The sequence below is a fragment of the Gadus morhua genome, chromosome 11 (assembly GCF_902167405.1).
Source record: "Gadus morhua chromosome 11, gadMor3.0, whole genome shotgun sequence".
Classification (NCBI taxonomy): domain Eukaryota; kingdom Metazoa; phylum Chordata; class Actinopteri; order Gadiformes; family Gadidae; genus Gadus; species Gadus morhua.
Window position 1 is genome coordinate 3,223,625 of NC_044058.1, and position 72,089 is coordinate 3,295,713.

At 45.9% G+C, this 72,089-nt stretch overlaps 1 protein-coding gene and 1 pseudogene across 1 annotated transcript in view; both read left to right on the plus strand.

Annotated features, from left to right (window-relative positions):
- The first annotated feature begins 12,282 nt into the window (after positions 1-12,282).
- On the plus strand, positions 12,283-49,724 carry LOC115553800 (uncharacterized; annotated as a pseudogene).
- Positions 49,725-59,125: 9,401 nt separating this feature from the next.
- Positions 59,126-72,089, plus strand: part of glipr2l (GLI pathogenesis-related 2, like) — a 13,862-nt gene continuing 898 nt past the window's right edge. The window contains exons 1-4 of the mRNA XM_030370318.1: positions 59,126-59,598; positions 68,460-68,568; positions 69,915-70,018; positions 71,027-71,104. Coding sequence (XP_030226178.1) covers positions 59,586-59,598; positions 68,460-68,568; positions 69,915-70,018; positions 71,027-71,104 — 304 coding nt within the window. The 5' untranslated portion in view covers positions 59,126-59,585. The remainder of the gene's footprint in view (positions 59,599-68,459; positions 68,569-69,914; positions 70,019-71,026; positions 71,105-72,089) is intronic.

The window sequence follows — 72,089 nt, forward strand, 5'->3', positions numbered from 1 at the left end:
GGACTTGGCGGCTTGCAGGGGTGTCTGTCTCTTGTGGCGGTGTGGACCCTGGGTTGGGGGTCCCGATGAGGGTTGTATCGTCGTAGACGGGGACGTGTTGTTGGAGGACTTTGTGATGTTGGAGGACTCCGTGACGTTGGAGGACTTCCCCGGGACGGCCGTATGGAAGTCCATTCCCCACAGGATGAAGAAACCCATCATGGCCCCGGTTATTCCTACCATGCCGATGATGCAACGTCTACTGGTCCGGGCCTCCTGTGGCGTCAGTGGTGGCCTCATGGTGCAGCCGGGTGAGGTCGCGTTGAACGGTCGCCAAGGTGCGGTCATGTGGGTTGTCGGCCTTGCGGGTGGTAGACAGATGGTGCCAGCGGGCACCGCTCTTTCCTGAAAGGGAGACAGAGAAGGGAGTGGCCAGAAGTACCTTATAGGGGCCTTCCCACCGTGGTTGAAGGCACTGTCTCTTGTGGACCCTGACCCAAACCCAATCCCCGGGATTAACGAGGACTGGGTCGGGATCTGCGGGGGTCGGGAGGGAGGTGACCTGTGTGTACAAGGCTCGGGAGGCGAGAGTCAGGGCCTGTACATATTCTAAGAGGGCTTCGTCATAATGGTCTAGTACCGGGCCCCTGGGGGGAGAATGTGGCCCGGGCATGGGTCTACCTGTCACTAACTCGAAGGGGCTAAGCCCGCACCGGGAGCTAGGATGGGAGCGCACGCTGAACAATGCCAATGGGAGAGCCTCTATCCAGCTTCATCTTTTTCTTAGAGGCGTAGCCCGCTAGCTCTTCCTGCAGCAGTTGTTGCTGCTGGGGACCTGTGTCCCCAGGGTGAACTGCCTTCGCGATCACGCTTTTGAGAGTCCGGTTCGCCCTTTCCACCAGTCCCTGGCTCTGGGGATGGTAGATGGAGCCAAACCGGTGTGCTATTCCTAACGTGGCCTCTACCTTCTGCAATTTGACGTTAGAGAAATGGGACCCGTTGTCTGAGCAGAGTAGCTTGGGGTAGCCCCAACGGGGAATGATGTCATTCAGCAAAATTTTGACCACGGACGCGCTGTCTTCACGTTTGGTGGGGAAGGCCTCTACCCATTTGGTAAATCTATCGACGATCACCAGGAGGTAGCGTTTCCCCTGGGCGCGGTTGTCCGACCCCATGTCGGTATAGTCAATGTAGAGTTCTTGGAAGGGTAGTTGGGGAACCGGGAAAATTCCCCGAGGGGGTTTGTGGGCTGGGCGTGGGTTGTGTATTTGGCAGGCGTGACAGTCTTTGATCACTTCCTGGATGCTGGCTTTCATTTCGGGGTGCCACCAGTCTCGCCGGATTGTCTCCATTGTCGCGGTGGTGCCCTGGTGGGTGCGGGAGTGGTGTGACCGAGCCATGAGAGAGAGAGCTCGGGAGCTGAGTGCCGGTTTGCCGTCTGAGTAGCGGTAGATTTCGGATTCGTCCTGAGTGCATCCTCGTGCGATCCAGCAGCTTTTCTCATAAGGACCGGCGTGTTCTTGCATTTCGCCAAGGTATATCAGGAAGTCGCTCATGCTCCTTGGGTATGGCTCCCCGTCCAGGGGGTCCATCAGGGAAAGGACCAGCGGCGGTGCGTAGCCCCCCGCCTTCTTGGCGGCGGCATCGGCGGCGTTGTTACCGCGGGTGATCAGGGAGTCTCCTCTTGTGTGGCCCTGGCACTTGATGATGGCCACAGACTCTGGTAGCTGGATGGCGAGGAGTAGGCGGACAACGAGGTCCCTGTGCTTCAGGGGCGCCCCTGTAGAGGTCAGCATACCCCGCCTTTCTGCTTGGGTAGCGTTCAGGTGGCAGAGCTCGTACACGTAGTTGCTGTCGGTGTAAAGGTCGAGGCGTAGGCCCTTCGCGGCTTCGAGGGCTACGACCATGGCTGTGAGTTCAGCCCTTTGGGCCGAGGGATACTCCGGGAGTATCCCCGAGTGTCTGGTGTGGCAGACCCCTGTTGGCCCCTGTTCCACCACCGCCCAAGAGGCGATGTTGGTCCCCAGGGCATCCTTGTAGCAGCAGCCATCGGTGTACCACACTGTTTTGGGTGTTTCTAGGGGTGTCCATTGGAGGTCTGGTCGTGCTCGGAGTTCCGACAGGATGCGAGGCGCGCAGTTGTGGGGGGTGCCGTCTGTGTCTGCGGGATACTCTCCGGTCATATTCACTCCTTTCGTTGAGTAGCTCACCAAGGGATCTGTCAGGGCCTCGGTCAACCGGATCTGGGTGATGGCGGCCGACAGGGTGAAGAGTGAGCTCTCCACCGCAGCCTTAACTCCGTGGGTGGTGTGCACTACCGTGGGGTTGTTCATGGTGAGGAACTGTGTCTTCCGTAGGGCGATGGCGATGGCCATGAGATGTCTGGCGCAGTGAGGGAGTCCTAGGCCCGGAGTGGGTAGGGCCGAGCTGTGATAGAGGAGAATCCTTCGGGTGCCGGGCTTTGCCTGCCAGAGGGTGGCCGCTACATTTCTGTTCCTCTGTGTGACGTCCAGATGGAAGGGGGCCGTATAGTCGGGGGCTTGGAGGGCGGCGGCTGAGTGGAGGGCCTGCTTCAGCTGATGGAAGGCGGTGTCTTTTCCTGAGTCCCACTCCAGCGGGGCCCGTAGGTTTCGGGCCCCGGCTGTGGTGACCATCTGGCGGAGTTCGGACGTTCGCTCTGTGAATTCCGGGAGGTACTGGCGGCTGTAATTGCACAGGCCCAGGAAGGCCAACATCTGCTGAACCGTGGCGGGTTTTGGGTAATTCAGGATGGTTTCTCGGGTGTCCTGGGTCATGTCTCTGGTATCTCCTCCGATCAACCTCCCCAGGAATTTCACCCTGGGCCGGACAGCCTGTAGTTTGGGTCGCTTGACCTTGTACCCTGCTTTCCCTAGGGTCTCGAGCAGGGTCTTGGTAGCATCCACACAGGTTTGTCTGGTAGGCGCAGCGAGCAGGATGTCGTCTACATATTGAACCATAACCACTCCGTCGGGAAGTACAGTGTCCTTGAGGTCCTTCCGCACACAGTCGTTGAAAATGGTGGGGGTCGATCGGTACCCCTGCGGCATTCGGGTGTAGGTGAGTTTTTCTCCCCTCCAGGTAAAAGAGAAGATGTCTTGTGAGTCTTTGTTCAGGGGGATGCAGAAGAAGGCGTTGGCCAGGTCTATTGCAGAGAACCAGAGGTGGTCGGGGTTAACCACGTGGAGCGCCACCTGCGGGTTTGGCACCCTCTCGGGGGGTCCTTCCGTGGCGTCGTTTATTAGGCGGAGATCATGGGCCATCCTCCACGTGAGTCCGTCCGCCTTCTTCACTGGGAGAATCGGGGTGTTCCAAAGGGACTGAGAGGGTCGGAGCACTCCTGCCTCTTTGAGTCCCTGTACGGTGGCTGTGATCCCTGCTTCTGCCTCGGGTCTGACCTTGTATTGGGGCTGGTGAATCGGGGTTTGATCGGGTTTGAGAGGTATTTGGATGTTGTGCTGGGGGGTAAACCCCATGTCGTAGGCGCCGGTGGCCCAGAGATTCTGAGGGAGGCCGTCTAGCATGATCTTTACGTTGGGGTCTTCGGCTTCCAGGGGGCTGGGGGTGTCGACCTCCTCGGGGGCGAGCGGTCGGTCGCACTCCACTCGTTCTGCCACCCCCCAGGAGGCCATTTGGGGGAAGGAGACTCGGATCAAGCCTTTGTCAGGGGCTAGGTGAATGTGTGGGTTGTCGGTGGGGGCCCACTCTCGTACTTGAGTCGCTCGGCAGACCATGGGCCCCAGCTTCATAGCCGTGTGGTGCTTGGCTACTGCCAGGGTCACGTGTGGTCGGGACTCGGGTTTGAGGCGGTACCAATATTCTTGATCCGGGGTGAGAAGGGTGAGGGCCGCCACCCCCTCAGGTCCGATGAACATTGTTTCGTAGAGGCACTTCTGGCCAGTTCCCTCCATGGTGCGTCTCCATTGTTCGTCGTAGCTTTCGTCTGGGTCTCGAAGGACATTGAGGGTCGTGTGGAGGGGGTCGTGCGGTGGGTAGAAGTCCCCCTGTTGATGGATCCAGGGGGCCCACTCTCGGTATGTTTCTTCTAGGGGCTTGAGTCCGTCCGGGGTAGTCATGTTCCGGATCCAATATACGTCTGACGGGGGGCTTCGGGGCGGGGGTTCATGCACCAGCGTCATCTGGAGGGGTTGGTCGGCTTCTGTCGTCATTGTAGTCCCTTCGGGGGAACAGCTGATGAGGCAGTTGATCTTGCTCAAGATGTCTCTACCCATGAGGTTGGTGGGACACTTGGGGGCATATAGGAGGGAGTGGTAGAAGGTTTGCCCCAGGATGGTGAGCGGCAAGGGGGTGGTGAAGGGGTTGGTCTTTTCTATTCCCGAGAACCCCATGGTAGTCAGGGTTCGAGTGGAGAGGGGCGGGATTTCATGGTTCAGGTCCCCGATGGTGGATACTGTGGCTCCGGTGTCGACCATGAAACGAATCGGTGTCTGGTTTACGAGTCCGTCCACCATTGGGGCTCCCGTTCCCAGGTTCACCACCTGGGTCCCTCTCGAGGCTCTCGGGTCCCGTCAATATTGGCCGTCGTATCCCGGGTCCTCCCAGAGAGGGTACATCGGGGTCCCGGGGTTTGAGGCATGTGTCGGTCCATTTCCAGGGTTACCGTGGGTCGGGCCGGGTTGCTGTTGACGATCCTGTTGGTCGTGTTGCATCCCTGGCTGTCCCGTCTGGGGGCACTCCTTCGCCCAGTGTCCCATGAGCCCACAAATGAAGCAGGGGTAGGACCGGGGGTTTGTGTTTGGGGTCCGGCCCCTTCCTCTCCATTTGAATCCGCCTCTTTGTTTGGACTGTTGGTTCTGGTACATCCCGGGTCCCGTCTGTGTTGCTGGGTTCGAGGGTGGGTGTGTGGGATATGGGTACGATGGGTATGGGTACGGGTACGGGTACGGCGGGGGTTGGGGCCCCCACGCTTGAGTGGGAGGGGCTTGCACCTGGGTCGGAGGGGGTCCGCTGGGCTGTACCAAGGGGTTGGGGGTAGGCGGCGGGGCCGGAGGCGTGGCCACTTCGAGGGGCATGATCTCGGAGGCGTGGTCTTTGTTGGACTCCTTCTTGTCCCGGTTGTGTTCCTGGGTTGCTTTCTTCACGTCCATGCGCAAGAGTCGTTTCTTCAGGTCGCGGTCTTCTTTGACGTCCTCGTCCTCCCGGTCTTGCTCCAGGTTCACGTGGTGTGTAATGACCTCCTCCCAGTCCATGGCGTTCATTCTTCCGAGTCCAATCACTGTTTTGAGGCCTTCGCGGGTCTTGGTGCAGAGACCCGTCTCAACCGCGATCCGGAACATGGCCTCGGTGGCGGCGGAGGCTCCTGGTCGGGTTCCGAATCCGTCTTTCCATCGTTCAGTGGCTCTTGTAAGGTATTCGCCCGCTGATTCACTGGGTTTTCTTTTCAGGCCGGTCATGCATGCTGCTGAGTTCTGAGGGGGGTAGAGGCCCCTCAGGGCCTCCCACCATATGGGGCGGAAGGGGTCGAAAGGGGAGTCGTCCGGCTCTCTGGTGGTTCTGGCTGCGGTTTCCACGTCGTTGACTGCTCGGGGTCCTTCTCCTCTCATGAGGACCGCTCGGATGTCCCCCATGGTGAGCCGGTCAGCTGTAGTCAGTCGCTCGAGGTTTCTGATCCACTTGCCCGCCCCCTGTTTGATTGGGGGAAGGTCTTCCACTACTCCCTTGAGGTCGCGGTGGGTCCAGGGAACGTACATTGCTCGTCCTGCAGGGGTGTCCATTAGCGGGTACATCAATTCTGGGCCCTCATCCAGGTAGCGGTTCGTCCGGCGGCTGAGGGCTTGGTTCCGTTGTGTCGGGGGGCCAGCTTGCGGAGTGCTGGTGATGGCCAGGGTCATGATCGGGGTTGCGGTACTTCGGGCTTGTGATCTGCCCGGGCCAATTGTCCTGTGGATTGCGCCTCTTCCCCACCTCTGGTCTCTGCCTTCGCTCCTTTCCCGCAGCTGTCGAGACAGGAGATGGACTTCTGTCTCGATGCCGTGGGTCATTCTTTCCAGCGCTTCTTCTTTCCATTTTGTTCCCAGTGGGTCCCACTCCACGGTGTCTGCGTCTTCTTCCTCTCTTTCGTCTCTTTCCTCGTGTCTTCCGTGTCTCCCCTGGGGAATCCCGGAGTGTCTTCTCATTTCTTTTGTTGCTACTGTCACTTCCGTTTCTTCCTCTTTAGACGATAGGTTGATCAGGAAGGAGGCCAAGTCCAATGCGTTGGCGCCAGGGACGCCGATCCGCGTACGCATCCTTTCTGCTTCCGGCTGGGCTTGCTCTGGTGGTGGTGGCCTGGTTTCGGGGGCCTGGGCTTGGCTGTAGCTGGAGGAGGGGGGTGTCCAGTTCTCGGTGCTGGGTGGTTCTTGCCCCAATGGCCCGGCTCTTCCTGGTATCATCGGGCATGGGGAGGAAGCTGTTGTAAGCTTCGAGCTTTCCTTGCTTTGTGGGTGGTTTGTCCCTGTGAAGTGGATCCCTTCTTTGGCTCGTTCCGGTTCCGGGGGGGCGGGGTTTTGCCAGGTCACCGTGACCGGGGACTGAGGTGTGGCGTGGGTTATTTCGATAACTGGGCACATGAGATGGGGGAACCCAGGGACCTGGAAGTCGGTCGGGGCATAGGGGAGGGAGTGGTTGTACGGAGGTGGGCGGGCCTGCACATCGGCCTTCGGTAGGGAGGGATAAGGCGGAGCTGTCAGGCTCGGTTGGGTAGGGGTTGGATAGACTGGGGCTATCAGGTTCGGTCGGGCAGGGGTTACTTGGTCCGCTAGGAAGGGATTCCTGGAGGAGGGGGCTGGTTTTAGGGTGTGGGGTGGGAGGCAAGAGGCCAATGCATTTAATACTAGGATTCTCTTTTGTTTTATCCGGTCTTGGGCTCCGAGTGCATCCGTTCGTCCCGCCTTGGTTCCAGCGTTGTCGCGGCGGACCTTTGCTTGCTCATACTGGCTGCCAATGTGCGCGTATATGGCGGCCCAGCCGGTCTGGTCGAGGGGTCCCATTCGGATCACGCCCTCTTTCTGCCAGGTTTTAATGTAGACATCACATCGGTCCTCCCATTTCTTCCGGTCTTGGCCTTTCAATATTTTCCCCGGTTCAGCATTGAGGCACAACCAGCCCAGCGCTCTGGTCCGTTGCTCGTCCGACATGGTGGGTGTGTTCGCCGTTCCTTAGCAGCCTGGTGTGGGGGTGGTCAGGGTCGTGGACGCCTTTGCACTGAAGGCCGGGTGCGAGGAGGTTTGTCTTTTTATCTTTATTAGTAACCGGGATAATTCTTCTAGCAGGGGGTGATCGAGAGTCGGGGTTGGATTGGTATTGATGCTGTCCAGTAGGGGGCGGTGTGGTTGGGGAAGGGTAAGGTTGGAGTTGTCCAGCAGGGGGTGGTGTAGTTGGGGAAGGGTAAGGTTGGAATTGTCCAGCAGGGGGCGCTGTAGTTGGGGAAGGGTAAGGTTGGAGTGGTCCAGTAGGGTGCGCTGTAGTTGGGGAAGGGTAAGGTTGGAGTGGTCCAGCAGGGGGCAGTCTAGTTGGGGAAGGGTAAGGTTGGAGTTGTCCAGCAGGGGGCAGTCTAGTTGGGGTAGGGTAAGGTTGGAGTTGTCCAGCAGGGGGCGCTGTGGTTGGGGAAGGGTAAGGTCGGAGTGGTCCAACAGGGGGCGCTGTGGTTGGGGAAGGGTAAGGCTGGAGTGGTCCAGCAGGGGGCAGTCTCGTTGGGGAAGGGTAAGGTTGGAGTTGTCCAGCAGGGGGCAGTCTAGTTGGGGAAGGGTAAGGTTGGAGTTGTCCAGCAGGGGGCGCTGTGGTTGGGGAAGGGTAAGGTTGGAGTGGTCCAGCAGGGGGCGCTGTGGTTGGGGAAGGGTAAGGTTGGAGTGGTCCAGCAGGGGGCGCTGTGGTTGGGGAAGGGTAAGGTTGGAGTGGTCCAGCAGGGGGCGCTGTGGTTGGGGAAGGGTAAGGTTGGAGTGGTCCAGCAGGGGGCGCTGTGGTTGGGGAAGGGTAAGGTTGGAGTGGTCCAGCAGGGGGCAGTCTAGTTGGGGAAGGGTAAGGTTGGAGTGGTCCAGCAGGGGGCAGTCTAATTGGGGAAGGGTAAGGTTGGAGTGGTCCAGCAGGGGGCAGTCTAGTTGGGGAAGGGTAAGGTTGGAGTGGTCCAGTAGGGGGCAGTCTAGTTGGGGAAGGGTAAGGTTGGAGTGGTCCAGTAGGGGGCAGTCTAGTTGGGGAAGGGTAAGGTTGGAGTGGTCCAGCAGGGGGCAGTCTAGTTGGGGAAGGGTAAGGTTGGAGTGGTCCAGTAGGGGGCAGTCTAGTTGGGGAAGGGTAAGGTTGGAGTGGTCCAGTAGGGGGCAGTCTAGTTGGGGAAGGGTAAGGTTGGAGTGGTCCAGCAGGGGGCAGTCTAGTTGGGGAAGGGTAAGGTTGGAGTGGTCCAGTAGGGGGCAGTCTAGTTGGGGAAGGGTAAGGTTGGAGTGGTCCAGTAGGGGGCAGTCTTGTTGGGGAAGGGTAAGGTTGGAGTGGTCCAGTGGGGGGCGCTGTAGTTGGGGAAGGGTAGAGTTGGAGTGGCTCAACTTTTGGCGAAGGGGGAGGTGTGGCTTGGGACTGAGTGAGAGAACTCAAAAAATGGCGGCCGTGATGCTATAACTCTGTGTGGCCTGTCTAACACACGAGAGCGGATGAGAGACTAGGGGGTAACTTTTGTCACTCTTGGAGGAGGAGAACGAGAAAAAAGGAGGAAAAAACAGGGGGGAGGGAAGCAAAAAACAACAACAGGGCCTAAAGACGTTATTCAATACATCCAGATATTCCTCATAGCCAATAATCATTATCTATCTTTATTGATTAATCTGCTTCAACAGACTAAACCGTCAACCAACGCGGCAAAGAGATGTTGTTTAGTATCGTAGTTTATCAATGCGACAGGTCCGGCAGTAATCCAAAGAAACACAGAGAAAAAAGAGATATCATTTATCCTTGTCAACTTGTCTAGGTCTAGTTTTAACGGTTCAAACAGTAAATTGAAGCGACACAGTAAAAAAGGTTATTTATCATTGTCAATTTATCTATTTCCGCAGGTTACGCCATAGAGCAACGTAATACGTCAGAGAGACATTATTCATTATTATCAATCTATCTATTCTTACTTTTACCCGTTTTAACGGGCAAAGATAGAGCGGACCACGCATACACACTCACTGATTCACTCACAGATTCCCTCTTTCTCGCAGACGCACAAAGAAACATATCGACAGACTTCTCATTCTGTGTCCCGCACCCACAATCATCAGACACGGCAAAATTGCGTTGAGCATAGCAAAGCAAGCAAGCGTTGCACACATAGCCGGGTTATCACTGATTGATTTATTTCCATATTTTAGCCGGCCCAAAAATATGCTCGCTCTCTTTCTTTCTCTCATACACACACTGTCTCTCGTTCACTCGCGCATACACACACTGTCTCTCTTTCACTCGCGCATACACACGCTGTCTCTCTTTCACTCGCGCATACACACGCTGTCTCTCTTTCACTCGCGCATACACATACTGTTTCTCTTTCACTCGCGCATACACACGCTGTCTCTCTTTCACTCGCGCATACACACACTGTTTCCTCTGCAAAGGGACTTTAACCCTGATAAAGGACTCTAACCTTCTTAACACATAGAATTATTTAATATCCAATACTCGGCCATCGGTAGTCTTGTATCACTATGACCGATTCTTATAGGCCCTAGGGTCTCGAGGGTATTTTTCCACCATGCAACGAGCCTAGTTTTTTTTTTTTTTTTTTTTTCTCTCTTTCCCTCTGGGTTCCGTTCACGGCCCAGGCATCCCTCTGGGTCCACTCTATGGTCCAGGCATTTATTATTCCCTCTGGGTCCACCCTCGGTCCAGGCATCCCTCTGGGTCCACTCTATGGCCCAGGTATTTATTATTCCCTCTGGGTCCACCCTCGGTCCAGGCATCCCTCTGGGTCCACTCTATGGCCCAGGTATTTATTATTATTTCCTCTGGGTCCACCCTCGGTCCAGGCATCCCTCTGGGTCCACTCTATGGCCCAGGCATTTATTATTCCCTCTGGGTCCACCCTCGGTCCAGGCATCCCTCTGGGTCCATTCTATGGCCCAGGCATTTATTATTCCCTCTGGGTCCACCCTCGGTCCAGGCATCCCTCTGAGTCCACTCTATGGCCCAGGCATTTATTACTTCGGCCATCGGTAGTCTTGTATCACTATGACCGATTCTTATAGGCCCTATGGTCTCGAGGGTATTCTTTCACCATGCAACGAGCCGATATTCGATGTGTCACGCGTTCAGGGTCAATCGGGTTTTATGGGGAAATGCTGGGGTGCAGTCCTATTCGTCCCCACGAGATATCCCGTAGCGAACCGTTCTCACAGTCTCATCTCCTAATGTGGTTCCTATATAACTATGCAGAGTTTGGATTTTATCAACAGGTTCTGCCTACCTTTTGTTGGGCCCGAGGTGAGACTGCAGGAATCGGTCCGGTGCTCCGGGGTCCCGAGGCCGTGCCGCTCTCCGTCTCTCGTTTCCCAGTTGCGGTCCAATTCAGAAAAAATCACGTCGTGGGTCACCAAATTGAAGGGAAAAACGGTCTGTCTAGTTACTGGACCAGATGAAATGAGACGGAGAGGTAATAAAGTCTGTCGGCACGAGGACCTTGGATTTATTAAGTAAAGTGGCAACGGTTATACAGAGTCATAAAGCGTGAGAAATCGAATATGTCTAAGTCCCTAATCAGCGCTGATGGTTCGTCCGGAGCTTCGCCTCCGTGGAAGGTCTGCTTCAGAAGAAGGGGCAGAGTCTCTGTGTGATACAGTCTTATGCTGTATCTTCCTTGTGATGAGGTGTGTGCGTTTGAGATGTGTATGGTTCTGTGTGTTTTTGCTTGGCCTTGGCTCCCAGGCCCTGCTGTGTATGCCTCCTAACGGGGGAGAGCTCCTCGTGTCTCCTGTGTGGTAAATTAAACCGGGGAGTGCCCCCCGAACTGTCTTGTGTGTGATAATTTAATGTGGCTCTCAGGCTCTTGGTATGGGCAGGTAACGGGGGAGAGCTTCAAAGTGTCTCCTGTTGTGATAAATTAATGTGGCTCTCCCGTTCTTGAGGATGACTGGTGCATTGTCTGAGTGTCCACCATCTGCCAGCCTGGGAAATGGGGCCTTCGGCTCCGGCCTTGACCTGACTATATTCTCATGTATGTGTTATGTGTTAAAAGTTGACTATATTGTAAGGTGACTGCCATGTGATGTGCTCATTAAGCTAGGGTAGGAGTTAGCTATATTTATAATGTACATGTGATGTACTCAGCAGGTTATTTTGCCCAACACAGGTTTATTGGATTCCACAATCGGACAGGCAGGCACAGCTCCACCGGAAAACTACAACAACCAAAACTCCCGCCCGGAAGGAAACCCCCGGAACCCCCTCTCAGAAGGCCCGCCCCTTCCTCCCAAACCCTGTGACGTGAAACACGTTTATCTGAGAGCCAACCCAGTTGCCAAAAGCATACGTTGACAGTGTACGTTTTCGTGAACACTGGATTACGTTGCAGTTCAACATAAAATAGCGTGTTAGCACACACACACACACACACACAATGCATTTCGCTGCTAAAACAACAACTTGGGCTGCTTCTAGGACATTTTGGGTGGATTTTGAACGGTATGTGGGCAGGACTTTTTTTGCAGGAAGGACCTGGCAACCCTGCGCTGTTGCCCGAGGTGCAGAAATGCTCCGGAACAGATCTGGATCCATCATGGCCAAAATAATTGTCATGAATAGCATGAATAGATTCATGCATTATCATTCAACTTGAACATGTGTTTTTACAGTATAGAGTGGTGGAGGGATGACGTATGTTGGCCAACCCGGAAGTGAGCGTCGACCTGGGTTTCCCTTGACAAAAAGCCAACGGGTTTTTCCATTGGATTTTGGATTATTGCAGAAAAATTAGCATCTTTGAAACACCTCCGCAGAAACTGAAAATAAATAAATAAATAAAAATAACTGTGCTCCAAAGAACGAAATGTAAACCAATGCATTCTGAATGGGAGTGTTTCTCAGATTTTTAAATAATAATAATAATAATTCATTTTATTTCAGGGCGCCTTTCAAAGCACCCAAGGTCACCTTACAGGGCAGTTTAAAAACAGAAAACATAATCAACAATCATAAAAAACACAAGAACAAAATACATTGAACAATTTACATAAGTGGGGTGAGATGGGTTAGATGGAATATGTCAGTTTAAAAAGATGTGTTTTGAGACGAGACTTAAAAGTGGAAAGAGTGTCGGAATTACGGATGTCAGGTGGGAGGGTGTTCCAGAGGTGGGGGGCAGATCTGCTGAAGGCTCTGGACCCCATGGTAACCAGGCGTGCGGGAGGCACAGTGAATTGAATGGAAGAGGAGGACCGGAGAGTGCGGGTGGGTGTGTTGGTGTGTAGGAGTTCACAGATGTATGGAGGGGCGAGGTTGTGGAGGGCTTTGAAGGTGAGGAGCAGAATCTTGAAGTGGATGCGGGTTTTGACCGGGAGCCAGTGAAGCTGCTGAAGGACAGGGGTGATGTGATTAATGGAGGGGGTTCTGGTGATGATGCGGGCGGCAGAGTTCTGGACCAGTTGGAGTTTGCGGATGGACTTGAGGGGGAGACCGAAAAGGAGGGAGTTACAATAATCGATGCGGGAAGTGACGAGGGTGTGAACAAGGATGGCTTTGCTATGGGGTGTGAGGGATGGGCGGAGGCGGTTGATATTGCGTAGATGGTAGTAGGCAGACCTGGTGATGTTATTGATGTTTGCTTGAAATGATAGTGTGCTGTCGAGGATGACACCCAGACTCTTAACCTGAGGGGAGGGGGAGACTGAGGTGTTGTCGATAGTGATGGAAAAGCTGCCAGGTTTTGTGAGGGTTGATTTGGTGCCGATGAGGAGGACTTCTGTTTTATTGCTGTTGAGTTTGAGAAAGTTGCAGGTGAACCAGGATTTTATTTCTTGTAGGCAATCGGAGAGGGAGGTGGGAGGAAGGGTGGAAGTGGGCTTGGTGGATATGTAGAGCTGGGTGTCATCCGCATAGCAGTGAAAATGAATGTTACATTTACGGAAAATATGGCTAAGTGGAAGTAGATAAATGATGAACAGGAGGGGGCCTACAACAGAACCCTGGGGAACACCGGTAGTGACTGGAAGTGACTGGGATTTGAAAGTTTTGAGTTGGATGAACTGAGTACGGCCGGAAAGATATGATTTAAACCAGTGCAGGGGTGTGTCAGTGATACCAATGGAGGCCAGTCTGTCAAGGAGGATGTTGTGTGAAATGGTGTCAAAGGCCGCACTCAGATCAAGGAGGATGAGAATAGTGAGGTGTCCGGAGTCTGCTGCCATGAGAAGTTCATTGGTGATTTTAACCAGGGCTGTCTCTGTGCTGTGGAGGGGGTGGAAACCAGATTGAAATCGTTCGTAAAGATTATTGAAGGATAAGTGAGCTTGAACCTGAGATGCTATTGTTTTTTCCAGAATTTTTGATATGAAAGGGAGATTTGGGGATGATGGGACGAGGCCGGAGCTGAGGGAGGAGTGTATGATGGACGTTATTAGGGGGGAAAGAGATGGTAGGCAGCCTTTAACTAAAACAGTAGGGATAGGGTCCAGCTGGCAGGTGGATGGTTTGGATTTCCGGATGAGGACAGAGATTTCCTCAGCAGAGGGTTAGTGTGAAGCTTGAGAGTAGACGGGAGACAGGGGCGGAGAAAGTGGAAAAAGACGGAATGTGGGTGATGTTAGGGGTCAGTTGCTGGTGAATCTTTTCTATTTTGGTGGTGAAGAATGACATTAAGGAGTTGCAATAATCAGTTGAGTATAGATGGGGAGCAATGGAGTCCGGTGGTCGTAAAAGTTTGTTGACAGTGGAGAACAGGGCCCGTGTATTTCCGTCACCTGAACTGATCAAATTGGTGTAGTGGGTAGATTTGGCTGTAGAAAGAGTGTCCTTGTAGTGAAGAATGTGGTTGTGATATATTTCTTTTTATACAACGGGGGACCTAAATCCAGCGATCTGATTGGTTCCCAACTGTTGTATAATGAGCGTATACATAACTGCTATGACGCCCGATCATTTTGTGAAAGTTTGCATATCACTCCGCGCCTGGAAGTAGAAACAGTTACAAAGTAAAACATATGTTGGATGATGGAGAGCGTGTAAATGTTGTTACTCCGGGAGTGAGCAAGGCGATGGAGAGACTAACGAAAGCTTAGGCACACGGCGAGTGAACTGCTCCATAGGATAAATTGCCGGCGAACCGCTCTATCGACGCTATCGACGCATTCTGAACCATTAGGTTCAGAATGTGACACTTCTGAGGGGCTTTGTCCAAATGACAGTCCATTTGGGAAAACTTTTTTTCTCTAAGGGCTAGAACTCCAAATCTCGGATATGTCGTTTTCGGGGCCACGGGAAATGTGTGTAAACATTATAGCCTCCCTAGCTATCTCGAAAAGGCCGGAAAAGGGGCGTGACCTCCAACAGTACAGTAAATGTACATAAGACAGAGGTTAGTTTCTAGTCCCCATTTTTTGTGGGATGGAGGTGTACATTTGTGGCTTAAGGCGAGACACGGCAGGCAAAAACATCGTTTTTTTCAGCAGTGGTCAATTTTGAGATTTTGAGATAGTTCACTCCCTGAACATGTAATCTTTCATACTAGCATAAAGAAAATATCCTAATTATACATTAATGTGTATATTTATTCACATTTTGTCTGTTCGCGACGTTAGAATTCTCCGAGGTTTCCCGGAAAGTTAGCATTCTAACGTAACGTGCAGTATATCGGCTGTTTTCTGATGCTTGTCATGTTTGGTATTGCTAAAAAGCTCTGTATCTTCCACACAACACAGTTTCATCCAAATGAGGACATTTCCTTTCCATCAGTAACAAATTATGTTAGTAAGAATGGGGCTTTAAACCTGAGGACGCAATTTCATTGGTTTGCGATGGTTTCTGATAACGTGATTCGTTCAGACGCATCACGTGGTATGGTTTGACACTTCCTTGATTAGCTTTCCGCGGGATATTTTTTGAATGAATGAAAAGCAACGCAAGCAACAATGTCATCGAGTAAAAGACGTCAACAGTTGTCGATCGCTAGAGAAAGTAAAATAGGTGATATAAGTAATGAATTGCCCTGTGCCGTGTCTGCGTCTGAACGGAAGCTTTCAATGGGAAACCTGGGGGGTGATATTCAGAAAGATGAAGCGCAAACCGGTGCCACACAGTAGTGGCTGCTTGTGCATGTCGGCTGCTTAAATTACCTAATACAAGATTTGCTCTGTCCAAATTGTGCTGGGTCAGGGCTTGAAATCCACATAGATCCCCAGAATTATGGATTCTGTAGTAATCTATCGCTAGAGTGCTGTCTTTGTAAAGGGGATCCGTACCGTACGAGCGTGTACACGTCGACGCGACTTCAGGAGGAGACCAGAAGTGATGTCGCGTTTGACGTGAATGTGCGAATGGTCCTGTTGGCACATGAGCTAGGGATGGGCTATGCAGCGCTGAAAAAGATCAGCAAGGTGTTGGGGATCCCTGCCCTTCATCTTAGAACTTATCAGAGGCATGATAAAAGAGTGACAGTGTGGTAGAAATTAACCTTACATTCTATGTTAAACTATGATTATTATTAGGCCTACATATCATATATACTTTAATGGTGGAGAAGAGCTGATCACCTCTAACCTAGATGTTGTGTGCTGTGTGACACCAGTGAGTGGGTCCAGGATATTCTCACCTGATGGGCCATGTGATACATCAGTCAGAGAGTCCAGTCTACTCCCATATTGATGTACTCTCTGAAGACAATGCTTACATTCACACATGTGCATCATCTCTGTTTGTATAAGGATAATATATGTTCTAAGGTCACATTGGGATTCAGAAGACATAGGAGTATGCTGACATCCACACAGTATGACCCTGATGGGAAATTCTATATTTGATGAAAGTCCAACTTTGTATTGTGTAAGAATTGGGGATATAAGGAGCTGTCCGGGATTCATTCGGTAGTGTGTATTCGCGAATACCATTCAGCTTTGTTGTCTCTCATTTGCGGGTGGCAATAAACTCTCCATCTATACTTGACCTGGACTCCCCGATTCCTCTTGCTTTTTAGCTAGTTGAAGTGAATTAGATAAGTTATTATTAATTCTACAACAATTGGCGTCACGACCAGGACTGAGGAACAGAGACAGCCCGGCTGCTGGACTGACGGACGGGGCACGAGCGGATCACACAACCCTAGAGCTCGTCAAATTATTGGTAAGTTGTCTTACCACAAATTAATGCGGTTGTTTGATCTGTTCCTGTCCCGTCTGGAAGCTCTGCTGCAGGTAAAGCGTCTCTTCAGTCCAACGAATCAAATTAATCATTGAAGAGAGATTGGGGAGCTCCAGCGAGAGATAGAGTGTGCGCGCGCACAGCCATAGACGCTCTGTTGTTATGGTTAACTAACAAGCGGTTTATGGTTCTAAATTGATGCAAAATTGTTATTTTTGTTTTTTGATAAGGCCTACTATAAAGTCCTGTGGCTGTGTTCTACGGGAACGAATTAGTGTCAAAGTTCCAATAGAACAAGCGCAGGTCCGCAGGTCGAATGACCTTGTTGGATTTCTGAGGCCCCAGCTGAAATTGGTTTGGGTCTTCTATAAAGTCCTGCGACTGTTATCTAGGGGAACGAATTAGTGTCAAAGTTCCAGTATAGGTATGGCAGTGCAGGTCCACGGGTCGAATGAGGACTTGTTGGACTTTTGAAATCCCATCTGGAGTTGGGTGCTGAGTTAGAATTCATTATCATTACTGTGTTGGATTAACTCGGTTTTATTTAGAGAAGAGCTTCCTTGGAGTGCCGACCAGTGAATTTTCAATTCAAGTCTTGGAGCAGTAGAGCTGCAGATCCTGCGCCGGTTGATAGTGAATTTCTAATTATGATCTTGGCATTTTGAGGGAACAGGCTTCTCGCACTTTTGAATAGATAAGTCTTTTGGTTGGGGTACCGTTTGAGTTGGTATTCTGAGAAATTTCTTGTTTGTTCGTGATCTGGTCGGATATTTGTGTGTTCAACCATTATTTTGAAAGAATAGGCTTGTTGTTTGGGGTACCGTTTGAGTGAATTCAATGCACTAATCTTGAGCCAATAGAGCTGTAGAACTTGGACCTTAGGGGGTGCCAATCTTTTATTCTGATCTTGGTGTTTTTAGACGATAGGTTCTTGTTCAGAATTCTGGTTGAATGATTATATATCCGACGGTTCATGTTTTAAAAGGCCAGCTTCAGCGTTTGGCCAATCTTTTATTTTGCATTTATTGACGAGTTTAGTGAGTTCCAGTCAATATCTTCCCATCTGGAGTTATTATTTTATTTTGCATTTAAAGACGAATGAGTGACTGGTTCCAGTCTATATCTTGTGCAAACAAATTCGGCCGTTTTTTCGATACACTATTAAACGTTGTTTCCTTCTGTATTTAAATTGTGTAGGATTAAGTTGCCTCGGAGGCTTTTACAATCCGTTTTGTTTTTAGTTTATCCTGTCATTAAGACAGTCAGAGAAATAAATAACTTGTCTGGAACAAGTGGGCGAAACTTTATCTAGGGGTGTGTTCTCTTAGCCTGTGGCCAGAAAGGGTGGGGGCCTAGGAGCAGAGTACATCTAAGAACAGCTGGGACGCACATCCCAATCGATAGAGAGAGAGAGAGAGAGAGAGAGAGAGAGAGAGAGAGAGAGAGAGAGAGAGAGAGAGAGAGAGAGATAGCAATGCACGGGGGAAGTGCACATTTGTAGCTTTAAAAATAATAAAACAATTAGACTAACTAGTAGAATAAACTCGGGTAAATTGTATTGATAAATAGTGTATTTAAAATAAATAAATAATAAATTAAAAATGGCACCAACAGCGGTAGAGATTTTGAGCGAAAGTAATCCATTGCTCAGAAAAGAGATAACAAGCACCTCTGAGAAATGGGAGAAAAGAACAGCTAAATTAGGCACAATATGGCCCATGGGAGGGACCTTCGATCCAATAGTGTGTAGAGACATGGAGGTAGTGATAAGGAATCTCAAAGCTAACAGGAGTGGAAAAAACGCCTTAGAGAAGAAGGCCAGGGAAGAGTTAATACTAGCTCTGTTCGAAGAAGAAGGAGATAGGTGGCGTTCATTACATCGAGTAGCCAGGCAGATAATAACCAGTGACGAGAAGGCTCAACCATTGCCTCTGAAGGCTGAGCCACCACCGTACAAGCCTTCAAAAATGTATCCATTGTTAAAAGGCATGGTAGCGATTAAAGGGGAGGTTACACTAGATGAGGAGGATAAGCAATGTAACACACAGGGAAGGAAGGGCGCACCCATACACATGGACTGTTATGAGGGGATTAGAAAGGCAAGAGGAGAGTGTGAAAATGCTGAAACTAGATCTAGTGAAAGTGAGGACGAAGATGAGGAAAGTGATGATGGGCATGTGGAAGAAGAGGTTTTTGGTGAAGCCCATGAGTAAGAAAGCTAGGAGGAAATTAAATAGTCGGAACAGGAAACAGGAAGAGAGTTCCCGTGTGGATCAAGGGCTAGAGGAGCCTAGCTGTAGTACAGAATTGCAAAGCCCCCTGGCACTCGAAACACAGGGGAAACCAAGGAGATCACATAGAGAGAGAAAGGCACCCGACACTCTCCCAGGAAATTTTCCCATTCTAATCAAAGGACAACAGGCCTGCTATCAACCATGGGGGTCACAGGACTTGGAGGGGGTCTTATCTAGACTCCCTAACATATATAACGGGGGATCACAATGGATTAGAACATTTGAGGAACTTACAGTGGGAAGACTAATGGCAGTGGGGGACCTGAAAGCTCTGTTGGCAAGAGTATTGGGGTTAGCCAAGATGGAGTCTGTACTGAAAAATGGCGGGTTGGATATAATGGACGGAATGTATGATGGGACTACACTTGATCGCTACAGAGTGGCGATGTGGACCGCACTCAGAAGGGAGTTCCCGACCCACATTGATCATAAAAAAATGAGAGGCCTCCCTATCAACGACACGGAGAATCCTGCAGCATATCTGCAGGCCCAAGTGGACAGATGGCGCTTGGAAACGGATGTGGATCCTGAAACCCATCCTGTGTTTTCGGTCTTGTTCAGAAACTCTGTGATGGAGACACTACCCAGCTCAATCAGGGCTAAGCTGGATGATGTGGTGGGACTGATCACAGATAAATCTCATAGAGATTTCAGTAGTCATCTGGTTCATACAGTGGACAAATATCGTCAAAATGAACAAAGAATCCAGGAACAAAGCAAAGAGGTGCTGAGGAAGCTATCTCAGATTCAGTTGGAAGAACTCACAAAGAAGAAAAAACAGGCGGTTGTTTCAGAACCGGTTGAAACAATATTGCAAGCGGTCCAGCAAGGGTCACCACTAACCCAACCTCCTCAACAGGCATTCTCTCCCCCAGTACAACAGCCTCAGAGCCAATGGTCACCCACTCCACCCGTCATTCAGATACACACACATAATACTGGCAACCCAACGAATGGGAACAGGCAGAATCAGAGTAAAGGGTCCCAAGGTCAATTTAAAAATAATCAGCAACAAGGATTCAAAGGACAACGCAGAGGTCCTTTAATATGTTGGGTGTAACCAGGAAGGACATACTAAGAGAAATTGTTTAATTAACCCTTTCCCACCCCAGCAAGGACAGGGTAACAACTGTCAGGGAAGGCAAGAACAAGGGGGTAGCTCCCAGCCAGGTCCTTTTATGGGACAGGGATACTAGGGGTGCCCAGAGAATCCACAAGGGGAGGGTCAGCTTGCAGCAATCACAAAACAAGCCGATGAGGAATCAATACTACAGGTTCTTGTTAATGATAGAGGCGAGCCAATGGGGGCCGACACTGGAGCCACTTACACTTGTGTAGGTTCAAAATATGCCTCTCACCTCCTTATGGTAGGAAAATTCACCAAAACTGTAGGATTCTCGGGACACACATAGTCAATATCTATTTCAACTCCAAGGGTGACAATCTGAGAAATTCTTATTTTCAGAGTGAGTGAGTGAGTGAGTGAGAGAATGGATTTGCATTGTGCTGAATAGATTACATTTGTGATTGGATGTACACTGTACTACTTGGTCCTTCGATATAACCTGTGGCCCCTTAATGGCTCCTGTTTTAGGAAAATCATAGAACCACCACTGGGATCGGTGACTCTGTGGTTCTGTGTGTCGCGACAACCTTTGAGACTCTCCATAGCGTTGTGGTACCATGTGATTTGAATCAATAGATCTTGGTACACAGAGCAATTGGTGAAACACTGTGTTGGTTCCAACCTGGTCTCACAGGAATCCGTGTAATGACTACGGACGCTTAACTCGAAATCCGTAGCCACATCACGGAAACACGCCGATTTCCGTGATGTGGCCACGGAATTCGCTCCAATGCAAGTTAATGACACTGATGTTCCGTGGCTCACACACGGATCCCCGTTTCAACGAGCGAGTCGACCACCGGGATTAATTCAAAACCCGTGGTGGTCTCACTGAAACACTTACATTGTCCTTGATGTGTCCACGGAAGTTGCTCCAATGCAAGTAAATGACACTGATATTCCGTGGCACACACACACAGATTCCCGTTTCAATCTGTGTGTGTGCCAAAGTTGACCACGGCGGGGGCTTGACTCAAAATCCGTGCTGGTCTGACGGAATCACTTAAATTGTTTGTGATGTGGCTACGGAATTGGCTCCAATGCAAGTAAATGTCACTGTTATTCCGTGGCTCACACACGGATCCCCGTTTCAACGAGCGAGTCGACCACGGGCGCTTAACTCACAGTCCGTGGTGTTCTCACGGAATCACTTAAATTGTCTGTGATGTGGCTACGGAATTGGCTCCAATGTAAGTAAATGACACTGTTATTCCGTGGCTCACACACGGATCCCCGTTTCAACGAGAGAGTCGACCACGGCTGCTTAACTCACAGTCCGTGTTGGTCTCACGGAATCTCTTAAATCGTCCGTGATGTGGCCACGGAATTTGCTCCAATGCAAGTAAATGACACTGTTATTCCGTGGCTCACACACGGATCCCCGTTTCAACGAGCGAGTCGACCACGGCAGCTTAACTCACAGTCCGTGTTGGTCTCACGGAATCACTTAAATCGTCCGTGATGTGGCCACGGAATTTGCCCCAATGCAAGTAAATGACCAACCCGGTATCACGCAATTGCGTGCTCCTGCGCACAACGTTAATCTATTGAAGCGTGTTCCCGAGCACGATAGTCCGACTTTTTGCGTGTTACACAAAACGAAATGTAAACCAATGCATTCTGAATGGGAGTGTTCTAAGACAATTAACGTGCTCCACAAAACGGTACGAGAGAGAGAGAAAGAGAGAGCGGGAGGGACAGAGAGAGAGAGAGAGAGAGAGAGAGAGAGAGAGAGATAGAGAGAGAGGCTTCAGAAAGGGTGTGCGCAGATAGTACAGTGCACCCTAGTTATGTTTATGCCAAAACCTATATATATAATTAGGCTGTGGAAATTGCAATAAGTTAAGAACACAACTTCGCACGTTGAGCACACAGCCGGGTGACTCGTTTATTTTGTAAAAAAGAAAACCGGAAAACAAAGCGTGCTGAAGGTAAACAAATCCAGCATGGTCTGTGACGTCATGAGACGCACGTACTCCTTAGGGACCGCGATCCCTGAACCACCAAGAACGTAAATGACATGCAGTAAACAACAACACAATTGAAAGAACAACGCATAACGAAATACTGTAGGTGAATTATGTTACGGTCACTACAAGGCTATAATTATATTATTTAGCGTGTAATGAGACAATCTATAGCCAAATTGTCGAAGATGCCCGAGAATCTTTTGCCCCACGGAATTTGCCCCAATGCAAGTAAATGACCAACCCGGTATCACGCAATTGCGTGCTCCTGCGCACAACGTTAATCTATTGAAGCGTGTTCCCGAGCACGATAGTCCGACTTTTTGCGTGTTACACAAAACGAAATGTAAACCAATGCATTCTGAATGGGAGTGTTCTAAGACAATTAACGTGCTCCACAAAACGGTACGAGAGAGAGAGAAAGAGAGAGCGGGAGGGACAGAGAGAGAGAGAGAGAGATAGAGAGAGAGGCTTCAGAAAGGGTGTGCGCAGATAGTACAGTGCACCCTAGTTATGTTTATGCCAAAACCTATATATATAATTAGGCTGTGGAAATTGCAATAAGTTAAGAACACAACTTCGCACGGTGAGCACACAGCCGTGTGACTCGTTTATTTTGTAAAAAAGAAAACCGGAAAACAAAGCGTGCTGAAGGTAAACAAATCCAGCATGGTCTGTGACGTCATGAGACGCACGTACTCCTTAGGGCCCGCGATCCCTAGACCACCAAGAACGTAAATGACATGCAGTAAACAACAACACAATTGAAAGAACAACGCATAACGAAATACTGTAGGTGAATTATGTTACGGTCACTACAAAGCTATAATTATATTATTTAGCGTGTAATGAGACAATCTATAGCCAAATTGTCGAAGATGCCCGAGAATCTTCGGGGATATCAGCATGGGAAATCGGCGAATCAGACCCATGAAGGGGGGGGGGGGGGGGGGGGGGGGACACGTTAGTTGAGGGGGGGGGACACGTTTGTTGAGGGGGGGGGAGACACGTTTGTAGGGGGGTCAACTGAGAACCCCAATTCCCAGAATCCCCCGCGGCTCCGGAACACGGCGTAGCTTATATTAATCTTTATTATCTGAATGGGAAATGCAGTTTTTAGGACAGATACACCATTAAACGCGTTTCTAATGACATTTCTAGCGAGAAATGTACATTTTCCTTACATAATCTTCAGTCAGTGAATGTGTATGATCTTTATTAATCTTTATTATCTGAATGGGAAATGCAATATTTTAGGACAGCTACACCATTAAACGCGTTTCTAATGACTTTTCTAGCGAGAAATGTACATTTTCCTTACATAATCTTCAGTCAGTGAATGTGTATGATCTTTATTAATCTTTATTATCTGAATGGGAAATGCAATATTTTAGGACCGATTCACCGTTAAACGTGTTTCTAATAACATTTCTAGCGAGAAATATACTTTTTACTTGCATAATCTTCAGTCAGTGATTGTGTCTGATCTTTAGTTTTATAGTTATTAGGATTTGATCGGCTCGCTCGCATGTTTCAACGACGTCAGGTTGCTTTCGCTAAACTAGCAGCTCACGTGCTTCCTGCGTTTGTGTTATTAAACTGTTACTTTATGTAACTTTTAATGATATCATCTTGTTAGAAACACGTATATCTGAGAGCCAACCCAGTCGCCAAAAGCATACGTTGACAGTGTAGCCTACTTTTCGTGAACACTGGATTACGTCGCATTTCAACATAAAATAGCGTGTTATACAGACACACGCACGCACACGCACAGACACACACACACACACACAAGCACACACAAGCACACACACGCACGCACAGACACACAGACACAGACACACACACACACACACACACACACGCACACGGTGCATTTCGCTGCTAAAACAACAACAAAAAAATATTCCCTCAAATATTATTACTTTCAAAACGTTGGCCAAAATGGCCAATAATATCATTTTTTATTTGGGATGCTTCTAGGACATTTTGGGTGGATTTTGAACGGTATGTGGGGGGTACGTTTTTTGCAGGAACTGGCAACCCTGCGCTGTTGCCCGAGATCTGGATCCACCCCGGCGTGGTGCCGTCTCCTTTTGACCTTCTGACCCCGGACTTCTGGGGGAATAGCTGAATCAATTCATTAGTCAATCAGAAGCATGTAAATATCTTCCCGGTGGCGTAAGAGGACGAACAAGGTGTCCTTCAACATCTACGCTTCCAGGAGATTGCAACGGTGCCACACATGAGCATTTTCGAACATGTTTAATGGTAGTAATTAGCTGTCGAAATTGGAGGCCTTAATCAATACTGAGCAGCTATTGATTTGCTTCCCGATAAAGATTTGTCACAAATGACATGTTATTTAGCATCTACACGTTGAGCTGAGTCCAATGACACCAAGAACGACACTCTAGCTAATGGTAACATGTGATTTACATGGTACACCTAGGTCTAGGACATGATCTCGGTGTAGCAAGAGGCCGAGCTTGATCTCATTGGACTCAGCTTAACGTGTAGATGCTAATTAACATGTAATTTGTCAAAAATCTCCATCGGGAAGCAAATCTATAGCTGGTCATTATTGATAAAGGCCTCCAAAATCGACAGCTAATTACTACCCCGAAACATATTCAAATATGATCATGTGTGATACTGTTGCAATCGTCTCGAAACGTAGATGTCAAAGGACACCTTGTTTGCTCTGTTGCACCACCGGGAAGATATTTTCATACTTCTAATGGATTGATTCATATTTTAAGGTTCTCGGAGTGAGACTTTAAGTGGCTGCAGCAGAAGTGTTGAGACGAAAGATGATATCAAGAGATTTATAGAATATTCCCATTCACATTATGATTCTTCGTCGTAACATCCGATCAAACATCCTTTACATTCACAGAGCGAAGATTATGAAAGTCCAGGCTCAGCAAGTGCTCCATCTCGTTGCACCTGCACCCAGCGGCTCGCTTGCAAGATTTTGGCCTGAAGTTCTTCCCAGACCAACACCCTAGCCATCCAACATGCATATCTGAGAATCAGGCCTCTCTTTAATAATGACAAAAAGTTATGAGAGAAACACACATTAACTTTTTGTTATCTCATAAGCGGCGTGGTGCCGGCTCCTTTTGACCTTTTGACCCCCGACTTCAAAAACGTGGCCACAGGCCAGCTGTGTCTACACACCTTTAGCCACAAATGTACACCTCCATCCCACAAAAAATGGGGACTAGAAACTAACCTCTGTCTTATGTACATTTACTGTACTGTTGGAGGTCACGCCCCTTTGCCGACCTTTTCGAGATAGCTAGGGATGCTTAAATGTTTACACACATTTCCCGGGGCCCCGTGTACGACATATCCGAGATTTGGAGTTCTAGCCCTTAGAGAAAAAAAGTTTTCTCAAATGGAGTGTCATTTGGACAAAGCCCCTCATTCTAGGGCCTAACTGGGACCTCCGCACCGAAACTTGGCCCGGTCGGACCCCGAGGGCAGGAAGGGGGGGCCCTTCCTGCCCGAGACTTGGCCCGGTCAGACCCCGAGGGCAGGCCCCCCCTTCCTGCCCTCGGGGTCCGACCGGGCCAAGTTTCGGTGTGGAGGTCCCAGTTAGGCCCTAGAATAAGGTATTACAATTTCAGGGCGGTAGGACCTTCCTATCTCAAAAACTGTTTTTCCACCACATTCTGAACCATTAGGTCTTGCAGGCTACACTTCTGAGGGGCTTTGTCCAAATGACACTCCATTTGAGAAAACTTTTTTTCTCTAAGGACTAGAACTCCAAATCTCGGATATGTCGTACACGGGGCCCCGGGAAATGTGTGTAAACATTTTAGCATCCCTAGCTATCTCGAAAAGGTCGGCAAAGGGGCGTGACCTCCAACAGTACAGTAAATGTACATAAGACAGAGGTTAGTTTCTAGTCCCCATTTTTTGTGGGATGGAGTTGTACATTTGTGGCTAAAGGTGTGTAGACACAGCTGGCCTGTGGCCACGTTTTTGAAGTCGGGGGTCAAAAGGTCAAAAGGAGCCGGCACCACGCCGCTTATGAGATAACAAAAAGTTAATGTGTGTTTCTCTCATAACTTTTTGTCATTATTAAAGAGAGGCCTGATTCTCAGATATGCATGTTGGATGGCTAGGGTGTTGGTCTGGGAAGAACTTCAGGCCAAAATCTTGCAAGCGAGCCGCTGGGTGCAGGTGCAACGAGATGGAGCACTTGCTGAGCCTGGACTTTCATAATCTTCGCTCTGTGAATGTAAAGGATGTTTGGTCGGATGTTACGACGAAGAATCATAATGTGAATGGGAATATTCTATAAATCTCTTGATATCATCTTTCGTCTCAACACTTCTGCTGCAGCCACTTAAAGTCTCACTCCGAGAACCTTAAAATATGAATCAATCCATTAGAAGTATGAAAATATCTTCCCGGTGGTGCAACAGAGCAAACAAGGTGTCCTTTGACATCTACGTTTCGAGACGATTGCAAGAGTGCCACACATGATCATATTTGAATATGTTTCGGGGTAGTAATTAGCTGTCGATTTTGGAGGCCTTTATCAATAATGACCAGCTATAGATTTGCTTCCCGATGGAGATTTTTGACAAATTACATGTTAATTAGCATCTACACGTTAAGTTGAGTCCAATGAGATCAAGCTCGGCCTCTTGCTACACCGAGATCATGTCCTAGACCTAGGTGTACCATGTAAATCTCATGTTACCATTAGCTAGAGTGTCGTTCTTGGTGTCATTGGACTCAGCTCAACGTGTAGATGCTAAATAACATGTCATTTGTGACAAATCTTTATCGGGAGGCAAATCAATAGCTGCTCAGTATTGATTAAGGCCTCCAATTTCGACAGCTAATTACTACCATTAAACATTTCCCCAGAAATAATTCCCCCAGAAGTCTGGGGTCAAAAGGTCAAAAGGAGACGGTACCACGCCGGGGTGGATCCAGATCTCGGGCAACAGCGCAGGGTTGCCAGGTCCTGCAAAAAACGTGCCCCCCACATACCGTTCAAAATCCACCCAAAATGTCCTAGAAGCATCCCAAATAAAAAATGATATTATTGGCCATTTTGGCCAACGTTTTGAAAGTAATAATATTTGAGGGAATATTTTTTTGTTGTTGTTTTAGCAGCGAAATGCGCCGTGTGCGTGTGTGTGTGTGTGTGTGTGTGTGTGTGTGTGTCTGTGTCTGTGTCTGTGTGTCTGTGCGTGCGTGTGTGTGCTTGTGTGTGCTTGTGTGTGTGTGTGTGTCTGTGCGTGTGCGTGCGTGTGTGTGTCTGTATAACACGCTATTTTATGTTGAAATGCGACGTAATCCAGTGTTCACGAAAAGTAGGCTACACTGTCAACGTATGCTTTTGGCGACTGGGTTGGCTCTCAGATATACGTGTTTCTAACAAGATGATATCATTAAAAGTTACATAAAGTAACAGTTTAATAACACAAACGCAGGAAGCACGTGAGCTGCTAGTTTAGCGAAAGCAACCTGACGTCGTTGAAACATGCATGCATAAAATATTGCATTTCCCATTCAGATAATAAAGATTAATAAAGATCATACACATTCACTGACTGAAGATTATGTAAGAAAAATGTACATTTCTCGCTAGAAAAGTCATTAGAAACGCGTTTAATGGTGTATCTGTCCTAAAATATTGCATTTCCCATTCAGATAATAAAGATTAATAAAGATCATACACATTCACTGACTGAAGATTATGTAAGGAAAATGTACATTTCTCGCTAGAAATGTCATTAGAAACGCGTTTAATGGTGTATCTGTCCTAAAATATTGCATTTCCCATTCAGATAATAAAGATTAATATAAGCTACGCCGTGTTCCGGAGCCGCGGGGGATTCTGGGAATTGGGGTTCTCAGTTGACCCCCCTACAAACGTGTCCCCCCCCCCCCCTCAACAAACGTGTCCCCCCCCCCCCCTCAACTAACGTGTCCCCCCCCTTCATGGGTCTGATTCGCCGATTTCCCATGCTGATATCCCCGAAGATTCTCGGGCATCTTCGACAATTTGGCTATAGATTGTCTCATTACACGCTCAATAATATAATTATAGCCTTGTAGTGACCGTAACATAATTCACCTACAGTATTTCGTTATGTGTTGTTCTTTCAATTGTGTTGTTGTTTACTGCATGTCATTTACGTTCTTGGTGGTTCAGGGATCGCGGTCCCTAAGGAGTACGTGCGTATCATGACGTCACAGACCATGCTGGATTTGTTTACCTTCAGCACGCTTTGTTTTCCGGTTTTCTTTTTTACAAAATAAACGAGTCACACGGCTGTGTGCTCAACGTGCGAAGTTGTGTTCTTAACTTATTGCAATTTCCACAGCCTAATTATATATATAGGTTTTGGCATAAACATAACTAGGGTGCACTGTACTATCTGCGCACACCCTTTCTGAAGCCTCTCTCTCTCTCTCTCTCTCTCTCTCTCTCTGTCCCTCCCGCTCTCTCTTTCTCTCTCTCTCGTACCGTTTTGTGGAGCACGTTAATTGTCTTAGAACACTCCCATTCAGAATGCATTGGTTTACATTTCGTTTTGTGTAACACGCAAAAAGTCGGACTATCGTGCTCGGGAACACGCTTCAATAGATTTACGTTCGTGCGCAGGAACACGCAATTGCGTGATACCGGGTTGGTCATTTACTTGCATTGGGGCAAATTCCGTGGCCACATCACGGACGATTTAAGTGATTCCGTGAGACCAACACGGACTGTGAGTTAAGCGCCCGTGGTCGACTCGCTCGTTGAAACGGGGATCCGTGTGTGAGCCACGGAATAACATTATCATTTACTTGCATTGGAGTCAATTCCGTAGCCACATCACGGACCATTTAAGTGATTCCGTGAGACCACCACGGACTGTGAGTTAAGCGCCCGTGGTCGACTCGCTCGTTGAAACGGGGATCCGTGTGTGAGCCACGGAATAACAGTGTCATTTACATGCATTGGAGCAAATTCCGTGGCCACATCACGGACGATTTAAGTGATTCCGTGAGACCAACACGGACTGTGAGTTAAGCACCCGTGGTCGACTCGCTCGTTGAAACGGGGATCCGTGTGTGAGCCACGGAATAACAGTGACAATTACTTGCATTGGAGCCAATTCCGTAGCCACATCACGGACAATTTAAGTGATTCCGTCAGACCAGCGCGGATTTTGAGTCATGCCCCCGCCGTGGTCAACTTTGGCACACACACAGATTGAAACGGGAATCTGTGTGTGTGTGCAACGGAATATCAGTGTCATTTACTTGCATTGGAGCAACTTCCGTGGACACATCAAGGACAATTTAAGTGTTTCAGTGAGACCACCACGGGTTTTGAATTAATCCCCGTGGACGACTCGCTCGTTGAAACGGGGATCCGTGTGTGAGCCACGGAACATCAGTGTCATTAACTTGCATTGGAGCGAATTCCGTGGCCACATCACGGAAATCGGCGTGTTTCCGTGATGTGGCTACGGATTTCGAGTTAAGCGTCCGTAGACATTACACGGATTCCTGTGAGACCAGGTTGGTTGGTTCAGAGGGTTACAGCATGTTGGGTAAGGGAGAGGATTGAGAGGATTCTGGATGTGATAAGTTTAATGTAAAGGACACAGAGGTGATAAATCAATGGAGAGCCCAGTATCAAAGTATTAGAACTACATGGTAATCACAGGTTTTAAGGGTAATTATCTAGACTCCATAAAATGAACAATTAGCTTTTAATGTTGTCAATAACATGCACACCGCTCGTCCACAGAAGTCCAGGGGGCTACCAGCGCTGGGGATTCTTATTAGAAGAATTCAGGGTAAACACAGTTGCACTCCTCAAAAGAGGAGCTCAGCTTACCCAAACCTTGGACTCCGCAGTGGATAGGTGGATGTTGTTTTGGTGTTTGGACCTGACGAGGTCTAGGTGCCAAGATAACAACACAAATAAAATATTTCCTAAGGAATTACGATAATAACGGACATTTATTAAAAGTGGTCGTACAATCTAGAAATAATAACCAAATACTTAAAAATTAGACTAAATGAGTACGTTAAAATATTATACAAGTTTATGAATTCATGTTATCCACAATGACAAATGTCATTTAAAATTAAATAAGTAAAATATAATAAAAAAAGGGTGTGTGTTTGAGCCTGCTCTCGTTTGTGTGTTAGGGCCACAGAGGCAGGGGAGAATGCTCTCCTACTTAGTGTGATGGAATACACGAAGGGCTACCAAAAGCTTACTTCAGACAAAACATGCAAACAATAGGTATAATATAATAAGATTAGATCGCCCAATTTAAATAGTGAGTATAGGACAATCGGGTGGAATAATAAAGGGAATTATGATTATGAGTAACGGTTAACACAGAAGTGAATCGCCTAATATTGAAAATGCAAGTTTTAATATTGTGATTTTTTGTTTTATTTTCACATCTCCTTAGTTAAGGACCATAGGTGGATTAACGCTACATCTGCTGGGAAGGGATCCTACATGCTAGGTCTCAATTTACATTCAGAAGTGGTGGGTTTACCTTTCAAATGCCATGACTGCTGCTGCAACACTTTTGTAGAATATTAACATTTGATAATATGATACTTTTAGCTCTGATGAATTACCTTTAGATTCACCCCATCATATATCCCCCGCACACACAGGGTCAAATTTTAGTTGTTGTTGTAGCTGCTCTGGTGTGTCCATTACAGCCTTGGCTGCATGGGCAATTGTGATTGAAGACTCTGTCTCCATCCCTCCACTTTGTGGTCAAAACCACCTTATGGGTGGGGATTGATTGTATCCCAGGCACGGCATCCTGCACTAAGCCAGTATGGAAGGCTGGTTAGCCAACGACGGGTAAGATCCCACCTTGAAGACCGGGACAACCTAAAACAGGCACAGTCACGATTACTTGGCAGTCACTGTGAGCACTGGCTCACTTGATGATGAAGTGACAAACTGCAACCATCATAGGAAGAGCCGTAGGGTGAAAGGTGGAGGGGGAACAGGAGTCAGATATGGCAGCCCCAGCAGCAGAGGTGGTGGTATTGGGACAGGGCATGTTGCGTTTTATTTGACAGTTGAGGCATGAAGGCCTGCTGACCCATGAAATCTTTTCGGTTTAGTGCATGACTTGGTAACGGCGTGGTTTCAGGGCGGCTGATGGTAAAACCCACCAATATCAACCTTTGGTTTTGGATATACTGGCTTCGATTTCCCTTCCCAATAGATTGGTGTTAGTTTACGGATGGTTAAGGTTAGGAGTTCCAACGTTGGTTCCACCAACGGCATTGTTAGGTTGGCTTATCATTTAAGTGCGCATGGTTTTGACCATTGCGCAAGGGGGGAGGTGTTGAGGAGTGTTGAGGAGAATTAGAAAACAAGGTTTTTTCTTCACCATAATTACAAACAATAATTGATAAACCAACTAAATGAGTATAAATTATGTGCAAAAAACAATGTAAGAAAAATAATCACTGCTACATTGGGACACATTCCCACACCTGAAGGACCATTTTGACATTTGGGCATGAACTATGTTGACATGTTGTGCATGTTAGTTATCCTTGACAGGTTCAGCAGATGGGTAGAAGCAGTCCCATCAAAAGACCAAAGTACAGCTACAGTATTCAAGTTTCTGACTAGAGAAGTCATGCCAAGGTTTGAAATTCAATCAGAGATAAGTTCAGACAATGGGCCAGCGTATATTCAGCAAACACTTATTCAAGCACTAAATAGAATTGGTTAGATGCAATTATTACACACACACACACACACACACACACACACACACACACACACACACACACACACACACACACACACACACACACACACACACACACACACACACACACACACCCATCTATACACACATAAAACATTTAAGAAGGAATGCAACTGAGGCATTATCAATTATAATACAAACATATTTAAAACACATACAAATTTCGGGTCCAATGTTTCCAGAAGCAAGGTGAGTACCTTGTATCTCTCTGAGAGATATCAATTAGACATCAATCAATATCTATAGCAATACTGAGTTATCACATACAAGCTAATAGAATGACACAGCTAACTTTGCACATAATGCTTACGGTTAGATTCATGCTTTCACTTACATTTCAAGGGCCCCATAAGGGACTTCCATCAGAACAATTAAAAATAGAATCAAAGGAAATATGTTTTTGAACAACTAACTGCTGTACATGAGTTTGTATTTCTACATTAGAAACGCAAAGTTCCAGAGCCATATGCAGACACACCCGGAGCCTACAAACTACCTCCGCCAAGCAAGGAGTAACAGCCACATGATGCAATTAAATAGTGGCAGGGGTTTGAATGAATTCTGTTTTTGTGTTCAACCATTCACAAAAAATATTGATTGTATAATCTATATAAAATCAGCAACGTTTTGTCAAATTTGCCATGGTTACAGCAGAAGGACTATCAGAACAATTAGATGCCATCTCCTGAATGATCTATCAAATTAAGCTAGTCTTGGTTATGCATTGGCAGAGCCTAGGGGGGTGTGTGGGATGATAGGGGCGACATGTTGTGCGTTTATCCCCAACAACACAGCTCTGGATGGGTCGGTGGCCAGGGCGCTGGAAGGATTATAGTGCCTCAGATTAGAGTTGGCAGAGAACTCCGGAATCAATAACCCCTTCTCAGGACGGATGGAGAGCCTGTGAGCAGTGAGTGCTAAAGGAGCACCAGGTGTCATCCAAGAGTACATGGAGATCCAGTTGAACCTGGAGGCACAAAAGAGGATCCAAAGGAGGCCCGACCCGGTCCTACTGGACGGTTGGGAAAATATGCCCTTGCCAAGGAGGGACGAACATTGGACTGTGATATATCAAACACCAGGTGGAGGCTCACGTGATGTGCTAGTAACCTCTCAATGTGAGCCGGCCTCGTGATCTACAAGGCTTGATTTCAGCCGACAGGAGCAACATCTATGACTCTGTCCAAAACCCCCCACGTGTATCCTGCGCAACGACATCATCACCTGAGCCGTTCAGTGCAAACCTACAGACAATCTCAAAATTTCAAATGCTGAAATGTCCATGTTTGGGTACATTATCACGATGCATATTTTTAAAATTATTAATCTTTAGTTTACTATTATGTCACATATTTTGGAGAATGATGATTTTCAATGCATGCTGAAAACATATTGTTATGATTTTTATGATTTTTATGAGGGTATTTTAGGTACACATTTGATTTGGTTGTATTCTAAGTGTGGAAACATTGTGGTGTTATGTTTAGATAGGTTTTTTGATCTTTTTATGAATACTTTGCGGGACTCAAGAATATTGGACATAATACACCACATTTGGCAATCTTTTTCATCGCCAGGTTGCGATCCCTGGATGCAGGTTGAAATTCCTGCTTTAGATTAGCGATGTTTTTTCTAGGTAGCCAGATGTGGTGCTATTCTGATCCACTTGCCAGCACATGATCTCATAGACTAATTAATAGATAAAGGGGACATGGGGAAATTTAAGTAATAGAGATGTTATTATTGTTTTCTTTTATTGAGGCTTTGGCAAGCCTCAAAGGGGGGATATGTGGTAGAAATTAACCTTACATTCTATGTTAAACTATGATTATTATTAGGCCTACATATCATACATACTTTAATGGTGGAGAAGAGCTGATCACCTCTAACCTAGATGTTGTGTGCTGTGTGACACCAGTGAGTGGGTCCAGGATATTCTCACCTGATGGGCCATGTGATACATCAGTCAGAGAGTCCAGTCTACTCCCATATTGATGTACTCTCTGAAGACAATGCTTACATTCACACCTGTGCATCATCTCTGTTTGTATAAGGATAATATATGTTCTAAGGTCACATTGGGATTCAGAAGACATAGGAGTATGCTGACATCCACACAGTATGACCCTGATGGGAAATTCTATATTTGATGAAAGTCCAACTTTGTATTGTGTAAGAATTGGGGATATAAGGAGCTGTCCGGGATTCATTCGGTAGTGTGTATTCGCGAATACCATTCAGCTTTGTTGTCTCTCGTTTGCGGGTGGCAATAAACTCTCCATCTATACTTGACCTGGACTCCCCGATTCCTCTTGCTTTTTAGCTAGTTGAAGTGAATTAGATAAGTTATTATTAATTCTACAACAACAGGTATGGATACAGGATTGTGTCAGAAAAGTTTAAGCAGTTTGTAGAATTTCTAATGACAGAGATAGCCTAATGAGTGTAGTGGTTAGCACCTTGTGACATAATTTTATGACATTTCTGTAACAGTATTTGTTTTCTATGGTTGGAATAAGGATGGATTTATAAGAATAGAACAAACAGTCATCTCATTCATTATGTTGTGTTGGTCAGTTTTACTTTTACAGTTAAGATTTCGATTCAGTGGCAAAAACAAAGAATATAAACCTTCTAATCAAATTAGTACATGGCAGGACATTGAAGTGAATTATTTTCCATCTGATAGCTTTACCTTATGACAACATTAGTTCACTGGCCAAACCTAGGCCCATAGTTGCACACAGGGAGGGAGTTAGGGGGGAGAAGGGCGCTCTCACGCACGTGCGCACATACACACACAGGCACACAGTAATGGGTCTGTCTGCTTGGATAAAAGTAGGCTATTTGCTAAGCAATCACACAATTTTGCATAGTGTAAAATTAGGGACAGCTGACGTTTATTCCTTTTATTCAATGTATCACTTTCAGCTTATCTAACAAACTGCCCCAGTGACTGTTCTTGACCTAATCCCTGGTCCTATCCAAAAAAACAAAAAAAAGGTTTTTGCCACAAGTGAAAGAAATGTGACCTGTATCAATAAAACCAAACCAAATGAACAGTTCTTGATACAAATTACATTTCATTATAGCAGCGGAAATTGAGAGAGGTCTGGAGTCCTTGCACAGGACCAGGGAGCAAGTCAGGCAGGTCTACGCTGATTTAAATCCAGATGTGGCAGAGTTGCTGAGGGAGGATGAAGATGCAATAATCAACATCAGTGTATCTTTTGATGGCACCAGGCAGAAAAGGGGCTTCACCTCACACTATGGCATAGGGGTGTGCATCGACATTTTCACTGGTCTAGTGATAGACTTTGAGGTCCTATCCTCATATTGCCACGGATGTGCCCTCAAAGAAACTGCCAGGCATGAGGGAAAGATTACAGAGGAGGAGATTGAGAGCTGGAGGGAAAAGCACGACTGTGCAAAGAACTTTCAGGGCTCTAGCAAGGCTATGGAGCAGGAGGCAGCGAAGAGGATGTGGGCCAGGTCCATAATTCGTCACCAGTTGAGGTACACCCAGATGCTGTCAGATGGGGATAGCGCAGCATTCAGGGGGGTGGTGTCCCTCAACCCATACCCAGAGCATGAGGTTGACAAGTTGGAATGCATAAACCACGCTCATAAGCGCATGGGCACAGCCCTTAGAAAATTAAGTGGTGAACGCAAATTGGGGGGGAAGGGTCTGGGAAAATTAACGGCCAAAAAATGTAAAACTCTACAGAATTATTACAGGGGGGGCAATTTTAAACAACCAGGGATCCATTGACAGCACAGTGTTTCCCGCAGGATTCTTTTTCAGCAGCGGTGGTGTGGTCCCCGAACCCTCTAGGGGGGTCCGGGGGCATGCTCCCCCGGCCTAAAATTTTTTGTACCCTTTACATTGGAATGCATGAATCTGGTGCACTTTGAGAGGAGAATATGCACTTAAATCCTATTCAAACAGTCCTGTGTATTACTGTAGATGGGATTATTGGTGTTGTAACTTTGCCTTTTGTGTCTTCATTTACAGATTTTTATATTTTTGTATAGTAATATTTAAACAAAAAATGCCACAAAGCAAATATAATCAGGTCCAAGAACTGGCTAAACAGCTGCCCTTCCTTATCAGTGTATCTGATAAAGACAGATGACAAAATCAATTCAAACGTGTCACCTTTTACATATATTTAATTAAATAATTTGTACTTTTATCGAACAAACTTGCCTAACATGCAGATCAAGTTGACAATTTATGGCAACAGAAGAAGACAACAAAAGAAGACAACAGACGGAGAACTGTGTAGTTTTTGCTCATCCACAAAGGCTACATCCAGCCTGGGAGCATTTAATTCTCCTGGGCTTTTTAAAGAAGAGCTCCAGTGCTCTTCTGTAGGGGAATTTGGTGGTGGGGGGGCCATTGATGCTGACTCTCAAACAAGTCGCCAGATGCTCTCCCTGTAGCCTGTTTCTCAGGTCAGTCTTCACCTACAATACAACAAATAGTAAACCATTGGTGGGTGGAAGTTAGGCAATAACTAAATCATTGTTAATAATAATAATAATCTGGTGTATTACCCTGTTCAGTGTTGAAAAGTCACGCTCACAGTTGACACTTGAGATTGGAATTGTGAGACCAATGGCAGCCAGTTTATTGAGTCCAGGATAAAGCTGACCCCACTCGTCAATCTGTGACGCCAGTCGCGTCATTATCTGCTGCTGGTCCATGCCCTGAAACAAAATGAGCATTAATTAAGCTACAAAACCTGTCAAACCTATTGACAATTTTTTATGTTCATACCTGAAATGCTCCTATCAGGATATGTTGCCTGAAAGAGGTCCACTCTTGGATCACCTGGTCTCCTGTCAGAAATTTATTTGACAGGAGTTTTAGATTCCTCACACAGACAGCCTCGTCCTCCTTGGCAGCCTGAGGCCCAAGAACATGGAATGCTCCTAGCAGGTCTAGACTCCCAAAACGCCTCTCCAAACTCTCAACAAGCGCATCGAGATAAGGTTCCATCACCTAAACATAATAATAAAATAAAAACATATTGGTTTGTTTTTCTTAATATAGAGCTTTTAATAGCAATTGCAAGACTTGTTGTACCTGATTTTTAAATCTGACCCAGAGTTGCTCTCAGCTGTGCTCCTCTAAGGAGCCTCTGTGTCTCCGGTTCCTCTCCTCCTGATGGACTACACCAAAACTTGATAACCCTGTAGGGTTATCAAGGTCTTGGTGTAGCCGTGAGAGAAATGATCCAGGAGGCTGATGGTCTCCCGCATCCCTTATAGTTCTCAAAATGGCAATCGTCACAGGAACCTAATTGAACAGGGATTATACATTTATTGTAAAAGCAGCCGAAAGTAAGAGCCTCTAGCATTTCAAATAAAATCTCACCTGGTGTTTCAAAGCCAGAAAATTTACATTTTCCTTCTGGAACAATTTGGAAAGGCAGGCCAGGTGAGGGAGTACATCTGCCTGCAGGTAGACTGCAGCCACAAATCTATATGTTGCCAGGAAGGAGTATAGCCCCTTGGCTAGTGGGCAACGGTTGACTGCTGACTCTTCCGCTAAGGCAGACAGAACTTCACCAAGGTTGCGTTGCAGGCTCATTATGGCAGAGTGCTGTGACAGCCAACGTGTGTCCTTCACCTCCTGAAAAATATTATTTTTTCATGAGATGAAAGCATAAAACCCATTTTTTGTTTTTTTGCTTTTCTTTCTGCATAACTTGCCTTCACTTTTAGGTCTGCCAGGCCCAGGGTCTTTGCTGCTGCTTTCAGAACAGATGTTCTGTTCGCACTGTTGCGAAAATAGAGGTGGAGCTGCTGCAGGTGGTCCCTGAAGGTTCCCATGTAAGGCACATTTGAGGAGGCATCCTTACAGGACAGGGCAAGCCGATGTGCCGCACAGGCAACAGACACCAGCCAGGGGAAGCTGTCCTGAAGCTGCTTGGCCACTCCATTTTGTCTCCCTGCATCAAGTCGAAACCATTAACTTTGTAAAATGTAATTTTTTGGGATAATTGTATACTAATGAATCAGCTCAATATGCATAAAAGTCATGACAGCAGCTCCATCTGTACCTAACCCATACAATTTTGATGTAGGAATGTCCTTTTTTCTCAGAACATCCCTGATGGCTGCAACAACTGTGTTAGCTTTGCCATCAGGGATACTGATCAGGTCCAAGAACTGGCTAAACAGCTGCCCTTCCTTATCAGTGTATCTGATAAAGACAGATGACAAAATCAATTCAAACGTGTCACCTTTTACATATATTTAATTAAATAATTTGTACTTTTATCAAACAAACTTGCCTAACATGCAGATCAAGTTGACGATTTATGGCGACATCTGTGGTTTCATCCACCTCCAATCCGATGGCCACAGATGCTCGGATCTCCTCCAGAATAGGCTCTTCCACCACAGTGTTGATTATTTCTAGCATCTCATCAATGATTCGATGGCTTGTATAATTTGCATATTTCCCAATCTGAAGAAGATAAAAATGAAACAGATATGGTTAATGTTGAATGAAAGAAAAAATATATACTAAAAGTATGGCATTTACCTTTAGCTTTTTGAAGTAATCACACCCCAGTAGCTCTGCGAGTTCAAGGAGAGCAGGGTAATTTGTGTGGTGTGCCTGCTCCCTCTTTGTGAGGTGATAGAGGCACTTAAAACCTCCAATCACAGCCTCATGCTCCATCACCATCATCGGTTCGAGGGCAACCAAAACTGAGCTTGATCCTATGGAAACAAAACATAAAAATAAAAAAAATAGATAAAAATACAGCTTATATGCAAGTATGCTGGTTACCTGTTTTGGTCTATTTACAGACCATATATGCAAAATGTTACCTTGCATCAATGCAGAGTGAGATTTCTCACTGTCCTGGTGATGTTGGGTTGAACGGTGTTTGTCCAGGTAGTCAACACGATAAAGTTCACACCCATTTTCAATAAATGGTCTCTTGGCCACACCTCTTTTGGGTGCTTTCTTGTGTTGACGACACAAGCGACAAAACATTCCTGCAAGTAACAAGACTTTAAATATTTCATTTTTTTCCAAAATGAATATGGTTGCTCACTAAGGTAATTTATAATGTTAAATACTCACCATGACCATGGATGTAGTACAACCAAGGCTTGAACCTGGGGATATCAACCTAGTTAGGGTCCCACCCAGACAGCCTGTGGCGGGTTTTAGATTGTGCTGCGGATGCCCCTTGCTCCTCTCGTTCTTCTCCTTGCTCCTCTCCCTGCTCCTCTCCTTGCTTCTCTCCTTGTTCTTCTCCTTGCTCCTCTCCCTGCTCCTCTCCTTGTCCCTCTCCTTGTTCAGGATCTACCACTGCACCCTCTCTCTCTTGTTCTCCTTGCTTCTCTCTCACTTCTCTTTCCTCCCTTACTTGGTCTACCTGTATTTTATAAACTTGAGCACTTAAACAACAAGTATATGCTAGAACATCTTATTTGATTCCTTCAAATTACCCTATATACTGTACATGTATTTGTAATGTTCAAATAATATCACCTTGCATTCAAATCCAAAATACAATTCTCATTAGCTTGAAAGTTTGCTTCCCTGATTTGCTTTACTAACCTCAGCTCCTCCATTGTCCCCGTCTGCCTTTCTTTTTCTAATCACCCAGCTTTTAAGACTCATCTGCAAATGTAATATATATTATTTAACTATGTTACATATATACATTGTGCACAGTGCATCCCTTAAGAGCTTGTACCAGCCTTTTAACCTCTGAGCCCTAAGCCATTTTTGAGATGTTTTGGTTCGCCTGGATTTATTCTCTTATTAAGATTTCATTCATCACCCTTATAATGCATAGCTGTCAAGCTATCACTTATTTGGGTCACAACCTGGACTATCAGAATATGTGTGCTGCAGTGATGTCGTTTGAATGTAGGCAATTATAAATTAGACAGTAAAAAAAGAAAAGCAAATAATATCTCACAATTATTTATTGATATGACACAAAAAAGGCAAATTGATTAAGCTTGTTATTGCTTAAAACACTTCTTCTTAGTCTTGGGAGTCAAAAAGTGATGAGAAAATTATAAAATAAATATAAGTTATACATAATAGAAACTATTCATGATCTTTTAAGAAGTCCTTAGGTTTTTTCCCTGCATTTATGCTAATGACCACATGCTTACAGGCGATTAGCATAAATCCCTAACTAAAATACGCGATGAAAACAGATTTTATATGGCAATAAAGAACAACATCGGATCTAACAGTATGGATTCATTTTTCAAAGTTCCCGAAAATACCTAGGCTATAAATTCCTGACTGGATATAAGCTCCTGTAAAGGCTATGAGTGATCCCAAAAAGAGCGACAACACCCACACACACACATAGGCCTACACGCACACACACAATACTATAGAGGAAAAACGGCACGGAGGTTGCGGTTTATAGATACAATAAAATGATTGGGCTCAGAGGGTTTTTAACACTGGTGGTCATGTAGCGACACATTTTAGCAACTTACTTTCTCTCTCTCTCTCTCTGTCTGTCTGTCTGTTTGTCTGTCTGTCTGTCTGTCTGTCTCTCTCTCTCTGTCTGTCTCTCTCTTTCCTTCTTTTTTCGATCTTCCGCTTCACTCGCTACTGCTGGAATCAATGTAACTTTGCAACCGTGTAGGGTAGCCTTTTCTTTGATGTTGGTTACGTGACGATGTGCCGCGTGCTGCGCAATTGACGTTACGCGCTGTATATTTTCTAAAAGGAGCTACGTAAAAAAAAAAAAAAAAATTAGGAGAAGGATTTTTATTGCAGCGGCGGAGAAAATCCAGCAGCGGCGGCGTGCCGCTGCTGTGTGAACGTTGGGGAAACACTGCAGCATGAAAAACGAAATATGGGCTGGTCTCCTCCACGTCATGTCCACTGATGAGGTCCCATTGCACAATAGGTGCAACCCATCCTGGTGTTGGCACAGGAGAGCTGAGGAAAATGGGGAAACACCTGAGAGCCACAGTACCCATGCAGGGAACTTTTTGTCCAAGGATGTGGGCCAGAAGCTTCTCCCCGTGTACCACCGCATGTCGAGCGACAGCCTGCTGCAGCGCATGCAGCATGGTGGCACTCAAAATGCAAATGAGTGCCTCACCTCCGTCATATGGGCTCGCTGTCCCAAAACAGTGTTTGTTGGGAGGAGTAGAGTGGAGGCAGCAGCAAGCATGGCCATCTCAACTTTTAATGAGGGGGCCTCTGCCATGCTTGCTGTGATGGAAAAGCTATGGCTTGAAAGCACTGTTGTCACCATCACCACAATTAAGGAAACCGACATGTTGAGAATTGCTAAAGCTGACACCATACAATCAGAGAGTGTTAAACGTCGTAGAAAGACTCTTAGCACAGCTAAAAAGGTAGTTAGGCACCAACAAGAGAGGGGTGAGGGGCCAACATACGGTGCAGGCATGGACAGCTAGGCTGTTAACACTAGGGTGGCTGTTTTTTGTACATTTTGTGTAAAGTGTTGTTGCATTTCTGGTTGCAGAGTTGCCGTTCTGGTGGAAAATCTGTGTGTGTGTGTGGTTGTCTACAGTTGGTAGACCTGTTTTGTTAATAAATTATCAATTTTCATGTACTTGGGATGTTGCATATTGTTATTACTATGGGCCTGACTAGTTGTTTTGCTTGCAAGGAATGCTTTTCTAATAGAAATGTGTGGAATTTTACAATGTAAATCTTTAAATGCGATTTTCTCAAAATTAGTTTTTTCTCATACTCCAAGGAAAAAATCTCCACTTCAGTTCAACCTATATACACCAAACTTTCCAGTCTTGTACCCAACTATATTATGAAGACATTTACAGAGGGATTTGTAAATATGTTATTCCTAGCCTGAATTTTATAACATTATGTCCTCAAAAACATGGCGAAAATCGATTTTTTTAAGGCTATTGACAGTATTTTCTGATTTAAAGGAAAACAAAAGTAGATATCCATAAATCCCTCTGTAATTTTTTCCCATCTAATATTGTCAACAGAAGGGAAAAGGAATTTTTAACCTGGCTTAATCCCATGATCAATTTTCTTTCAAACATTATGCAAATGAGCGCATATTTAATGAGATAATACCTAATTTGCATATTCAAACATCAAAATACAAAAAAAAATGTATACATTTTTTTCTCATCTAAACATGAGTAATCAACTGAGAAAGTTTCATGGTGATACCTATTATTTAAGATTTTTACCCTATTCACCTGTGTCTCGCCTTAAGGTGTGTAGACACAGCTGGCCTGTGGCCACGTTTTTGAAGTCTGGGGTCAAAAGGTCAAAAGGAGCCGGCACCACGCCGCTTATGAGACAAAAGTTAATGTGTATTTCTCTCATAACTTTTTGTCATTATTAAAGAGAGGCCTGATTCTCAGATATGCAGGTTGGATGGCTACGGTGTAGGTCTGGGAAGAACTTCAGGTCAAAATCTTGCAAGCGAGCCGCTGGGTGCAGGTGCAACGAGATGGAGCACTTGCTGAATCATTTCCTGTAGGGCTGGAGCCACAGGTTGAAGCGTATGCGTCCTTTGAGACCCCCTTTGATATATAAGAGACCTCAAAGTACAGCTTACTTAAATGTTGTCGACCTGCAGTCACCTATTGCATCACTTCCTTTAGGGCTTCGGCCTCCTAATTGATCATTGTAGTATAATTGAATGCCCTCTTTCATATATATGATACCTCCACCACTGGGACGTGGCAACAATTCTCCAAATCCATATGGGGAGGAGGGGGATGCTTGTGGACAGTAGGGGTTTACCCTAGACATAAATAGGAAGTAAAATCAGGAGAAGGAATGACCTCTCACAAATATTTATTGAATTAATAAATTGTTTAAAATAACCCTCCCTCGTTAAATCATTGAGCTTGGTGTTTTGCTTTCAAAAATTAGTTACAGAAGAAGTCTAAACTGCAGAAAATAAACACATCCTAGCTGCCTCTTAAGGATACCTTGGAATATCTTTCTATTTTTCAACCATCGGACCCTAGTTTACGACAAAAACAACCCAATTGACGGCAGCTCCTTTGCCGCGTGGTTTTTAGAGCCACGAGTATTAGAGGGGGCGGTCGATAGCAACCACCATAGCAACCATGACGGTCAAGTGACTGGATTCAGCCCCGTTGAAAAAAATAGAATACCTCCCTACACACTCAGTAGTAGATTAATGATATTTAAATTATTATGACCATGAAGTCTTTATTTGCATGGGTTTACATTTCGTTGTGTAGCATGGAAAAATCGGAGAAACACTCCCATTCAGAATGCATTGGTTTACACTTCGTTCTTTGGAGCACGGTTATTTTTATTTATTTATTTATTTTCCGTTTTTGAGGAGTAGAGGATTTTTCTGCAATAATCCAAAATCCAATGGAAAACCTGTTGGCTTTTTGTCAAGGGAACCGAGGGCGACGCTCACTTCCGGGTTTGCCAACATACGTCATCCCTCTCCACCACTCTATACTTTAAAAACACATGTTCAAGTTGAATGATAATGCATGAATTTATTCTTTATTCTGCAATAGTAACACGGTAAATAAATGGCAAAAATAGGCTGAGAACGAATTCGTATTTACGATATTGTAGCGACCCTGGGACAGTTAAATAGTTTGTGTGTTATGTGTTGCATTGTATTTCGTTGTCCGTTATGCCAGTTGTTCTGTGTGCATATATTGCAATGTTCTTCTTGTCAATCAGTGTGGGGGGGAATCATTAGGTCAGCTGGGGGAGGGCCTTGGAAGAACACGAGGGTGGGGGCCTGCACGTGAGTGAGACCGTGTTGGGGGTTGCCGGAGAAGCCCCTGACTGCAGCCCGCAGACGGAGCCCACATGGAGGGGGCGGGCACTCAGTCCACATGGAGGGGGCCGGCCCTCCGCCCACATGGAGGGGGCCGGCCCTCTGCCCACATGGAGGGGGCCGGCCCTCCGCCCACATGGAGGGGGCCGGCCCTCCGCCCACATGGAGGGGGCGGGCACTCAGTCCACATGGAGGGGGCGGGCACTCAGTTCACATTGAGGAGGACTGGTCAGCATCAACAGCATTTCTGATCCCGTTAGCTGAAATTTACCAGAAATTACTAGAAATTAGAGTGTGCCCGCCCGAGCGAGTGATGGCTAAAACATGCAAGTAAGTGAGACTGTCAAAATGCTTAATATATTTAGTAATATTCATGCAATTGTGTATTATGTCTTGTTAACTACTTAATCGTCAATTCCCGCCGGCGGGAAAGTTTTAGTTACACCTAGCATGTTCCCCCCAACATGCTAGGTCAATTTTCAGCATCATAAGGTTGAGTGATATAGTCATGTCATACACCGTTGGAAAGCTTAGTGTCAACCAATGTCAACCATTCGGTGGAATAAATATGTTTAGTGAATATAGATCAAATATATCCTAGTGTCTTAGGTCAAAATAGCCCCCCTCACCCTCCCCCACCCTTGGTGCATACTTACTTTATCGTCGTTGTGGATATCCTTAGCAATGAGTTGATACTTCATGTTGGGTCTTGAAATGTTCATAAGAGTCCACAGAAATCGAATATCAATATTATTTTAGTCTAATTACATCGTGTATATGCACACGCCATCTCATACAAAGCAGCCGAAAAATAGAAAACCGAAACGCTGCAATGTTTTTTTGTAGAAAACTGCTTTTATGTTTATACTGATTTTCTCTTACTTTTAGAGACACGTCAGTGTAATTGCGGATGGCGAGAGCCCTGAAATACATCTGGACAGCTGCAGCGGTCTTCATCACTGCCCCTTCTGCCAATACAAAGCATCAAAATGTGTTATCGACTATCACATCACATGCCATGCCTCGGTTAAATACAGAGGTATATTTTCTTAATTTCTTCTTCTTCTTCTTCTTCTTCTTATTATTATATATTTGATACCATTTTAAATACACTATTTAAAATATGTCCATTATGAAAGCAGTTATTATTAATTGTTTATCTTGTATATTTCTTCTTTCAGAGTTCACAATCATAAAGTGCGGTTTAGATTGCAGGAAGAAGACGCACTTTCATTGTTGTAATTGTGCAATAACAATTATGGACCGAAAACAGATTTTAAAGCACCTGGAATCGCACAACACCCCAGAGGCCCCTCCAGAGAGACATGTGGCCCCTCCAGTCACCCCAGTGGCCCCCCCAGTGGCCCCTCCAGTGGCCCCTCCAGTGGCCCCCCCAGTGGCATCTCCATTCACACCAGTGGCCCCCCCAGTGGCCCCTCCAGTGGCCCCTCCAGTGGCCCCCCCAGTGGCCCCTTCAGTGGCCCCTCCAGTGGCCCCTCTAGTGGCCCCCCCAGTGGCCCCTCCAGTGCCCCCCCCAGTGGCCCCCCCAGTGGCCCCTCCAGTGGCCCCCCCAGTGGCCCCCCCAGTGGCCCCTCCAGTGGCCCCCCCAGTGGCCCCTCCAGTGGCCCCTCCAGTGGCCCCCCCAGTGGCCCCTCCATTCACACCAGTGGCGGCCCCTCCAGTGGCCCCTCCAGTGGCCCCCCCAGTGGCCCCCCCAGTGGCCCCTCCAGTGGCCCCCCCAGTGGCCCCCCCAGTGGCCCCTCCAGTGGCCCCCCCAGTGGCCCCTCCATTCACACCAGTGGCCCCTCCAGTGGCCCCTCGAGTGGCCCCCCCAGTGGCCCCCCCAGTGGCCCCTCCATTCACACCAGTGGCCCCTCCAGTGGCCCCTCCAGTGGCCCCCCCAGTGGCCCCTCCATTCACACCAGTGGCCCCTCCAGTGGCCCCTCCAGTGGCCCCCCCAGTGGCCCCTCCAGTGGCCCCTCCATTCACACCAGTGGCGGCCCCTCCAGTGGCCCCCCCAGTGGCCCCTCCATTCACACCAGTGGCCCCTCCAGTGGCCCCTCCAGTGGCCCCCCCAGTGGCCCCTCCATTCACACCAGTGGCCCCTCCAGTGGCCCCTCCAGTGGCCCCCCCAGTGGCCCCTCCATTCACACCAGTGGCCCCCCCAGTGGCCCCTCCATTCACACCAGTGGCCCCTCCAGTGGCCCCTCCATCCGCACCAGTGGCCCCCCCAGTGGCCCCTCCAGTGGCCCCTCCAGTGGCCCCCCCAGTGGCCCCCCCAGTGGCCCCTCCATTCACACCAGTGGCCCCTCCAGTGGCCCCTCCATCCACACCAGTGGCCCCCCCAGTGGCCCCTCCAGTGGCCCCCCCAGTGGCCCCTCCATTCACACCAGTGGCCCCTCCAGTGGCCCCTCCATCCACACCAGTGGCCCCTCCATTCACACCAGTGGCCCCTCTAGTCACCCCAGCGACCCCTCCAGTTACCCCAGTGGCCCCTGCTGTGGGACAAGTCCCTCCTGTGAGACAAATAGCAAAGGTTACTTGTTCACACTGCAACCTCCAATTAAACCGTAAGAATTACAAGACACACATACGCCGGAAGCACGTCGATTCTTTTGAGGTTGTCTCGAAAGAAAGACATTTGGCATGTCAGTGCATCGATCCAAAAAATGGTGTGTTTGCGGTTGAAAATTCGTTTCATGGTCCAGCAACACCCATACACGTGATAAAAAAAACATGGGGACCGACACAGAAAATTGTATGTGAGTTGAACCAATGCCAACTGAATGCAGAATTTGCCGTACGATCCAGGATATTACCCTTTGAATGTCATCATCTAAGGTCACTGTCATACTGCCCACGGTCAGAGAGCAAAGTTCCTGTTTTATCTGAGGAATCCTTGGTTTTGATGGTTCAAAACAAATGGTTTGGAGAGGAGCGGAAAGCAAGCCTCATACAGCGGCAAAAGGAGGCAGATGCTGAAGGTGTGCCCCTGTCTTTGGAACTCACAATCGGTGGACCACCAGCCAAGTACCACATTTCTGTGTACGAGCCCAAGGTGTCCTATTATAGCAGGCTTCAAAGGACCATTGTAGCTTATGACAGCAAAAAAAATAGTTGGCATTGTCCTTGCGCCAAACCAAAACAGGCATGCAAACATAAAGCCATAGGTAAATGGCACCTTTTTCAAACAAAAAGGCACTTGTTTAGGAGACTGAAGTCCACCGATTCAGAGGGAACCCTACCACCACAACTGACTTCAGAGCAGGACGGCAGTCAGCGGGAAGAGGGAAACTATCCACCAAGGGACAAAGGGGTAGAAAGAATGCTGAAGTACATCGCGGCGAATAAAAAGCTCCCTGCTGAAATACCACAGGCTCTCATACAACAGAGCAGAGATGCCCATGTGTTGAATGGCTATCCAAGGCATTTGATTCCAAAAGAAACCACATGTACGGAATGTGATTGCATGCTCAGTGACCCTGTACTGATAACCTCTAAAGGGAGGATTCTGTAAGCCAATAGTTTCATTGAAGGTAATTCTTTCATTACTTCATGCTTCTCATACCTCAAATCAAATCATGATGCCACATTCAATTCATAGCAAAATAATATTCTCTACTGGTCTGAGAAGGCAAGCATAAGATATTCAACAATTGTGGTATTACATTTTCTAAGGAATATCAACCTACAGGAGAGTATGCCTGGACTGCAACATGGTGTACAGGTACCAGGAGTGGGAGGATGGTGTCCACAATTTTGACGACCATCTGATCCTGTCCCTGCACTTGTGCCTGTCGTTAAGGAATGGAATACAGGTGAAACCACATTACTCTGTATATTTTGTGTTAACTTAAATACATAAACTATGATACAGTAGAAAAGTAGAGCATTCTGTTTATATTGTCCTCATTATGACCTTATACTATCTTGCCATAGTCACCTCACATAGTTCATTATATTTTATAATGAATATTATAAAATATAATATTCATTATATTATATCCCATTATAGACACAGCCTATTTTATCAGCAACAAAAGGACAAGATTCACGCAATCTATTAAAACTGTAAATGAGTATTGTTTATTGTCCAAGCTGTAGTGTTTTAGCCTGGTCCTACCAGACCATCGTACTTCATTTCATTTGTACACAAGGTCTGGAATCGCTCAATTGACAAACGTTAACTCACTTGAAGGCGGGTGTCTGTTGAAGTTTCAAACTATTGGATCTGGCCAGTACCACTTTGGATCTGCTAACCAAAACGCATAACGTTTGGTCGTGACATATTTCATGCGCCGGCTTCTGAGCCACTCCCTCTGTTCGCTGATTGGACCGGCAAAAATCTGTCTGGAGAAAACCTACGAATATACCACAGGCCCAGACTGATACTGAAAATTGAGCGGAAGTACGTAGGCGGGCGGTGCCAGGCTAGTAGTGTTTCAGGGCTGACCTAAAATGGGACTCAATAACAAAAGTATCTTAAAATAAAGATGTTTGAATTGTTAAATGATTAATTGCATTTCTCTCCATTTTTCCAGACACACACTGCTGTCAGTAGACTTCTTGACACTTTTGAAGCTACAGAAAAAATGTCCTTCCCAGGGGGAAGGACAGGGTTCTGCAGGCCTATTTACACTTCGAGGCTTTAACTGACCATGAATACATGTATGCATGTATATCCTGTGGATACAATCCATCAGTTATAGTAATGGATCTTCACAAAAAAGGGGTATTTAATATGCCAGGTGAGCTTGATAAAATGTTGTTTCACAAAATGTATTCACTCAACGCTTTCACAATAGCGGCTTTCTCCAAATTACTGTCATCTCAACAATATTGTAACTATAATGCAGTTACAATATTGGATTTTTTTTGTAGCAGCATGCTCCCATGATTTATTTTTTTCATGTTGACACCAACATCATATCTATCTTTTTTTACCAGTCAGTGACATTGAAAGCCCACCAGACAACTATGATGGTCATGTGGACATCGAACAGTTCTGGGACGCTGTGACCAGAGAAATGCTCAGCAGAGGTTTAATTCCATGTAAGTCATGAACAAAGTCAAACCAGCTTTTAAGAATAACAATGTTTTGTCTCTGTTTGAGATTATGTGAAATCATTTTCTAAACAAATTGCTTTACGCAACTATTTCAATAGTAGGTGAGAAGAACCCCTTTGTTGTTGCCCCGAGCTACCACCACTGGGCACCATGGATCGGTCCCCAAACCAGATGCTCAGCACATGTCCTGAACACTGAGTTTGAGAAGTTACATACACCCAAACTGGAAAGCACTGAGGCTGATGACCAGCTAATAACTGAAGAGCGCCTGGTTGACGAAGTATTAAACCTGAAGGTAAGTTTGATGTGAAACAACTTAACTAAATATGTGTCTTTTATGTGACACAAAACATAATTTCTCAATAATAAATAATAAAAAACATGCATTTTCCCAACAGGTAGAGGCAGTAAGGGCTCTTTGCAAAGCCTGTGGGTTGGATAACAAGGGCTCAAAGACAGACCTTGTGGTCCGATTACAGCAAAAAATGTCCAATAGGGTTACTTACAACAAAGTCTTTCAGAAGGTGTGGGGGGCTTCTGGTGAGTGAAATATGTGAATCCAATAGTTGTTTAATTTAATCTGACAATAATTTTGTTTGTGTAAATGAGCAACAGCTTTATCATCGAGTTACGTATATTAGGCATTTTTTCAGAGCGCAAAGATGAATATTGTGAGATTACTAACAAAACACTTCTGTTGTCTTGTAGGTGGCTTGGCTGTCATCACTTGCCCGTGTGGCGTTGTGTACTCTGTAAAATTCAATCTCAGAGCAGAGAGCCCACGTGACTATGTTGATATGCTGCTGTCATGGAAACACTTCCCAAACATTTCAGTCTATGACTACGCGAGGGGATTAGCAGTGCATGCCAACAGAAGACAGCCGGACACGTTTGAACCATTTCAGGGGAGGTTATTGGAGCCAACTGTGGAGAACATTAAGCAGGCATCAGAGGGCAAGCTTAAAGTTCATATGCCTTGGTTGAAGAACCCCAAGGTGCCAGAAGACAAAAATGGCCACCCACTAACTGGCTCATCGGAGCATTATGCTCTTAGTGATGTCTTCCACCAGAGCAACAGTCAAGATCCAAGTGATGTCCTTAGAAAGATCGGACACGTGCCTGAGCTTGTTGGTCAAATAAACAGCCAGTGTGTAGAACAATTGTTTTCAGGAATGAGGAAAAATAATTATTTCCTCAACATGACCACACCCTCCAACCATATATTTCTACAAAGAAATATTTTACACCATCACAATGTGGCGAGGAACCAGAAAACAAAGGACGAATCCTGCAATATTGTTCCTGCAAATACTGAAATGCAATTGGATAGCCATGGAAAAATGATGGGTAATCTATAAAATACATATAATATAACAATGTTTGGAATTTCAATGTTTAAGTTTCTTTAAAAAAAACATTTAACATTTAATTCAACAGTCCTTCCCCCACAACCTGTACTGTGCACCATGTCATCAAGCCGCAGTAATAACAGTGAGGAGCTACAAACGTGTAAGTCAGATGCTCCTTCAAATTATATTTGGTCCAATGTGGACTTTGTCATAATTATGAAAATCTTTTTGGGCGGTCTTTCCTCTAGCTACTGATGACAGTGAGCTGGATGACTTCACTAGTCTTCAGAAAATAACGGCGAGCAGAGCATGCTGGGGACAGGAGCTTCTGAACATACAGACACAGCAGGTGAAGTGAACTACAAAGACATTGTACCTATCTGTAAAGTGTACTTAATAATAACATATATTGTCTTTCCTTCCCTAGTTAGAGGACATCACCGATAAAAACAGAAGTCCAACTGAGCACATTGCATATGTGAACAACTTAGTCCTCAGTCGATCCGATTTTTGGAGCATAGGTTTGGGATCAGAAGTGAATGGGATGGTAACAATACAGAACAAAATGTTTTGAAACTTTTAAAGGTTATCTATTTCATCCATGTTTGTTAATTTATTTACAGTGTCTTAATTCATTTGTGTATGCTTTTTTTTGCCAGATCCTGAGCAGTTGTCTGAAAGTTATTGAGAAGGTTGTAAAACTCTTCTTATATATGTAAACCAAATAGAATAAATAATCACAATGGATTGTTACTATAACAGATTGTTGAACTTTGTCTGTTACAGAAAGTAGCAAGCATGTTTGCTGCAAGCAGTCATGTTGTCGCTACTTGGAGTCCCCCATCATCGTTGAACCCCATGCTTCATTTGCCGGTATTTTTTATATTATTCATCCTTTTGTTATTGCATGTTTTGTATCAGACATGCACTCATATTATACACGGGTCTATCGTTTCCCTTTGCTAGGCAAATGCAACTAGTCTGCAGTGGATAGTTCTTCCGGTCTGGTTACCTGGACACTGGAACCTTTGTGTAAGAACATTCAGTTTTGCCATCACTTTTGTTTTGTGCCCATAAGACTAGGTTTAATTTAAGTTAATTTATGATCATGTCCTTCACAAGAAGTGAAATGTATCATAGCTTTGTTTTATTAATCACTGAATCACTTGAAAATCCAACAACTTTGATGACATAGCTTTGAAGGTTGTACGTTTATGTGTCTGTTTATATCTGTACACATAACATTGACAGATCCTCAAGCCCCAAGCTAGGGAGATTTTCTTCCTAGATCCCCTCTGTGGCACTGGGTGGAGAGATCAAAGTCGCACCATACCATTCAGGTTTTTTAGATCGCCAATTTTACAATTCTGGATAGTGGTAGTTCAGTTCAGACCACTTATCGATTTTTTATTTTTAGATTGTGGCTCTGTTTTACATAAACTAAAATTTTAGATACTGTACATAATTTCCAATTGGATGCGTGAAACAGAGGCATAGTTGCAACTTATCAGTGGGGCTGTTCTGACCCCATTAGGCCATTTTTTTTATTTTTTTTTATTACAGCCTGTTGGCTTATCCTGTTACAACTGTGTTCTAAGCTTTTATGCATGTTTAGGAGGGTTAAGAATAGCAGAAGTATTGTACTGTTAAATTGACTTTCCTATATACTGTGTTCACAGAAACTTAGCTCAGGTTCATCTTAGCCCCTGGGCCTTGGAAGACTCTTACTGTGGATGATCTTCAGGTTTTTTATTTTTTATTATTATTATTTCAGAAATAAACCATCTGATTCTACCTTCTACTAAAACATGTGTACTCTCCACACTACAGGGTGCACCCAGGCAAGGTTCTTCCAACAACTGTGGGGTGTTTGTGTTGATGGTAAGGAAATGGCTATTCAGTATATTATGAATATGTCATATTGGGGCAACTGGGGTGGTATTTCTTCTCTTTTCAAAAATAAATAAAGGAGTTGTTTTTATTTCTATAATCATAAATATAAACCACTTCTCTTAATTTACAGTACGCAATGTACATTGTCATGGATGGAAGGTGGGACTTTGCTGAGGTATGTTTACATAAGTGTATCATCACTAGTGGAGGCAAGGTTTTTTTGTCACTCTTGATTTGTATTTGTTAACCCATTTGACTATTGTTTCTTTTGTCAGTCAAACATGAAGCAAATACGGCGATGGTGGTGCCTTGTTCTTTTGAAGAACTTCCCCCTGCCGTAAGTGTCTTAGATTGGGTTTAACGTTTCCTTTACAGTTCTGAAATAATTTGCTTCACTGTAACAAACTTGCCAAAATTGTTTGAAAATATGTAATGTATGCCATTTACTCACCAAGGTCTGCAGAGGAGCTTTCAGGAAGCAGGAAGAGAAGACGGGAGGGGAAAAAGCTACAGGTACGTGTCATATACTGTAATGTGTGATGTTGTCTTAGAGCAATTGTGAAAGACTATAGTCTTACCACCCTCCCACCACTAATACATTTCAGGATAAAGATCTCTGCACAAAAAGGGCTAGAGTTGCTCCAACAGCATCCAGCTCTGAAGGATCAGGTAATGTATAGACTGTTAATCCAGGTGAATCCATGTAGGCCTACACATATTCAGAGTATTTGTGAGATATGATTGATTCTATTAGGCTTCTACTTCCAAATTAAGTTGTACACATATCTCCATCAATATACAAGTTATAGCCTACTCCATGGCTGATCTATTGCACTACTAGGGCCTACTTTTATTATTCCATTGTATTAGCCTACTCAACATTACAGACAATGTGGGAGAAATTAACCATTACTTTTGTATTAACTATGAGTATTATCAGGCCTATATACATCAGGCATAAACATTAATGGTGGAAAAGTAGAGAAACCACCTCTGGACCCAGAGCAATGGCCTAATAAGGCGCCAAAGACTTTGGGGCCCAGGCTAATGACATCCTCCCATTATTTACATTAACTACAGGAGATGAGCACATACGTAAGGGAATATAAGGCTAACTTTCCATACCATGTAAGGCCATTTTGAACATATACCAGGGCGGTCATATAACATGCATGACAGCTCAGTTGGTGTGGATAAGAGGGACTGGGATCGGAGCCCCAGTCAGTGTGTCTTTTGCAAACCTCATGCTCGGCTCTGTTGTACCTATTTTGTGGGTAACAATAAAGTCTCTGTCATTACTTTTTCCGGACTCCCCGATTTCTATTGCGTATAGCTAGTTGAAGTGAATTAGATAAGTCGTTAACAAAAATTGCAACTACAACAACAATCTGTTTTATTTCCAGACAAAACTGAAGACCAGGAACTGGAACCTGGGAACCTGGTATGTAATATGTGCGTAATGCTGGAGGTTGTATGTATAGCCAGATGAAATAGTTCTGATGACTAGTTGAATAGTGTTTTTTATCACTGAAAACTCATCAGTAGTAGTAGCCTTTGTTTGCATACCAATTTGTGGTTTTGGGAGAGTAGGGTGTCAAGTACAGACACAAATAATTGTTCTTTCTTCTTCAAGGAAGATGATGTTGTCCTGAAGGACACAATTCAGGCAGCAGCATGGTGCCAGTTGCAGTCCTTCAAGGACAGCGTTTCTCTCCCAGAGGTCATTGGGATGGAAGGATGGGAGCAGATGGCAGCATCAACGCAGCGCAAATCCTATGACGGCGGGGATGAGGAAGAAACGCGGAAACCATTCCAATTTTCATTCAGATTCCAAACTGACTATGAACTGTTCTGTGTGGAGATGATGGACAGGAGAAACCTGAAGGTGTTTGCCTCTTTTGAGTCAAACACCTCTCCCCCTCCCCGTCCCCCCTCCCCGTGATGCCTGCGCCACACGACTCCAGTAGTCTGATGATGCCGCATAATGGCGGCGCTTGGTAGCTATGGAGGCGGTGGCGGCGATGTCGGGCGACGGGGCGTGGAGCGAGAGTGGCGTCCACCTCACTGAGGAAGGCGTCAGTGTGTTCCCCCCCCCCCCCCCCGTTGAGACTTTGTTCTACTCTTTATTGATTTATCTTTTATGTTATGTTTTGTAGTTGTTATTTTTTTGTTTTTGTTTTGTTGAATAAAAAGACTGTTGTTAGTGCTCCTGTGATTGGTGTAACTTAATGTGCTTCACACATGTAGCTTTTCATTATGTCTATTGAGGTACATTTTTTGCCCTTAGATGTGGTCACTTCGTTATTCCTCACATTACATCTGTTAAGGTCATACCTTTGGGTCCCAGTCTTCATAGTTCCCCAAATCTTATTTTGGCTCTTACTGGGCCTGTAACTCTCACAGACAGACGGGTACAGGAGTTCGCACACGTTGCATTGTTTACAGGCAAGGGTGGATTAACGCACGGGCACACCGGGCACATGCCCAGGGGCCCAAGGGCGGTGGGGGGCCCTAAGCCGGAGCTTCTGTGTGAAGTCGCTGTTAGTAACTTTTAATGTTGCATTATCGAAGCAATCAGTAGAGAAATACAAAAATTCAAGCGAAAACAGCAATAGTAGGCCTATTAATACTGAGTAAAAAAAAAAAAGATCACTAGGGGGCACTATTTCAGTTAGTGAACAGGTTCACGAACAATGCACTGTGATTTAAACATGGAGCAACGGCGAACGGTTGTAACGTGAACTCTTAAGTGGAACCTTAACCTTCATAGGGTGTTTGTTTTTTTGTCACACAAGAGGTGCTGCTGGGTCTGGTGGACCCATTGCCTTTTAATTCAACATAATCAAGCTTTTTTTTTTAAATACTCACCAGATGGTTACTTCATCCCAATTGCAAGTAATATAAACAACACATATGTTAAATTTGTTCACTTTACCTTTGTTAAATCACATTTATGAATAGAGGTGCCACTCGTTTTTGTTTCTTTTTGTATTAAAAAGCAACAAAATAAGGAAATGCCTCATAAAACAGGCATAACTTGGAAATAATCAACATCATTAGAAATTGAAACATACTCAATAACATCTGTCTGAACAACACATTAAAGCCTTTGAACTCGGCCATTATACGTATATCAGACTATACCACACATGAGGGGCAGAGTCTCACTGTGTGTGTATTGCATATGTATTTTTTGCACTGGTTCCATGTATATTGTGTTTTTCTGTCCATCATGGGTCCACACACTTCACAGCGTTTCTTTTTGGCTGACGGGCTGGTCCTACATCTGGCTGCTTGCGGGTTGTTCCTGGGGCTGGCTGCTTGCGGGTTGTTCCTGGGGCTGGCTGCTTGCGGGTTGTTCCTGGGGCTGGCTGCTTGCGGGTTGGTCCTGGGGCTGGCTGCTTGCGGGTTGGTCCTGACTGCTCACGGGATGGTCCTGGGGCTGGCTGCTTGCGGGTTGGTCCTGGGGCTGGCTGCTCGCGGGCTGGTCCTGGGGTTGGCTGCTCGCGGGCTGGTCCTGGGGCTGGCTGCTTGCGGGCTGGTCCTGGCTGCTCGCGGGATGGTCCTGGGGCTGGCTGCTTGCGGGCTGGTCCTGCCTGCTGAAGGGCTAGTCCTGAGGCTCTTTTACGTTTCGGAGCTGGCTGATGCTCATCCTCCTCTTCAAACTCGGTGTCAGACTCTGAAATGTTATCCTCACTTTCCGAAACTATTTCCTCTGCATCACCATCAAAACCCTCTGTCTCTTCAAATATCAACTGTAGGGCAGTCTGAACAGAGAATCGCTTTGCCATCTTGATCAGTTGTGGTATGGAACCACGCTGACAGAGCTTTTTTATAGTGTCAGGTCCCCAAGCTTGGTTCCCGCAAGACAGAGGGTGAAATGTGTGGGAATATGGGTGTAGATAGTGTTGGGTGCTTCAATTTTGCAACCTTGTGCGGGAACAGTGGGTGCACACTGTGGGTGCTCACACCAAGGGCCCATTCACCTGCTTCACCTGCTTCACCTCTCTCTCTCACACACACACACACACACACACACACACACACACACACACACACACACACACACACACACACACACACACACACACACACACACACACACACACACACAGGATTCGATATAGCTGCGACAACATACAGAAATACATACCTGGAAAGAATTTTACAACTGACATTTTGAAGAATTTTATTTTTTTTATATTATATATTGGTTATATATTTGCAAATAAATTATTATTGTGCTGTCAAAATACATGTCTCAATGTTGTTTTTGCTGTTTTATGGTGGGAAACCACTTTTCAGGTGTCGAAGGGGTCACTAAAGCAAAAAAAGTTTATTTTCACAAAAAGGTTGTTTTCTCCATTTTTGGTCAAAAACAGGTGTTTTTGGTGAAAACAACGTATGTTCTACTGCCGATTACTAAAGAACGGAAAAAGGTAGAAACAAACGGTTTGTTCCTGATGAAAGAAGAGAGTCTACTCTGTCTTTTGGTGGTTTCAGTGGGTCTTTGGAAATCAGTCAAAATGCTATAAAACGCTTGGCAGTATGGGGCTCTCTGCACTGAAAATGGCTGGCAGCCAATGAGTTAATGAGGATGGAGGTGAAGAGAAGGAGTTATTAAAATGTCCTCACTTCTTCTCCTGGGAACACTAAAGAGGAATTATATGCAACAAAGTGCACTTACATTCTCGACTGGAGTTATTTCACATTTCACTTGCCATAAATCTCAGGGGCAGCAGTGAGAATGTGGGGAGCCGTGGGAATCAGTTTTTCTCTGGGAACAATCACGCTGAGGAGGAATATCTTTATATTTATATTCTGTACATGTAACATGTGTAGATTGGGTGGGGTGGAGTAATGTGTCACAGGAGATGGAAGCAGTGGCGAGTGTAGGGGCGTGAAGGGGGGTGTTGGTTGGGGTTTGGGTGGGGCAGGGTGGGGCAGGAGGAGGACGGCGGTCCTCCTCCTGGACCGCCGTCATCCTGCCTTATTGCATGTTAATAAGGCAGGATGTTACAGCGTTCATTTAGTTGGATTTATAACCGCTTCCCCCATTGAACATGATCTTATTAGGCTGCACTGCCACCTGATGGTACATGGCAGTATGGATCCAAATGTATCAGAACTCATCCGCAAAGCCAAAACCACCACCTGTCAGCTCGATCCTCTTCCCACCTCCCTTGTCAAAGCATGTCTTCCGTCCATCTCCCCCATGATCACCAACATAATTAACTCCTCCCTCATTACTGGTACTGTACCCCCCACTCTCAAGCTGGCTGCCATCACTCCCATCCTAAAAAAACCTGGTGCTGACCCAACTGACCTTAACCATTACCGGCCCATCTCCAATCTCCCTTTCATCTCCAAAACACTTGAAAGGGTTGTTGCCGCACAACTACAGTCCCACCTCGACACTAACAATCTCCACGAACCGTTCCAATCTGGCTTCCGTCCAAAACACAGCACTGAAACAGCCCTAGTCAAAATCACCAACGACCTCCTCCTTGCAGCCGACTCTGGATTACTCACCATTCTCATCCTCCTCGATCTCAGCGCAGCATTCGACACCATCTCCCACCCTCTGCTCCTGGACCGCCTAGCTGGTATTGGGATCACTGGTGCTGCACTCTCCTGGTTTACATCCTACCTCACCGGCCGTCAACAATTTGTTCAACTAAGCAACCACAAGTCTGGGTGTTCAGGTGTCTCACTGGGCGTCCCCCAGGGGTCAGTCTTGGGTCCACTCCTCTTCACCACTTACCTCCTCCCGCTGGGCACACTCCTCCGTCACCATGGGGTCCATTTTCATTGCTACGCTGACGACACACAGGTCTACATCTCCACCAAACCCACCGCTGCCATCCCCCCCACCTCCCTCATCACGTGCCTGGAAGAGATCCGGAGCTGGTTGAGCAGGAACTTCCTGAAACTCAATGGAAACAAGACCGAGGCCCTGCTCATCGGATCCAAATCCACCCTTACTAAATCACAACACACCCCAGCTCCACTCATAATTATCGATGGATTCCCAGTACCCTTCTCCTCCAAAGTCAAGAGCCTCGGCGTCATCCTGGACAACACCCTCTCATTCGCACCCCATATTCACAACATCACCCGGACTGCATTCTTCCACCTCCGCAACATCGCCAGACTCCGCCCATCACTGACCCAATCCAGCGCTGAAATCCTAGTTCACTCATTTGTCACATCACGCATAGACTACTGCAACGCCCTCCTCACCGGACTCCCCACCAAACTTATCAACAGACTGCAGATCATTCAGAACTCAGCCGCCCGGATCATCACCCGCACCAAATCATCTGACCACATCACCCCTGTCCTCATTCAACTTCACTGGCTCCCAGTACACTACCGCATCAGATACAAAACCCTACTCCTCACCTACAAAGCTCTCCACAACCTAGCCCCCAGTTATCTCTGCGACCTCCTCCAAGAATACACTCCCTCCCGCTCCCTCCGCTCAACCTCTGCTGGACTACTATGTATCCCCACATCACGACTCACTTCAATGGGTGCCCGGTCATTCAGCTGTTCAGCACCCAGGCTCTGGAACTCCCTCCCCCCACACATAAAACAGTCAGACACCATTTCAACCTTCAAGTCACAACTCAAAACTCACTTGTTCAAACTCCCACACAACGTCTAACTGATCACTGTTTTGATTTTTTATTTTTTTATTTATTTCTTATTGCTTATGTTTATTTATTTATTTATTTATTTTTTCCACAATGTCTTGCTTTTTAAAAAATGTATGATGACTATATGCTCTGTAAGGTGACCTTGGGTGTCTTGAAAGGCGCCTCTAAATTAAATGTATTATTATTATTATTATTATTATTATGGAGGTATTACAGAGGGCTGGATGTTGCATACTTCCTATTTAACGTCCTTCTGCTCTGACAGACATATTTGTCTCGTGTCTTATATTCTACTGTACTCATTATAATTACCACACAACCAATAGTTCCTCAAAAAGTACAAATACCGAAATAGTCAACAAAGTACTTTTCTTTAAGAGACAACTGGTGTTGACTCAGAACTGGGAACCAGGGCAGCTTGACCTCATCTGTAAAAGCAGCACAGGTGTGCAGGTCACCAGGCGATTGAAGTCAAAAGTAACGCGGTACAGCAGAAGTAATCTCATCAGTTGTCAATCATCTCATAATACAAACAAAGTGTATAGGTTCAACATTGAGTAACTTTTCATGCCTGCACAATTGGTGTCTGATTTGCTTTTCTAGAAAAGTCGACAGCAAGACAAACTATTCAGAAGTAGAACTTATTAAAACAGACCTTATTAAACATGTTGAGTGTGACAAAGAGCTCCTATATCCCAGCTTCAGTGGTTTAAAATGGTTTACAAATTGGGAAGTGACTGTTTTCCATGGTTACTAGATTATTGGGAAGTGACTGTTTTCCATGGTTACCAAGATTAGTAGGACCATATAAGGGCACGTGTCACATAGTGATGATGTCATCAGGCCAACTGACTGCAGTGCAGGTTTCATTAGTAGGAATGTAGGGGTTGAAGAGGGTTTGTGATTCTGTTAGTGTGTGTGACCGTGACAGAGAAGCAAGAAGATCGTTTTGTAATGCTGGGGTTGGATGCAGGCAATGTGAGGAGTACACAGGGAGAGCCTTGAGAAAGCGTGGCATCTCACTGGCAAATGTTATCCCTGGAGTAGAATTAGAGCTCTACAGGAAGTTAGCAGAGCTGTAGTAAAGTTTCAGCTTGAGGGGATAGGAAGGCAACAGAGAAGACGGCTTACACAAGACGATAGCCACAGCTGCTGAGGAAAAGGTGCCAGCTGGCAGAAACCTTGACTGAAAGATAGAGAGATAGAAAGCAAAGGAAACGAAAGACACAAGAGTAAATAACCAGGTGGAGGAGGATTGCTTGATCCAATACTAAACTCATTACTGTACCACCAGGAGCCTCTCTGTGCCAGCACTATGGGAAAGTCAGGTAAGTGTCAATTGCAACTTTAAATCAATCATAAACTTTGCCTTAAGACAGAAATTTGACCTGTCGCCTGTCTCTCTAGATTCTCAGACAACGAAAGTAAAAGTTACGGTGGACCTTTTGTATATTTTTATGTTTAATAGTTTGGGCAAGTAATCTGTGAATACTCTTTGAGTGAATACTCTTTCAGTGGTTCCTAGTCCTCAACGTCACATTTGCATACAGTTTAAAACACAAACTGCCGCTCAACTGTATTGCCAATGGCTTGACTGTCTGTCCCAGTGAATGGTGCCATTATGCCCAGTGCTACAGATGACCAACAGCCCAGTGAGTGATAGGCACTGGGGGAACTGGTTGTACATGACATGCTTTGTCATCAAGTTGTAACCATATCAACACAGTGTGTGTGTGTGTGTGTGTGTGTGTGTGTGTGTGTGTGTGTGTGTGTGTGTGTGTGTGTGTGTGTGTGTGTGTGTGTGTGTGTGTGTGTTGGGGATGCTTATCCAGGGTGACCAGATCTCAACGAACCAAATGTGTGGTAAAGTGTACGATTGTTTTGGACACATTACCGATACTGAGATGTCAGTATCGCTGAAGTTTTTATCTGCCTTTCTAATGGAAAAAGAAACATAAGGTTGCTTCATGTCATACCCCCCCATGGGACACTGAAAGTCCCTCTAATAATCACCTTGCACCGCCTCCACCCAGGTATAAGTCGTTTGTCATTTTTGAGCTGCATTTTCTTTCTTTGTGGTAGTTTCCGCCTAAATCTGCATCGCTGAGACTCTGTTGTGACTTGCGCTCTTTTCGTGTTTGGTGTAGCATTGCAGGTCGCAAAGAAGGGGACGTGACCCACATGTGCACAGTTTTGTTCAAACACAGCCCGAAGATAACAGCATGTTCGGCCTTCTTCACAGCGCAGATAAAAGCCTCGTTTTAGAAAGGGCGTCGGTCCTAAGGTGGTTAGACTTTTGAAACCTAGAGCCAAACAAAATGTGAGACATTGTCTCGACATGTGATAAAGGAATAAAGGGATGAAGCTGCTGTGTAGTCCAGTGTAAAGCGGGACACCAGGCCGATGATTAAAGGGGACATATTATGAAAACAACACTTTTCCTGGGATTTGGGGTGTTGTTTTGGGTCTCTGGTGCTCCCACACGCATACAAACTTTGACAAAAGTCTGTCCATGATTTTTGAGTGAGATATGTATTAGGGCCCGACCGATTCATCGGCCTGCCGATTTAATCGGCTGATTATAGCCTTTTTGAAAATAATCAACATCTGCCAAAAAGACGGCGGTTACAACCGATTATATATATATTTTTTGGAAATGTTATTGCACTTAGTATCCTGCAGATTGCGCTCCTACTCGCCTTGCTAACTAACAACTTTAGCTGGAGTAAAAAAGAGGAGATTGAATTTTACCGTACAACATGAAAGCACGCTCGCTCAGGCAGCTGCGCGCTCACCTCACCAATGTACGCAAGACACATTAGGAGTTAGTTATTTATTTTACATTTTACATTACACTAATTTTTGACTGTAAATGTATTCTAAAACACTCAAAGGTTCTGCATTCAATTCACATATTCGTCTAAAGTGTTTAAAGTATATTTAAGGTATCAAAAACTATGTTTTATATGCTTTTTTTTGTTTTGTTTTTAATCGGCCGATTAAATCGTAATGGTAATTTTTCTCTGAAAATAATCGGCATCGGCATCGGCACTCAAAAATCAATATCGATCGGGCCCTACTATGTATATCTGAAAGCACCCCGCCTACAGTTACCAAACGAGCGAGTCAGTTTCAGCGCCCACTCGAACGTAGGAAGGAGGAACATTTGAATATTACCTCCCACTTCCCCACCCCCCTCCAATAAGAGCATTGCTAAGATTTTGTGGACCGGCGGACGAGCGCTGGGCGGAGATGTTCGCGCATTTCATAAGCAGGGATATGCCACCGGCGTACGGCAGCTCTGGCGGGCGGAGCTCGGCGGCAGCACGGCAGCTCAGCTCCGGGAGTACAATCCCTTTCTCCGCCGTAGAGATGTGCTGTTTTCCAATATCCATACTTCCATGAGTACACTTAAACGTAGTACACTATCCGCACTCACTAAGTGCGCTGATTTTCAGATGTCAGTGTTATTCCTAATCGAATACTCCGTGGTGCACTTACCAGAAATTACGATCGCGACTGCCGCCGCGGCTCCTCCCCCGCAATAAACATCCCGCTTGAACGGTGAACTCTTTACGCCTATAGCAGCTATAAAAAGCTATAAAAGCTATAAAAACTACAAAATGACTATTAATGCAGACTATGTGGAAAATGAGCCGACGTTTGCTCAGCATGGCTCCGCCCTCTTCCGCTACGTAGCTAAGATGGCTGCCGTTGAGTACGAAAAGTGTACATCAATCCACAAGTGTACATCAATCCACACGATCTTAATTGGAACGCCCTATCTACTCAAACTAAGTAAAGCAAGTACGGATAGTATGGATATTGGAAGAGATTGTACTCCCGGAACTGAGCTGCAGGACTGCCGCCGGGCTCGGCGGCATATCCCTGCTTCTGCCACCGACAGCTCCAGTCTAATAGCTCCGGACTGCCGCCAAAGGCTCCAGCCCGGCGGTAGCTCCGACGGCAGCTCCGGCGGCAGCCCCGGAGAGGGGAGCTCGGCGGCAGTCCGGCAGCTCAGCTCCGGGAGTACAATCGCTTTCTCCTCCATGTCACGGTTCAATATGGACTTCAGAGAGTCAAGTCCGAAGTTCCTTTCCCCAAATTCTCAACCATGGTCGAGATAACCCCCACTACGAGTCTATACTTGTTGTGGAAGTACCAGAGAAGTCAGACGCAGTCTTTATGATTCATAATATCATCCGAGGCGCACATAGCTTTTGGCCGTGATATAAGATATAATAGGCCTATTATATAAATACCTATAGATTATATAATATTATTATTATTATTTTATATAGACACAGCTCCAGTGCCCCATTTCCCGAAGGCATCGTTAACCTAAGTGGTTCGTGAAGTGCAGTTTTCGTCAGTTTTCGCACCGTTTCCCAAAAGCATGGACAGCAGCAGGACTCCAGGGGTACTCGTAGGGTGCTAGCCGTTTTTACACTGCCAAATATGCTGTCTTATGCACGCTTTTTTCGCGGCACGGTCCACTCGTTTACACTGCCCGAGGTAAGTTGCGTGCTTGAGCTAGCACCCCAATTTCCCTTCCCGGAACCTACACACATTTGCGGTTTATTAGATTTCATTCTGATGTAAATGCGACGTCTCTGCGGTTCCGGGGGGGGGGGGGGTGTTGCTGCAAGGTCTCTACAGAGACAACGCGCAGCAATATCATCATGAACAGTTCTAACTGGCGAGAAAGGGATATCCGCGATCTGCTGATCATGTGAGAGAAGGAGTGTGATTACAAGCCGTTTCGAAAATCTGCCCCATATGACATCACTAGTGGGCGTGTCCACCTAGATCTGTGCTGGATACATGAGCAACGTATACTTCAGTCCACTGGGAAGGCTGGTAGACTGATCTATCCAGCACAGATCTAGGTGGACACGCCCACTAGTGATGTCATATGTGGCTGATTTTTTAAATGGCTCGTAAGGCTATTCACACTCACACCTGGTGATATAATATGTCCTTTAAACAAAGACCTTGAAAGATGGTGCGATCTACGAGAGAGACGCAGAGGAACTTTCCTTACGAGGCTTTTGTCAGGATAAAAAACAGGTGGTCAGCAAAATAAAGTATATGTTTGCGTTTTGCACGTAAATAGTAAATCGCCTTTATAGCCTACACTCAGGCGTGAACTCATTCTTGCATGCGGGGGTCTTCATTCATGAAAAAATAAAAACATTCGGGAGTAGCCTATGCGAATGATTCTAAAGAGGTAAGCGGTGACGAACAGGGGATTTGACCCCCTCGGTTTTACACAGGAAACTTGAGATAAAACTGTGAAATCGCCGGATGTGCCAAGCTGCGAACAATCCGGCTTGGCAGTTTAAAAAGGCCTATACATCATCAGGCCTATACAGGATCTAGACCAAGCTCTCCTGAGCAGTTCAGCAATAGCCGTGTGTCAATGCCCAGCCAGTTTGAATGATAATGAATTGATGGAATGTTGCATTTTTAGAGATTGTAGACTAGAGTCGGCTCTCTGTGCTTTAAGATAATTAAGATACATTAAGATAAATGTAGTTGTCCCACAAGCTATTTTTGATTTTTGTAATATGGAATTATTTCAGGGGTGAAAATGAACGCGAAGTGCGTTCAGGATTATGGCTGATAGGGATGGGCATGATTAATCGACGATCGACTAATTGATCGTTCAGAATTTCGTCGATTACGTACATTTTTCATCGATTAAACTAATGCAGTGTGCAATTAAACATTTTACCACACGGGGGCAATATTTACATTTGCGGCTCCTCCCCTGCAATAAACATCCCGCTTTGAACGGAGAACTCTTTACACCTAGCAGCTATAAAAAGCTATAAAAACTATAAAAACTACAAAATTACTATTAATGCATGTGGAAAATGCGCCGACTTTGGCTCAGCCTGGCTCCGCCCTCTTCCGCTACGTAGCTAAGATGGCTGCCGTTGAGTACGAAAAGTGTACATCGCCACACACTTCGCGATTTGACCGTTTTCAGTACACTTATTTTCGCCCGATCTGAATCGGAACGCCCTACGTACCCAAACTTAGACTAGTAAGTAAGGATAGTATGGATATTGGAACACGGCGATGTAATCATGAAGCGGACGAGGCCACGGCAAAGTCTGGTCTGGTGGGACCATTATGATTTAAAAAGTGACTTCTTGGGGAGCACTATAGGCCTACCACTAAAGGCGAGGTTAGCATCGAAGCAGAAATAAAGAACTTTCTGAGCCCCTGCAACCGGCCCCAGGGGCCGGTTGCACCAACTGGGCGTAACTAAGCCTGGTCGTAACTGCTAAGTAGGTCTTAGTTACGACCTGGCGTTAGAATGGAACTAACGCCGGTTGCACCAACGGGACTTACGCCTGGTCTTAACTACGCCCGGTCTTAGCCATGCGCGGCCATGTGAATGTTCCATGGTATGCGCATATCACCGCGTTGCTAGGATACCTCGTGACAACAGTTGTTTACTATTTTACTTGACATGCTGTTGGACACCGAAATAAATAATTCATTCGTTCACTCATTGTCATTCATCAATTGTGTTAATGCCTAACAATAAAACACTGCAAACGAATATAATTAAAATATGTATTTGTAATGTCTGGTTTACGACGAGCAGGCATTTAGACGGGAATGGTTCTGTAGGAGAGATTTGTTTAATGTGTCGGCCTATATAAAACATATAAACATAGTTTAATAATAATAATAATAATAAATGAAATTTATATAGCGCTTAATATGGTACTCTAAGACGCTTAGTTTAAACAACATTCACAACTGATTATAAGTTGAGAACGGACTAATCGGCCAGCGATATCTTCCCGACAGGCAGTCGATCTGTGAACACTGATCATATCGCCGGCTGTGCTTTGAAATGCAGTTTAGCGAAGCGTTGCAAGGATGGTGGTAAAGCTGCATTTGATTGGATGTAATTGCTATAGAAACAGCCTGGAATTTCAACTCTACGCCTGCCCCTGACCAGGCGTAGGATTTACGCCTGGTCTTAGTGAAAAGAACGCTAAGCCCAGTTGGCGCAACCGGCGTAACGGTTAATGCCCCGTTTACACCATCCCGCTAATGGCCGCTAATGGCCGATGGACCACCGATGTGGAAGTCGGGGTGATTCGGGTGACATCGGGCTAAAAATGTATGATCGGTTCAATTTATCGGGGTAGCATTTACACATACCCGATGTTATAACGATAACATAACGATTTATGCCAGGGAAGACACCCGAAGTGCGTTTGGCGTCATTTGACGTCATTTCGAATGACGCCAAACACGTCAAATGACGCGTTTGGCGTCATTTGGCGTCATTTCGGGAGAAGGCAAAGGGGAGACTGCTTTAGACTGATATTTATTTATATATTTGTTTATATTACAATAGCGATTTTATAATAATAGAACGCCGGTTCTAAATGGGCGAAGTACCCTGTAATTATAAAAGTAGGACATCCATCCATCACCCCCTATTTATACCCAAGTGGCAGATTGAGGGTCTTCCTTAACACAATCTGGTCACTCACAATCGTTATTTGTCTAGGGTTCTCGAGGGTCTTTCGTGTGTTGAGGTTGCCGATATAAAGACGATAAAACACGATAAAGCGCGGAAGATTAACGAATATAGCCGATGTGCCCAGGAAAATTCCCGAACGATTTGCGATGTCTTACATTATACTCCCGTTCTATTCCCGATTATAGCCGATTAGCCCATAGCAACCCCTGGTAACCGATTCTACCCCGATAGACCCAAAATTAACAAACATGTTCGTTCTTTGCCGATGTTGCCCGATCATTGAGCATTTCTTCCCGTTTCTTCCCGTTGTCTAACGATGTTCCCGGGAAGAGTAACGGTGTTTCCCGATGCAACCACGCTATTTGCTAGGGATGTCCGATATTGGCTTTTTTGCCGATATCCGATATGCGATATTGTCCAACTCTAAATTTTCGATTCCGATATCAGCCGATACCGATGTCGATATTTGGGTTATTTTTCCTCAAACCTAATTTAGGTAACATTACATATCTCCTGTTGTGGAATTAACACAACATGCTTAATGTTATTGTGATGCCCCACTGGATGCATTCTTGAATGCAACAAGGCTTTCCAAATGTTAACATTGTCTGTGCAAAATAAGAAAAATACTTCAACTTAATTTAAGGGAAAAGTGCCATGTTTTTTTTTTGTTTTTTTTTCAAAAAAAATCCGATACCGATATTACATTTTTATGCTAATATCGGGCCGATAATATCGGTGGGCCGATAATATCGGACATCTCTACTATTTGCCGATGTTATAACGATAGCTGCTGATTTAGCCATCGGGCACCATCGGGGCCCACTATCGGGTAGGTGTAAACAGGGCATTAGGTTGGACTTAGAACGCCAAGTTACGACCAGGCGTAGTTACGACCAGGCTTACGCCCAGTTGGTGCAACCGGCCCCTGGATTGTGGAAAGTTGTTCCCCCGCCTTGCCAAGTTAGCACGGAGGTATTTGTGCATCACGGCAACGTCGGTCCCCTCAGAGCGGGTGTTTTCGGCGGCTAGACTGACGGTCACCAGGCTGTGGTCGCGTCTGACCCCAGAGCATGTCAACATGCTCATCTTTCTGAACAAAAATCCGTAGACTGGTTGGTTAAGTTATAACATGATTGTTTTTTTGATATTATTATTGTTGTTATTTTGGGAAGAAACTAGGGTTGTGTTTATTTTTAGTTATGTTTATGAGCACCACCTTCGAGCTGCATGCTCCGTTGCTTAGAGCAGAGTAGCGCATAACTATTGAACGGATCTGGTTTAACTGAGTTGTTCACCTAATAATAAAGATCCCAATGAGGAAAACACGCTGCATTTGTATTTTCATTTCATTTTGAATATATATATTTTTTTAAATTTTAATGTAAAATATTAACGATTAATCGACTAATTGATCTAATTCTCCCGACGATCGACTAAGACAACTTAATCGAATGCCCATCTCTAATGGCTGATATAGCATATGTCGGCCTAGGCCTAATCAATTGTGTTTTAATATCTTTAGCATTCATATTATTGCAGTCTATTCTTTTCATAGGCTGCTCTGCTGTTGGCCTTGATGGGGAGATATTTTAACCCTTTTTAACCCCATTTTCCTGCAACATTCCTGAGTCTCCTCCTCCTCCAGAGCCCATTTCAGGAGCGTATCAATGGACAGTTACAATCCTACGAACGTCGTTAGTTCAGTGCACGCACGTTCATGTTAAGAGGAGTTTCGGGAAACGCTCCAAAAAATTTTGCGATGGTTTGCAAGTGGTTGTGGTTCTCTCTGACAGCTCATTGGTCAATGCGCAGTACCTCATTTGCATTAAAGCTACAGATACTAGAAACAGCGCATTCTGAAGGGACTGAAACAGAGGGGAATGGCGGTAGGCAAGATTCTTTTTCCTAAAAGCTATTTCCAGCAAACAGCTTCAAAAACATGTTTTCTGGAACTCAAATACTATGTTTACTTGTTGGGAAAACACCATAATATGTCTCCTTTAACCATCGTTCAGAGAGGGCTTGTTCAGCTGGTTGCAACTGGACACTCAAGTTTATGGTTTGGGATTTGTCATTGTTTAACGTGCTCGTTCTCTTACTGTAATGTTTATACTTATACAGCTCCCTCAAACTATATCTCTCTCTGTCTTTCTATCCATATCTCCCTCTCTCTATCTCTCTATCCATAACTCTCTATATATATATCTCTCTGTGTCTCTCTATCCATGTCTCCCTTTCTCTATCTCTCTGTCTCTCTATCCACATCTCCCTCTCTCTCTCTCTCTGTCTCTATATCTATCTCTCTCTCTCTCTGTCTCTATATCTATATCTCCCTCTCTCTGTGTCTCTCTATTCATATCTTCCTCTCCCTGTGTCTCCCTATCCATCTCTCTCTATCTCTCTGTGTCTCTATTCATGTCTCCCTTTCTTTATCTCCCTGTGTCTCTCTATCCATATCTCCCTCTCTGAATCTCTCTATCCATATCTCCCTATCTCTTTGTGTCTATCTATCCATGTTCCCTTTCTCTATCTCTATGTCTCTCTATCCATATCTCCCTTTCTCTATCTCTATGTGTCTCTCTATCCATATCTCCCTCTCTCTGTGTCTCCTTATCGATATCTCCCTCTCTCTCTATCTCTCTGTGTCTCTCTATCCATATCTCTCAGTCTCAAAGCAGTTTGCGGAGGAGGTGTTGAGGAGCCATAATGAGTACAGGAGGAGCCACCAGGCCCCCCCACTGAAGCTGAGCAGCAAGCTGAGCAGAGAGGCTGCCCGGTGGGGACATCCTCCGCACGCACGCACGCACACACATGCACTGACACCCACGCACGCACACGCACACTGACACCCACACACATGCGCTGACACATACACCAACACAAACACACACGCTCGCACGCACTGACACACACGCACATGCACTAACACTGACACACGCACCAAGACACACACAAACGCCCACGCAATGACGCACAAACCAACACACACACACACAGACACACACTCAGGCACGCACTGAAACACACACCAACACACACAAATACACGCGCACACACTGACACACACCAACACACACACACACACAGTTACACCAGATACGCTGCACCTTCAGCAGCCAGTTGTCTCCTCGCTCGCCTGTCAAAGGGATGAGGGATGAGAGTGGGAGGGACAGACAGAGCCCAAATGCCTCCCACAGGAATAACCATTCCTGTGGGATGACTCAGAGGAGGGGATGTATAACCAGATGATATGATGACAGCCTACGCTCACTATTTGTTTGTTGTCACTAATTATCAACGTGATGAGTGTGTGGGGGTTGTCAATATCTCCAACACCATAGAATACTTACTCAAGGAAAAGGGAAGAGAGAGGTGTTGTTGAGGTACCTGATGGCCTGGAATGCGGCCAAGTGGGCTGATTAACATGCTATGCTGAGCAGCTTTAATTAGCATGCGGGAGCCGCAGAGCGCCGCTACGAACAGATGAACAGCGTCACCATCCTTGAAATTAGATGTTTGATCAGGGTGCTCAAAGGGTGACAAGCGCATTGCAAGGTTTTATTTGATAATTATTGTATTCTCCTTGCCTCCCATGGCTCTTGCTATTTCCAAAGTGAAGATCAGGAAAAGCAAGGTGGTCAGGCAAATTAAACAAACTGTTGCCTCATATATAATCACAATAAATGGCAAACCGTGTGGGGTCACCGAACAGCACCGCACAAATCTGTCCTGAGGAGCTGGTTAAGGCTGATCCTTGAGAACAATCCTGTGTGTGTGTGTGTGTGTGTGTGTGGGTGTGGGTGTGTGTGTGCATGTTGGTTTCTGTTTCTGTGTGTCTGTAGGTTTTTGTGTCTTTCAGTGTGTCTGTCTGTGTGTCTGCGGGGGCGGGAGTGACAGTCATGGTGGTTGTTAGTGGGGGTCCTGAGGTCATAGCATTCGGTCATGAGTTCCATTGTTTGGCTTGAGAATGTTAAGGTTGAGGCTTAAGCAGAAGAAGGTATAGTGAGCAGCACAGTGCCATTGTTGGTGTGGGTGTTAGTGGCCACACACGGTCAAGAAGAAAAACAAACACAACACATGGTCATGAACACAAACAAACAATGCCTTCTTCTCTTCCTCCAGCTACGCTGAGAGTCTGGCCAGCACGCGCATACTGAAGCACAGCGTGGAGTCCAGCAGGGGGAGCTGTGGAGAAAACCTAGCCTGGGCCTCATATGATCAGCCTGGTACACACACACATTTGAGAAATATACACACACACATTTGCGATATACACACACACACACACACACACACACACACACACACACACACACACACACACACACACACACACACACACACACACACACACACACACACACACATTTGCAATATAAACACACACACACATTTGCGTACACACAAACAAACAAACACTATATTTCTTAGTCTTAGGTATGAAATAACTGCCAGCTAAGTTAAAATATGTGATACAAAAACATAATCATCTCAGCCTTCCTCCCTTCCTCCCTGGGAGTGAGAGTAACATCTGTTACCCGTTTCCCCTTCTCTGATGACTCACTGCAGAGATATGGACACATGATACCACTTCACAAACCAACATGGTCCCCTCCCCCTGTTTCTCTAGCATTTAGAAGGCTTTTCACGCATATATGATTCGCAGACAAGAAAGATTCCCCAAACGAACCAGGGAAGAGATTACCTGATTGGAAAGACATTTATTGGGAGGGGACAAACATCTACATAGCTACCTTGGACCAGAATATTTAGAAGAAAAATTCCCTAATAGTAAACAGATGGCATTCATCACTAATTTCACTCAATAATGTGGTCTTATATCTTACCTACAGCCTCTTTAAACAAACATGACTTTGCATCAGAAATTCTATCCTACAATTCTATCCAGATCTATAGTTCTATCCAACGCAATTGGATAGACCTACAACCAATCAGAGCAACAAAAGTGTAATCAGTGACAGTCATCTTAGTTGTTTATGAAAAGCCTCAACGGCACTCCCATAGGGCATCATGCATTAAAGTTAGCTATTAGAGCCCCATATTAAATTAACTGTTGTGATTGGCCCCACCCGGGACGGGTCTAGTGGAAATGTTTCATGGGAAGGCAGATTGGTCTCATTCCCGGCTACCTTAAAATAGCATTGACAGTGTGTTATCTGCTGTACATTACACATCATGACTCTGATTCTGGCTATCTGTGCTGTGAGCTGCAGGGAAGGATGTGGCGGATCGCTGGTATGATGAAGTGAAACAGTACAGCTTCAACAACCCTGGTTTCTCTTCCGGTACTGGTAAGTCTCTCTTGCATGGCTCTCTCTCCCTCACTCGGCTCTCTCTCTCTCTCTGTCTCTGTCTCCTTCTAGTCGTTTTGAAACTGCCGAATATGCCTGTCTTATACCCGCCTTCTCCCCAGCATGGTCCGCATGTTTACACTGACCCAGGTAATATACCGGCTTGATTGCGCACCAAAATTTCCCCTCTCGAACCCTGCACATATTGGGAGATCGATTTTCATGCATTCTTACATGCGAGTGGGTGTAAAAAAATAAATAAACATTCGGAGTATGCTAATTATTCTAAAGAGGTCTAATCTCTGTGCGTAGTTTATACTGCGCAAATGTTTTAAAGCTGATGGTTTTTTATATTTACATAGTGACTTTTGCTGATTCTTGCTCCGATGAAGCAAGAATGCCGGCTCCGTGACAAAGGCGGAATATACCCCCTCGGTTTTATACAGGCAAGACAGTGACATTGCAGGGTGTGCCAAGCCGCGACCGAACCGGCTTGGCAGTGTAAAAATTCTCTCTCTCTCTCTCTTATTACTCTCTCCTCTCGTCCATGTATCTGTCAATCAGCCACTCCAAGCTGCATGTTTGAAGCACGATCAGGTCTTATGTAATCTGGGTATTCTCCTGCGCCATAACTGTCCCGGTGGTGGGGGGTGAGGGGTGGGAGGGGGTGGACCAAGAGTCATGTGATCACATCATCGATGAGTCAGCCCGTATGACTCATGGACACGCTTCAGGTGACCTGGGGGGGCTGTAGTTAATAAGGTTCATAAAGCATCAACCAGTCAATGTGCAGTCGTACAGTCTGTTTAGTCTCAGGGTTCTGCAGAAAGCAGAGGAAAATGGCATGGAATCTTTCTGTCCGAAACATGACCGAGCACACCATCCAGAGTTGTGCATCTTCTAATTGTTTATGTTAAGTATAAACAGTCCTATGTGAACATAAATAAAAGTCTTAAGTGTGTGTGTGTGTGTGTGTGTGTGTGTG